Here is a 70,871-nt window from a genome sequence, read left to right on the forward strand (position 1 = left end):
AAAATTTAATGTATCTGCAAGTTATACCTATTGTATACACAAGTTCCACCTGTTGTATCTGCAACTAATAAATGATGTATTTGCAATATTAAGATCACACACATGCCAATGAAAGACAAACATGAAACCATCAGCAATAACCATCCTCACTATTGACGGTTGCTTAAGTAACAGAGTAATATGCATTGAAACACTAATCTCCCAAGCCACAAGCCTCCCTCAAATCCCCCTCACACCTCCTTTTCCTCGGAAAAGTTTAATGTACCTGCAAGTTATACCTATTGTATACTCAAGTTCTATATGATGTATCTGCAACTCATAAATGATGTATTTGCAATATTAAGATCACAAACATGCCAATGAAAGACAAACATGAAATTTCCTTACTATTGACTATTGCTTAACAGAGTTACATGAACTGAAACGCTAATCTATCCAAAAATTAGCATATTCTACGACAAATACAATGTAAACAATTAAAACATAATTTACGGAAATCTACTACGAAATTACCTGATTTCAATCTTGTGTTTTGATGGGTAAGAGTAATGTTGCTACTTCTCCAATTGAATGCTTTCAATTTTTGATTACTGTAAGACAATTGAGAGATGAGATAGAATATATTCTTCAACTTCAATCACCGATTCGAAACAAATTAGGGTTCAAAATTATCTCGTTACAAATTTCGCAATTGAAGAAGCACAATTTTGAAGCTTTTTAGGGTTCGAATTAACGATAATTGAATGAAAAAGCTGAAGGAAATAATGCCCTTGGTCCAAGTATGCATTCAATGATAAGTCTAATAAATGCGGTTCAGTATTAATTAACAAGTTAATAATTCAGTGAGATCAAGTGAGCTGAATGCCTAGCTAGAGGCCGCTTCAGTTCAAGTGGAATTAATGATATTAATCCACAGCTTACTCTTGACTGAACCCGTAGGGTCACACAAATAGTACGTAAACGGATCAAGTATTTAATGGCATTAAATACTCCAACTATGGATATTCGGAATCGACGGATCTTGGTTTCAGTGGGAGCTGAGATCGTCACAGGCAAGAAATGAATACTCCGGAAACGATGATATTGCCGGAAACGGAAATATGGATCATATCGGAAATATAAATATTATCCAAGTCGTAGATGTTACCGGAAACGGAAACATGGTACGTATCGGAAAATATTATCGGAAATGGAAATATTGCCGGAATCGGAAATATTGCCGGAAACGGAAATATCACTACTAGAAAAGGGGATTTTAACGACAAACTTTTTCGTTGTTATAAGTCGAAAAAGTCGTCGTTAAAACTTTTAACGACAAACAAAGTTCGTCGTGATTTTTGTCGTAATAGCTTCCGACGTTATTAGTATTAACGTCAACGTTCGTCGTGAATTTTACACGACGAAATTATTGTTCGTCGTTATTTATTAACGACAAAAAGGTTGTTGATCGTCGTTATTTATTAACGACAAAAAGGTTGTTCGTCGTTATTTATTAACGACAAAAAGGTTGTTCGTCGTTATTACGTATTCAATGACGTCAAACAAAGAGCAAATAACGACCAACATAGTTGACGTAAAAAGAGAATCAAATTGACACAATAATTTTAATTATCGTCCAACAACGACAAAATATTTCGTCGTTAATGTGACTAAAATAAATATAGTTTGTCGTAAATATGAAAAATATATATAACCTGCCATTCATTCAAAACCATAAAAAGTATATAGAATATTACACTAAATTTATATTAATTAACGTAATCAATTACAAAAGATTTATAATAAACAAATTCAATGTGAGTCAAAACAAACTAATAACGTCAAATATATAACTTGGTCCATACTAAGAATTAAATCTCAATGATTCCTTGTTCTTAAAAAAAGTAAGAAAATTTGCACCAAATATCTAAAACTGATGTGTAGCAGCTTCGACCTATTCTTGCATTTCTGATCCTGCTTGTGAAGTTGGAATAGTAACATTAAGTTGCGACACCAATGCATCTTGAAACATTTTCATTCTAGACTCAACCAAGCTAACACGTTCCTTCATTTCATTGTTCTCGGCTTGTACTTCCTCCACGCGATTTGCAAGAACTTCATTATGTTTGTTGGCAGCATTCAATTTAGTTTGAAGCTCTACTCTACTGGGTTGTGGTCCCCTTACATCTTTAAGCTTTATTCCTCCTCCAAAACCTACAACCCGATCTCGAGATTTTGATTTAAAAACTTGTTGTACTACCTAGCAGAACACAAAGAAATTACATTAGTACATGAAGAATACATTTGCACATGAAGATCTATTATTGGTATTTCGAGACAAGAAGTAGATAATAAGGCCTGATCACAATTGAAAAGGTAGTACTAAAGGATGCACCATTCAAGGAAATACCCTGCCCAGATAAGGTAAGCAAAGACCCTGAAATTATTTAGTACAGAAAAACTCAGACTAGTCACTCGCTAAAACTGCCTAAACGTACCATACACAAACACCAAAAGAGAATTAGAGGAGAGTAGTAGGCCTAGTAAGAGTTGGTAATGCCATTCAGAATTGCACCCCAACTAAGCAGTGAGAATCGTTGGTTCAACAAAGCGGGACAGACTGAAAGAAGAAAGCGAGGGTGACGAAGACAAAGAAACAACTCACAATCTAATGAACACAAAAATGCAAGACAAACAAGTCCATGAATGATCACACAAACAAAACTTGGGTGATGAAGAGCTAGGCAACGGTTAAACAATAAACATCACTATTAAAACCTAAAGTCGTCGTTTAATCAGACCAGTTCATTTTCATATGTTCCACATCCACCAGAGTTGAGTTAGACCAAAACCAAAAAATGTATGAATATCCAGGACATGAAAAAGAGACTGGGATATGGTCAAGTTTTTGACACAGACAGATAGTCTTTAGGAGACGAAGCAAAACTAAACGTCCTGTTTGTTATGCTAAAAAAAATCTTGAGGAGTATCATTATATTGAATATCAACCACAACACAAGACACCAAGAAATACGTCAACAATCATTTCTCTATTATGATCCTAGCAAAACCAGCCAAAATCAGAAACATGTAGATCAATCATGGCAATAATTAACTTCTTTGTAATGTAATAGCAAGTCCTTTTTCTCTCTGAAAATCTGTGTTATGTTATTAACCCGCAACTACAGAAACTAAAATATGGAATTCTTAGCTACTAAAAGTTCACGGGCGGCTATGAACATAATGGCCACATAGAGACAGAATAAATTTCAACCTACATTAGTTTTCATCTAGAACCCAGCATGCAACTATTATTAAAATTACAGTTCACAATTTCACATACAACTGAAACAAGAGGTAGTGCTTCCTATGTAGATCAAAAGTTACTACTACATGTAGATAAATCAACGAAAACATCAATATTAACAATGGAGAATTTCAGGATGATAATGATTTCAGGAATCCTTAAATAATTATGTCCAGTCAACAAGTCTCATGTACAAAAAGGTGTATCATTTGCAATACATGGAATAATATTATAATGTTTTCCCCTCTAATTCCCAGCAGAAAGATAAGATGCAAATCACTCATCTGAACTGTCCCACCAATACAAACTCTCAATTACTTTGCCATACAATAAACAAAGAAATTGGAATTCCAATTTAGAGCTGACCTTGAATGAGCTGACCTTGAATGAGCTAAAAGAACACAAACAACCTGAATTACTTTGCCTCGGTATAGAGTTAAAGGGCAAGGGCGAGGGACAAACGATCAACTGTGTAGAATATCCTTATAAACAAAAAACCACTCTGACGGAGCTAGGTGAGAGCAGAACCAAACATGAAAGACTAAACTCTATGAATAGTTACCAGTATTACATAATCAATATTCATGTAGTTATTTGAGGTCTTCAATAAGTTACCAGAATATACACCAACACATAGAACAATATCTTGTAGTGACAATTGAATTAAATATTGATGATTCCTAACAAACAAATACTATACAGTGGCAAATAATCATATCACTTGAAGATAACACTATACTAACTACTTATCATTTCAGTATTTTTTGCAGGATGATCTTATAAAATTCTCAAACTCAAAACTGAATGGATGAGAAATGACAGATGAAGAGTATTTACCTCGACTTGAGAAAGTGATGGATCCTTTGCCATTGTTTCCCGAAGTTCTTCCTATAACATAGCAAAAACAAGATCATTAACATTAACTAAAAAAAACGGGCCAACAAAAATAAAGCATTCAACAGACATACATATTTTTGCGTTGTCTCCGCATTTGGAAGCTGAGTTCCTTTCTTTCGAGTGGAGTAGAATACATCAACCAAACTCGGCTTCTTCCCATTATTTCCTCCCTTACATAACAAAGAAAATAATCAGTTGTCATGTGAATTTAATTCCAAACTTCCTGAACCTATGAAATTAGGTATTAATAATCATTCTTTCTCACCAAATCATCCCAAATGACTTGCCTAAAAGGCTTGCTCCCAGTTCGAGGCATTAACTCTTTAAGATACTGAGCCCGATTATTAGAGTTCCTGGCACTTCTTTCCTGAAATTCGAAAAAATTAAATTTCGGAACACATTATAAAGGAAAAGGGATTATAGTTAAGTGATTTTACCTTAAATTCTCGCTTTGAAAAAATCTCCTTAATAAGCCACTGCCACTCACTCTTATTAAGCCCATCAGGTGGAGAAGCGTTGTATGCAGCTTTTAAGGTGAGTTTCTTATGAATGATTTTATACCTTAACAAGTCTGACCTCCATTTTCTCCACAACTCCTTCATATGGTCCAAAACATGCTCCTTGTAGGCCTCCATATTTTCATTAGTAAAGGAATCCTGGAATCAAGTAAAAGAAAAACAAATCAAAGAGTGAAATGTCAGACTAAAAATGGAAACCCCAATAACATAACCAAATCCATAAAAATCATGTTACCGTGACTGCTGCCCACATGTGTTCTTTTTCTTTGTCTCCAATATCTGCCCATTTGTGCACTTTGACCGGACACATGTTAGTATTTCGTACTATAATACCAAGATGTTTGGCAAACACATTGTGATTATCCCCTACTGCCCGATTGTTAAAGAATTGAATTTGCAGCTTCTCATTAGGTTTCAGTTTAGCAATCTTTTTACACTTGTTTCTTCCCCTCCTTTTTTCATTATCAGCTTTCTTCTTTGTAGTAGATTGACCACCACCTTCAACCAAACAATTTAAAAACATAAAATGATTAACATAAAAAAAAGAATAATTCAAAGGCATAAATCGGATGTTAAATTATTACCATTTGCATCCTCTTGAATAGTGTTGGTCGGAGATATCTCCATTTCATTATCATTGACATTGTCATGAATGTTCTCACGAGGTTCATCACCATGATCATTATCATTGACATCCTCATGAATTCTCGTATCAAACTCATCACCATGTTCATTATCATTGGCAACCTCATTCTCAGCCTCGTTCTCAACCTCGTTCTCAGCCTCGTTCTCATCAGAAGCATATTCTACAAAGTCTCTTTCGAATTGTATATATTCATCTAAATAATGACTTTCTGCATTAGGACCATAACAACGACGACTGGAAACCATTAAGGGATCAACAAAAGATATATCATTTTTGTTTAATATGACAGAATCAGTGCGAGCTTGAGAATGAGCAAGATGGCGTTTCTTTGATGGTAAAAAATTGTTAGCAGGATGACTAGGGAGGTTACTCTCCTTTCCAATGGAGGCATTGGTTTCAGCATTTGTTTTGGAAGAATACAAATCAGCTAACCTCTTACCACGACCCCTTGCCAGCATAAGAGGTGGTACGTACTCGCGTTTAGATCTTACCATAGAAGATTGTTGTGCAGACCCATTGGGAAGAACCATTTTCTCCTGCATTGTTCATTGGTCAAAGTCAAGTCATACTATACAACCAAATAACTAAAACCCACAAAATTGAAAATAAAAAACTAACAAAACCATCAAAGTTAACCAAAGTCAACTTTGGTCAAAATCTAATTTGTACAACCAGAAAAACAACAACAAATCAAAGCAGACACTAAGCAAAACCAGAATGTCAGACATTAAATGTGCTAGCTGACGACTGAACCCTAACACTTTACACTCAGCTGGCACAACACAATAGTCATCACAGAATCGGATCATGCTTAACCTTCTAATCTTCGATGCATACTGCTGATGTGCAACTTACGAGAAAATGAGGCTTCTATACTGTAATTACATGGAACAATAAAGCTTCTGATAAGAACATCCTCTTCTGTCTGGCTTTTTGTTCTTCAAATTTTTTTTTTTCCAATTGAATATGAATCGTGAGTTTAGGGTTAGGTTTTAGGAAGGAGATGATTGAAGAAAATTGAGGAAAGGAAGGGTTTCAAAGATTTTCAGAAAATTGCGCGTTATTGACTCTGAGAATTAAGTGAAAAATTTATTTGCCGCTTCACCTAAATAAATCGCGCTGTGCTGGAGTATATTAACGACGACTTGTTTTTTCCTTTTTTTTTTTAATTATTTACTTGTTCATATTAACGACAGACTCATTAAATTTGTTATTCTTAGTTTTAACCAATTACTTCGAACAATGGGGCTTGTCGTAGTAACATAGTGCAAATAGATTATTAACGACAAAAAATTCATTTCGTCGTTAATAGGTTGTCGTTAAAACTGCGAATTCTTACAATATATTGTCTGAATCGGAAATATTATCGGAATCGGAAAATAATTCCGGAAACGGAAATATTAAATATTTCGAAACGGAAATTAATTTCGGAATCGGAAATGTTAAATATTGTTCGTATCGGAAATGAATTCCGGAATCGGAAAATTAATCGGAAGCGCGTCGTACGAATTAGCATCGGACGAGCTTGCTAGACGAAGGCCCAGCACGAAGCCAGGCCCACGTCCAGCAAGGGAAACGCGCACCACAACACGCCAGCCCAAGGCTGCGCCAGGCCCACCGCAAGGCAGGCCCAGCGCGCGCCCAAGGCTGCGGCAGTCGTGGGCTGCGATGCTCGGGCTGTGCGCGCGCGCGCATGGCGCCCCTCGTGGGCTGCTGTGCGTGCGTGGGTGTTTGTGTTCACATACGAAACCTAAAACGTACAGGATTCGTTTAATGATTAAATTCCTAATTTTATTTGATAAATTAATTAAATAAGAGTTTTATTATGATTCTAATTTAATTAATTCGTATCCTAATAGGATTCCAATTCTCTTTCCATACCCCTATAAATATGTGGCCTGGGTTCACAATTTATAACAAGATTATTCAAGTATTCAAAGTGAGTTTTTGAGAGAAAAATTCAGTCACATACCTTGCCTAAAAGTGCCGAAATTATTAGTACCTTAAGGGCGATTCTAGTTGGTCAATCTTAAGGCGGATCCGGACGTGCTGTGGACTATCTACGGAGGGACGACACTTGGAGTCCTAAAGACTTGTTCTTGTTCGGTTCGGGCGCAGCTAGGGAAGGCACGCAACAAAGAGTATGCATCTAAACTATGCTATATGATTATGTGTAAATAATATGTATTCCTGGCTAAATGGTTTTTCCGCATGATTTATGAATTGTCATATGTATCATAACCTAACAGTGATATCACGAGCCTCTTATTATTTTCATAATCTAAATTGCATGAACATGGTTAAATATTACAAATTTGCATGAATTAAAAGGGGTGATTAATTTTCGTAATTGTTAATTAATTGCAAATTGCGTTTATTTAATTATACGTACGCAGTTTTTCGGTAGTTTCTTCGTTACTCATCCAAATCGAGTGATTTTTGTGTTAATTCCGCATGTAAAAGGCATTCTAAAATTTTGACAAAAAGAGTGTTTTTCTGCCGAACCCAGAATTCTCAAATTCGAAGCCTAACTATGACTTTTCGAAGGTTTTAGTTTTTCGAATGCAAAATTTCGTAAATTTAAGATGTTAAATTAAATATTTGCGATTCTTGTTGATAAATCTTGAATTTTTGATTGACCTACTGTATATGTTTAACAAGTTTGAATGCCTAGCCTTGTTAATTATGCAATCTAATTTGTAATTATGATTAATTTGTTGAAAATTAGAATAATTTAGAATTAATTTGATTTTCATAATTAATTATAATTTAATTAGATACCTATGATTAAAAACCACCATAAAAATTGTAAATTTATGAGAAAATTTTAAATTTTTATGACCTAGACTTGAATCCATGTTAATCGGAAATCAATTGAATAATAAATTTTCGATTTTTCGCCCTAAAATTATGAAATTAATATTATTTATTAATTTGTCATTAATTTTAAATATAAATTTTTTAAATTTTATGCGATTCGTTCATATAACTTGCACGCACAAAGCAATGGACGCTACGTGTTACCCTTAAGGGGTGTTGTATAGTGCGGGCGTGTGACGACGAGCAAGGGAGCTCGTCGCCCATGCGGCACGAATGCAATGAGCAAGGCCATGGTGCAAGAGCACAAGGCAGCAGCCCTGCCTTGTGTCGTGGGCTATGAGCAATGGACGAATGGGCGAGGGCGAATGCAAGGCACAGCAGTCGCGTGTGGGCAGCAAGCGAGCTGCGCCACAACGCGCACTGCCTCGCGCAAGCGCGCGCAGCGAGCGCAAGCTCGCGTGCCACGAGTGCTGCGCCCAGCGTCGATGCCTCGCGCAGCGAGCGCTGGCTCGCACAAAGCAAGCGCTGGCGAGCGCGCGCAGCTAGCGCTGGCTCGCATCAAGCGAGCGCTGGCGAGCGCGCGCAGCGAGCGCTAGCTCGCATCAAGCGAGCGCTGGCGAGCGAACGCAGCGAGCGATGGCTCGCGTGCATCGAGCGCTGGCGCGCGCGCAGCGAGCACCAGCTCGCGCGATGGCTTGCGAAGGATAGCAGCAGCAGCTATGCGACGCAGCGCATGGGCTGCGCGCACATATCCAGCGATGGCTGTGTGCGTGTGGCCCATGGGCGTCTGTTGCGTAGGGTGTTTGCGTTGCGATTAGATCGTTTTGAAATTTTAATTTGAAATTTTCAGTTTACGTAATTTTAATTAATTTTAAAATTAGTAATTTAAATTATTTTCTTGGATTTTAATTTTGAATATTGTAATTATAATAAATTTTATTTATTCTAATTATTTTACTAAAATTAAAATCATGAATTAATTTAAATACGACTGAAATTAAATTAAACTTTTTGGATTCAATTATAAATTTATATGAGCTTTAAATTTTAATTAAATTTGTATGTTTCCGGTTAGACTAGAAATACATTTTTATGTTTAAAATTAGTAAAGCATATGAATTTATTGGTTTAAGTGGGAGCGCTTTTAGTCATAAACTCTTGATTAGGTCTACAAATCCTTAAGGTTAAAACAACTTGATTAGAATTAATAAGGACTGAATAATTGGTAGATTATTGGTGCCCTTGATTAATTGCTGCAAATGTTTACGTGATGCATAATGTGTTTTACTAACCAGCTATGTGGGCCATTCATGATAATGAATGGGTGAATGGTATATATTGTATATGTACTATTTTGCAGGTTATGAAGTGACTAGTATGGCCCAAATAGGATAGAAAATATGGTCTGCGTACCATTAATTTGAATGTAATTGGTCTAAAGTACCAAAGTTGTTTTTCAATTCAAATATGGTCTGCGTACCATCAAATAGTTGTAATTAGTTTTAATTATAGCTTATCCTATTTGAAGAAAATGGTGCCTCCCACGGAGATTTTCAAGACGGACTTTGAAGTTAAAGCTTCAAGATGAAGTCGGGCCATACTAGATCACATTTATCTTATGCATGCTTTAAGTTATTTATTGCTTTAAATATGTCTTAATTATGCATGAGATCGCGGCTTGATTATGTTGCATGATTAAGGATTTTAGTTCACTTAAAATCTAACCAACATAGTAAGAGCCTTAAGTTCCAAACTTAAAAATTGAGTTATAAGGTGCCATGCCAAAATATACACTTGCTTGGATATCCTTTACATCAATCTAGTAATAGTTTTCGCTCAGCGAGGTGTTACTTATTGGTCCTAAAGGGGCAAGGTACACAAATAATTGTGAGTACATGTTAGTTTTGGTGAAACTCAACGATATAAGTAAGGAGTCCTTTTATGTCGTGGAAAAATCGATAGGTTTACCTAATAAGTTCTTAGACGTACCTATCAACCAAGAATAGTTTCTAGACTATTAGCAAAAGGCTTTTGCTTACCTAAAATGTTTTAGAATTGAGTCGACAAACTGTGCTTAATTTTTCAATGGTTTTAGGGTCTTGGAATCATTTTATTCACACCTGCCGGAACAATAAAATCGAATAAAATGCTAATAACTTGTTTGAATTGCATGGTTGCTTTAATTTCAAGTTATTATTCATGATAAATGTTTAGACTTTGCATGCTTCAATGTATGTTTTAATTATTGTTTATAATTAAATATCTTGCACTGTAATAAATCCTTTTAGAAAGGTAACAGTAAATTTCCTCGATTGGTAGTGAATCCAAGAACGATTCACGGAAAAGAGAGAAAGTGAGCAATTTAAAATGTACGTTTCTTATATCGACTTTTATGGTTGTTTTCGAATATCAAAATCGAATGGCAAACCAATTGGTGCTTGTGAATTCAAAATACAATGTAGTTTTGAGATCATAAAGCATTGAGTTTAAACGCTCAGCCTTACCAATGGTTAACAACCTAATATCTTTGTCCATTTATTTCTCGAATGAGTCTAGTCCCTAGACATTCGAATAGATCGATACTTAGAGAACTTTAGAAGCTTCTGGTAAGATCATCTAGTTGAAACAAAATATTCAACATAAATTAAAATGAAAAGAACCTTGTTGGTGACATTGGACATGTCTAACAAAGTATAAAAGTCAACACTATAGAATTCAATTCTTAAGACTATAAGAAAGGGTACAAGAAATAGGAAAACAAGGAACAAATGAAAGGAATTTACGATTCCGTTTCTACCTATAAATTTATGTTTAAAGAGAAGTGACCTAGCAATCAAACTTCCTTGGTATCATATACCGCTTGAGGTGATTACTTCGGTAATAACTCAAACAATGGAAGCTAGGATACACTAATGACCTACAAGTGGGAAATGAAGCATGGCAATGCTACATTAGTTGTAGGGTCATCTAGTTTGTTTTAAGTCCTTTCAAAGGCTGGAACTAAATGGCTATTTTGTTCCATAATCAGCATACCTAAATTTCTGCTTCAAACACAGAAAGACTCACATTCAGAAGAACAAAAACAATGCTTGTTTGTTTGTTTATTTGAATGAAATGGTCATTTACGGAATGAGTCAATATGCTTGATTAAAACAAACAACTCTTTAAAGAACTTTACTAGGTTCAAATCAACCCCTTGATTTGAGTTCCACTAATCTTTGGCATTATTGCTTAGACCATATCAACAAGTTAACATTCAAAAGCTCTATTTTAATGGACTTTTTGAAAGTTGGTTGATTTCTAGATCAACTTAAGACAAGCTAGTCTTACTTGTTGAAAGTAACAAAAGATATGAACTGTTGTTAGAACGCCTAGACGATAGAGTTCAAAGCTAAAGAAAGATTTTATGACTTTATTATTTCACATGGATTTGAGTGAATATAGGTTTATTGACTCAAATGTGATATAAGTTGAATCTGTTTGGCTAGTTCAAAGATTCAGAAGTATAAAATCCACTTGGCAAGAAATCATAAAGATCTAGATTAGATCATGTTGATGATTACTTGAGACCAAATATGATCATCAATGATTGTGTGTTGTAATTTCACAATCTAGGTCCATAAGATATGGCATATCGTAGTTGGAATAATCGAAGTCAATTAGTACTTGATTCGATCAATGATGAATCATAAAGACTTTTCCTATAATTTCTAAAACAAAATGCTCAACTACCACCAAACTAAACCAAATTCGTCAAAGCTATTGAAAAGTAATTTCAGGATATCTTTTCAATTATATATATCTAAAGAGTTGCTAAACTCAGTGGGAGCTTAGTGTTTGTTATTCAACAAACTAAGGCCCAAGTCTAGATATATGTTTCATTGTGATGAGACACAAGGGTATTGTTTCTACCACGAATTTTTGAGAACATAATGTTTGTTTGCTCGAAATAATGTCCTTTTGGAGATTCGTTTCCAAAATGACAAGTGGGAGAAAATAGACCTCGAAAGTCTTCGAGGCGAACAACAAACATAAACGGACATTCCGGAGGCTTTTCGAAGTGCTTCAGAAAAACCGAACTTATTCTTTAAGGACTTTAGAAGTGGCTTTAAAGAATAGACATCTCTTAGAAGACTTTACAAGTGCTTCAAGGAGAACAGAATATTCAAAGGACTTTCAAGTGGCTATTGATATTCTATTGTTTGATGTTCTATACCCAAGTAGGCATAGAATTCAAGTCACTGAAACTATGCAATTCTTCTATTAGATAGTAAAGAAACCTACAACTTGCAGTCAAACTAAAAGAAGTGACTTGTAAGAAAGCTATGACGAAACCTAGATTCCCTAAAATGGTTAGAGGCCATATATAGACTCAAATGTTTTAAATGGTTAGAGGCCATAAAACATAACCAATGTTTTGATGACAAAATTGAAATTTTGTTGATTTGCAAGAATAGTTTCACACCTATTGGTTGCAAGTTTGTTTTAAGGATAAAAACCATCAAACATGAAATTGTGTTCACACAAAAAGCGAGATTAGTTGCTAAAGGTTACAAGCAAATTCATGGTGTGAATTGTGTTAAAACCTCATGCATAATCGTAATGCTCAAGTCTATAAATCAAGCAATGACTGCATATTGGTACATATGGCAATTGGATGACAAAACGTATTCCTCAATCAAATGTTGGAAGAAACTATGTACATAGTATGTCATAGAATTTATGGATCCAATTAAATGCTTTAAAAGGAATGCTAGCTTATGAAATCTAAGTACAGATTTAAGCAAGCAATTGGGAATTAGAATTATATTTTAGTGAAGCTAATAAGTATTTTAGTTTCATAAAATGTACATGATTCTTATAGATATATAAGAAGTTTAGTGGGAGTACATAAAACTTAATTGGTCCTATGTGTATCACACACATATCTCTCTATTGTGAAATAACATTCAAATGCTAATAAGTTAGGTTTGAAATTATTTATCAATGATGGACCAAGGCGAAACTTAGTACATACTGGGTATTAAGATCTGGTTACAAAGATCTCATAATATTGTTTTAGATTAAGTAATGGAATTTACTAAATCAAACACGAAAGACTCCATTGGAGATATTCGACCCATATGAATAAATCTAAGTAAAGGATGTTTGAACTATGTATAAGCATTTACTAAGTTAAACATCAAAGAGTCTAAATGAGATTCTTAACCTATATTATATGTCAAAGAATTTAGCTGAATTTAGTATCTACTGAAACTAGATAAGCTAAAGTTACAGGAATAGAATTCAATTGGGAATTATTCTGCAAAAGAATTTATCATGTATGATATAATATGAGGATCGCCAAAAACGTATCGTATGACTTTAGGCATGACGAACATATACCAATCTCTATTGATCAAAGTAAAGATCAACTAGATTGAGATCAAGAAAAACTTATGGTACTTAAAAAGGTACATAGAAATAGTTCTTGATTCAAGGAAATAAAGATATGCTAAATATTGATGCTACACGCATAAACACTGGCAAAGGATCAAGCAAGATTCCTTTGGAGTTAACCATTGATAAGGACGAGCTATAGAGCATCGTGTTTTGAAAATGGCAACATGGGTTGGAGACCATGAGTTGTTGCGTGGGAAATTAAAATAATAATTTCTATGTTCTAAGATATAGTTGGAGAATCTTCCACATATCTATGAACTGCCTGGATAGGTAAATCCAAACAAAGCATCACTAGCAACCTATACAGTTGAAGTAAAAGTAATTATTGCCTAAGAAGCAATAAAACAGGGTTGTTTAAAGTTCTTCACTGAACTTGGGTAGATCACCTATCTGCTGGCTTGATGGTTCTTCATAGAAAAATGCGTAGAACCACTCTTGAAGCAAGAAAAACGTCTGCTAACTTGATGGTTCTTCATTGCAAAATGAGTAAAACCACCATCGAAGTAAGAAAGACTAGATCACATAATAAACAAACTCGAAAAGATCTTATCATCATATCTCGAAGAACATTCGATGAAAAGGATATTAAGATTGGCAAAGCATGATAACTAAACCTATGCAACAAGTGAGAAGCAACACTCACGTTGTAGCACTGGAAATCAAGCATAGCTTTGAATTCCATGAATTGTTTTAGAAGATGGGTTTGAGGCCCATGGTTATAAAACATTGGGGTTGAACATTTATCATATATGAAATGTATTTTCATATTCCATTTAATCTTGGTTTAGTATTAAATGATGAGTCCCTTCAATTTGACGATATATTCAAGATAGACTGTCAGGACCAGTCCTGTGACTAAGAAATGTCTATCAAGTGAACTTGAATGTCAAAGGTTGAAAGTGGTCCCTAGTCGAAGTTTTCTAGAAAATTGGACGCATAGAAAACGTTAGACGATTAGAATGCAAGATGGCTAGTAGTTCTGTTTCTTGAACTATGTGGACATGGCAATGTCATAATCATTTGCATAGATACTTACTTTGGGAAGACTAGTATCGGACAAGACCTATGAAACTTTACTGTAAGAGATGAAAATCTGTCATAAGTAAATTTCATTAAAATTATTAGACACTAAATCCTCAATACCTGAGTGATTTGAGATTACTTGTTTGAGAACTGGTTACTTTGACGTTGACCAACCGTCGCACCGTAAAAGGAGGCTATAAAGGCAACGCTCAGGTAATCACCTATCAAACGAAGTCTAATCTCAAGATCGCAAGATTGGGATTGTCCTCCCATAAATCGGGATGAGATGCTTAAAAGTTGTAAAAGGCCACTCGGAGAGCTAGAAACTGTGAAATGCATGGTCGTGCTCGGATGAATCATAGGCTATGATTATCTGTTTATTTGATCAGTTGAACTCTGAAACCGAGGAACACCTCTGGACATAATAAGGATGACAACTCTTACCTTATGTTCAAGAGCAAAGCATCGAGCGACAAAGGAATTAGGAAATGCACACTTGTCCCTAAGGACAAGTGGGAGACTGAAGGAAATAATGCCCTTGGTCCAAGTATGCATTCAATGATAAGTCTAATAAATGCGGTTCAGTATTAATTAACAAGTTAATAATTCAGTGAGATCAAGTGAGCTGAATGCCTAGCTAGAGGCCGCTTCAGTTCAAGTGGAATTAATGATATTAATCCACAGCTTACTCTTGACTGAACCCGTAGGGTCACACAAATAGTACGTAAAAGGATCAAGTATTTAATGGCATTAAATACTCCAACTATGGATATTTGGAATCGACGGATCTTGGTTTCAGTGGGAGCTGAGATCGTCACAGGCAAGAAATGAATACTCCGGAAACGATGATATTGCCGGAAACGGAAATATGGATCGTATCGGAAATATAAATATTATCCAAGTCGTAGATGTTATCGGAAACGGAAACATGGTACGTATCGGAAAATATTATCGGAAATGGAAATATTGCCGGAATCGGAAATATTGCCGGAAACGGAAATATTGTCTGAATCGGAAATATTATCGGAATCGGAAAATAATTCCGGAAACGGAAATATTAAATATTTGTTCGAAACGGAAATTAATTCCGGAATCGGAAATGTTAAATATTGTTCGTATCGGAAATGAATTCCTGAATCGGAAAATTAATCGGAAGCGCGTCGTACGAATTAGCATCGGACGAGCTTGCTAGACGAAGGCCCAGCACGAAGCCTACGTCCAGCAAGGGAAACGCGCGCCACAACACGCCAGCCCAAGGCTGCGCCAGGCCCACCGCAAGGCAGGCCCAGCGCGCGCCCAAGGCTGCGGCAGTCGTGGGCTGCGATGCTCGGGCTGTGCGCGCGCGCGCATGGCGCCCCTCGTGGGCTGCTGTGCGTGCGTGGGTGTTTGTGTTCACATACGAAACCTAAAACGTACAGGATTCGTTTAATGATTAAATTCCTAATTCTATTTGATAAATTAATTAAATAAGAGTTTTATTATGATTCTAATTTAATTAATTCGTATCCTAATAGGATTCCAATTCTCTTTCCATACCCCTATAAATATGTGGCCTGGGTTCACAATTTATAACAAGATTATTCAAGTATTCAAAGTGAGTTTTTGAGAGAAAAATTCAGTCACATACCTTGCCTAAAAGTGCCGAAATTATTAGTACCTTAAGGGCGATTCTAGTTGGTCAATCTTAAGGCGGATCCGGACGTGCTGTGGACTATCTACGGAGGGACGACACTTGGAGTCCTAAAGACTTGTTCTTGTTCGGTTCGGGCGCAGCTAGGGAAGGCACGCAACAAAGAGTATGCATCTAAACTATGCTATATGATTATGTGTAAATAATATGTATTCCTGGCTAAATGGTTTTTCCGCATGATTTATGAATTGTCATATGTATCATAACCTAACAAAAGCTAATGGTTGCGTTAATTTCGCAGGATCAAGAACAACAATGGCTGAAATTTAAAAATACAAGAGAGGAAGAACAACATGGCGTTTAAAGGTCGAGGAAGAAGAACATGGCGTTGTCCCGCGCTTTTGTAATCTGTGTTAAATTAGAAGAGACGCGGGATTAATACACACCGTCTGATTTAATCGATCGAACGACCCAGATTACTTCTCACGCTTCTCACACTAGGTACCCTTCTCACCGGATCCCAGCCCTATAGAACTGTCTTTTCTGTATACTTTCCCCGGTTCTCTTGCTACCGCGGGCTTTACGCAATCGATCGGATCATATAGATATCCCTTCAACACAACATAGGTCATCGAAAGGATCTCGGAGACCCACCAAAGCACGAAAGCCAGGATCTTTCCGAAAATGGATTCCTATTCGAAGAGTGCACAACCGCATGGATAAGCTCACACTAACCCGTCAATTTGGGATGATACAATTCGGGATTTTCCTTGGGAGGTATCGGAAAGGAATTGGAATGTAATAATATCGATTCATGCAGAAGAAAAGGTTCTCTATTGATTCAAACGCTGTACCTATGGGATAGGGATAGAGGAAGAGGAAAAACCGAGGATTTTACATAGTACTTTTGATCGAAAAATCAAAATCAATCGGATTTTTTTCGTACCCTTCGCTCAATGAGAAAGTGGGTCAGATTCTATATATATATATATATATATATATATATATATATATATATATATATAAAGGAGGCATATTTGCTGAAATATTAGAGCGCTGTTAGGTTATGATACATATGACAAAACATAAATCATGCGGAAATCCTTAATGCCAGGAAACATATTATTTACACATAATCATTTAGCATAATTTAGGAGCATACACTTTGTAGCGTGCCCTCCCTAGCTGCGCCCGAACCGAACAAGAACAAGTCTTTAGGACTCCAAATGTCGTCCCTCCGTAGATAGTCCACAGTACGTCCGGATCCGCCTCAAGTTAGACCAACTAGAATCGCCCTTAAGGATACTAGGAATTTCGGCTATTGTGTTTGCAAGTGTATGACTGATTTTTCTTTCAAAAACTTACCCTTTGAATACTTCAATTGTGTCTATAAATTATGACCCTAGGCTCTTATTTATAGAGGTATGGAAAGGGAATTGGAATCCTAGTAGGATATGAATTAATTAAACTTAGAATCCTATAAGAACTCTAATTAATTAATTTATCCTTTTAGGAATAGGAATTTAATCATATACCAAATCCTAATAACTTTAGGAATCGTGCATGAACACAAACACACACACGCACGGCAGTCACGAGGGTCGCCCATGCGCGTGCGTGCGAGCAGCAGCCCACGCCACGAGGCCCACACAGCCGTGGCCTTGGCGCGCGCTGGGCCTGCCTTGAGGTGGGCCTGGGCGCTGCCTTGGCTGGGCGTGTGGCGCGCGTTTGGCTTGCTGGGCGATGGCCCGGCTTCGTGCTGGGCCTTCGTCTGGCAGGCCTCGTCCGATGCTTATTCGTACGATACGCTTCCGATTAAATTCCCGGTTCCGGAATTCATTTCCGATACGAACAATATTTAATATTTCCGATTCCGGAATTAATATCCGTTTCGAACAAATATTTAATATTTCCGTTTCCGGAATTATTTTCCAATTCCGATAATATTTCCGATTCTGACAATATTTCCGTTTCCGGCAATATTTCCATTTCCGATAATATTTTCCGATACGTACCATGTTTCCGTTTCCGGCAACATCTACGACTTGGATAATATTTATATTTCCGATACGATCCATATTTCCGTTTCCGGCAATATCATCGTTTCCGGAGTATTCACTTGCTTGTGACGATCTCAGCTCCCACTGAAACCAAGATCCGTCGATTCCGAATATCAATAGATGGAGTATTTAATGCCATTAAATACTTGATCCGTTTACGTACTATTTGTGTGACCCTACGGGTTCAGTCAAGAGTAAGTTGTGGATTAATATCATTAATCCCACTTGAACTGAAGCGGCCTCTAGCTAGGCATTCAGCTCACTTGATCTCACTGAATTATTAACTTGTCAATTAATATTGAACCGCATTTATTAGACTTAACATTGAATGCATACTTGGACCAAGGGCACTATTTCCTTCAGTCCGTGCATTTACCTAATTCCTTTGTCGCTCGATGCTTGCTCTTGAACATAAGGTAAGAGTTGTCATCCTTATTATGTTCAGAGGTGTTTCTTGGTTTCAGAGTTCAACTGATCAAATAAACAGATAATCATAGCCTATGATTCATCCGAGCACGGCCATGCATTTTACAGTTTCTAGCTCTCCGAGTGGCCTTGTACAACTTTTAAGCATCTCATCCCGATTTATGGGAGGACAATCCCAATCTTGTGATCTTGAGATTAGACTTCGTTTGATAGGTGATTACCTAAGCGTTGCCTTTATAGCCTCATTTTACGGTGCGACGGTTGGTCAACGTCAAAGTAACCAGTTCTCAAACAAGTAATCTCAAATCACTCAGGTATTGAGGATTTAGTGTCTAATAATTTTAATGAAATTTACTTATGACAGATTTTCATCTCTTACAGTAAAGTTTCATAGGTCTGTCCGATACTAGTCTTCCCAAAGTAAGTATCTATGCAAATGATTATGACATTGCCATGTCCACATAGTTCAAGAAACAGAACTACTAGTCATCTTGCATTCTAATCGTCTAAAGTTTTCTATGCGTCCAATTTTATAGAAAACTCCGACCAGGGACCATTTTCAACTTTTGACATTCAAGTTCACTTGATAGACATTTCTTAGTCACAGGACTGGTCCTGACAGTCTATCTTGAATATATCGTCAAATTGAAGGGACTCATCATTTAATAAACCACAAATTAAATGGAAAAATGAATTCTATTCATTTATTGTGAATGATTAACCAATAATGTTTTACAAAGAATTAAACTCTAAAACTTTAAAACATTAAATAAGGACAACAAAGCCATTCTCCAACATGCTTGATTCCCATAGCTGCAGTGTGCGAGTTGTGCTTCGCCTGCGGCAGAGGTTTAGTCAATGGATCTGATATGTTGTCATCAGTTCCAATCTTGCTTATCTCGACTTCTTTTCTTTCAACGAACTCTCGTAGAAGGTGAAATCTATGAAGTACATGCTTGACTCTTTGGTGGTGTTTAGGCTCCTTTGCCTGTGCAATAGCTCCGTTATTATCGCAATACAAGGCTATTGGTCCTTTAATGGAGGGGACTACACCAAGTTCACCTATGAAATTCCTTAGCCATATAGCTTCCTTTGCTGCTTCATATGCAGCAATGTACTCCGCTTCAGTTGTAGAATCCGCAATGGTGCTTTGCTTAGCACTTTTCCAGCTTACTGCACCTCCGTTGAGGCAGAAGACAAACCCAGACTGTGATCTGAAATCATCTTTGTCGGTTTGGAAACTTGCGTCCGTATAGCCTTTAACAATTAATTCATCATCTCCACCATAGGCCCTGTTCGGGAAAACTAGCGGTAGCGGGTAGCTTTAGCGGTTAAGTAGCGGGTAGCGGTTGGCGTAGCGAGTAGCGGCCAAGAGTAGCGGGTAGCGGGTAGCTGTCAAGGTAGCGGTTCATAATATGAGTGTTTGGCAAAACTAGCGGTTGAAATTGTAAAATATTATAAAGATTATTAATTTAAATCAAATAATAACCATTTTGACGAAAAAATGATCATATTCAATACGACATTTAATAATAAATAATAAGTATTGAATATTAAAACGGTATGAAAAAAAAAATTATACTTATACACATAAAATACTACATTGCTCCTTGGAGAAAAAAATAAATAGACTACATTGTTCTTCTTATTATAAATAATGTTAAATTAAAATATTTACAATGACTAAATGCGTCGCCTTTCATTCCTCGATTTCCATAAAGCATCAGCTATACGGTCACGAATAGCCTTCATTTCAGTACAGCTCTCCTCTCCATTTTCACCACGTGAAGTAACACGAACATCGGGTAGCTCAAATGAAGGTATGAAATTAGGATACTCTTCTAACACTCGAAAGAGAGGATCATCTGGGGAATTTATTCTAATATAGTTATGGAGTGCAAATGTAGCAACTATAATATGTATTTGTTTCTCGATGCTATATTGTGGCATTTTGGTTAATATCTTCCACCTTTGCTTCAAAACTCCAAAACATCTCTCTATGCAACTTCGAAGAGATGAGTGCCAACGGTTAAAGGTTTCACGGTCATTCTTTGGAGGAACGTATTCAAATTGTGACTTATGATACCGTGTCTTCGGATACGGTATGAGATAACCTTTTCGATCTGGATATCCTTTATCTGCCAAATAATACTTACCTATATATAAAATATAAAATCAAACAATAATGTCAAATATATTATCATAGAATACATATATAAATGTCTAAACTATTATTTTTATATACTTCTCTACAAATTAAAAGTAAACACGTACCTTCTGGCGCTTTAGGAAACTTAAATGCTGGATTTTGAATAGCATTAAGAAACACACGAGTATCATGCGCAGAACCTTCCCAACCCGCTGACACAAAAGTGAAACACATATCGAAGTCACACACAGCTAAAACATTAAAAGTAGGAATTCCTTTCCGTCCCCTATAAGGCATTTGTAGGGCTTCTGGTATGCACGCTTCTATATGTGTACCATCAATACATCCAATTGAATCCTGAAATATATATCGCTCTTAAGTATAAATAATTTACATAACAACATTATTAATTAATTATGATTACATACCTTAAAATAAGGCATATATCTTGTATCTGTAGCTATTTTAGCTGGCACGCGTGTGAAATTTTGATCATACGGTCTTATAATATCATGTGCAAGACCCTTGATTGCTCGACAAGAAATCGAATTGAGAACATCATGAAATGCCCTACTAATTGTATCACCAGAACGTTGAAAACGCTCACCAAGAAGTCTATTTGAGACACCTTGTGCAAGTGCATATAAAAATATGCCAACTTTCTCGCGAATAGACATGTTACAACTAGCTTTCAATCCATACTTCGTTGATAGATCATTGCATAATCTTAAAAATAATTGTGGCTCCATTCTAAATGCATTAACACATCGAATAGGATTACCAGTCAACACTTCTTTCACCCACATTTCTCCTGTTAGAATTGAAGTCATGCATGGTTCCTTGTAAATATACTTGTAAAAATATGCAGATATCAAATACATCGTATATGCGATTGCAATCCAAATTTTGCGCTTTCTCTCCTCATCAATATCCATATCTATAACCAAACCTGCCAATTATAAAATAATCTTATACATAAATATGGGTATCATAAGTTAAGTACTAACGAAAAGCATCTCTAGCTAGAAAAATTAAATAAATAACAGAAATAATCCCATAATTTCAAAACCACAAAACAAAAACAATTATCACTACAACAAACAAAACATCAATATCTAAACTAGTTGACTCATTCTATTTATGTTCCTTATTATATAGATATTCTAACCATTTAGCTCTGCTAACATCGTCCTCCATGCTAAAAAGAACCTCCCTCTTAGGTGAATCTTCGATGACAGTAGTAGCATAGAACCACAACTCACTATGTTTCTCCAAACACTCTTTATCCACCATACGACTAATAATTTGCATTGCCTTAGAAACTGTGGATATGGATGAAGACATACTATCATTAGATGTACTACTTTGACTCATGATCTTAACACACTCTGTCAGTTCGACGATTCCCTTAGATAACATTGCAGATCCTCCTGATTGTCTTCTTGTACGTTTTACTTGGCCACTATTAGACTTTGTTGGATGATGCTTTTGGATTTTATTAGAAGCACGATTTTCATTGTTTGCAGCTTCATGAGTCCCTTGTGACCTACTAGCCGAACTTCCTATATTCGCATCATTACGCGCTTGTTCCACAAAATTATGAAAAAAGTTTTCATCGTTAAGTAATTCATCATTAAGTTGGTTACTTGGGAAATATGTATCACCTCCATAGTTTTCTATATTCCCGTCCTCCATACTTTCATTTTGTATAGTAAGGTCTTCAATGGAATCCATTGAGGGCACATAGACATTTTCCCCTGTTGCATAAGAATCTCCAAATAATTTTTCCCAACATTGTTCTAGCTCCAAGCTTACACCCCTCAGTCGAAACTTTTGATATTCTGGATTCTCCTACAATATTAAAAAAAATTAAGTTATTGTTTAAACTAATATTATTTTATAATTGTTTATTTAAGACTAAAAAATTATGAATTTATAGAAAATATACACACCTTGATTTTTCTTTGCCACCATTCATTTGGAGCCTCAATTTTCCCCGAGTATGGATCCCACCCTAAACCCGTTTCTGATAACTTTAAAGATTTCCAAGTACGCCAATCTTTTCTCATTGTATCATATTTGTTCTTGCAAGTATTTGGATTACTAAGTTCACGTCCAACTTTTTTTTCGACATCTGCTTGAATTTCTTTCCACTTAAAAAATTGTGCTTTCCCATTGTCCTTAATAAATGCAAGACAAATTTCACATAATGCGACTGAATCCCCGTCACTCCACTTAAAGGTGGTTCCCTTTTTAGCCATCTAACACAGTTACGAGCATAAATTTTAGGTTAGGTCGGTACTACATTAACCAATAATATTGTACATACTATATATTTTTTAAATAGAACAAAAATAATGATATTATAACAAATGGGGTTAACAAAAGCAAACATGACACTCACGTGGAATCTACTTATAAATTAACACAAGTATTAAACTAAAATCAACACAAATATTTTAATTAGAATAGCATGCTTTACTTTGATATCATGTTTTATGAGATGAAAGGAGATGCAATAGCAGAGCTAGACTAATGCAACAAATATCTGAATTCATATATATATGGAAAAAAGAAAAGATCAGGTTGTTGCTTCCTATAAACCATGCAGCTGGACAAGCAGAGCAAACCAACCACACGAGATAAACATAATTAAGAGTACCTTTGAGTAAACACAAGATGTGATGCAACTCTCAGCTTCCTGTAAAACAGAAAAGATATTGTTTCTTAGCATTCTTACAAACATCACGAATGAATAATCTTTCTTTAAGATTGTAGCCGGAAATCAACAATTAAGTTATTGCTTGCTGAGTATTCAGTCGTATATATAAACAGGTAGTACAACTAGTAAAACTATTAGTATTCACAAAATCAAAACATTGATGACTACTAACATGTTGTAGATCTGAACATCATAAAACGCAATAATATTAGGGTAAAAGGTGCTAAATGATTTCTCACCCTAAAAACAATATTGAAGTAAGGATCTTTACATCATTTACTAGTCCATTAATTCTTTGAAATCATATCAATCTTTAAAAACTCCAGAAATTTCATACGGAGTTAAGATCATACGAAATTGCTGATTGCTGATTTCATACGCAATTGCTGATTTATCGTGGGTTAAGATCATAAACATAAAAAAATAAAAAATAAATTAAGAGGATATATATACCTGAATGATGATGTTAGCCTGCTTGGAGAATCAGATGATTAGAGACTGGAGATGATGATGGAGTGAAGGAGATGAAGGACGACAAAAGGAGAAGCATGGACGGCGACGTGGGAGAATAATATATTTTTTTTGACTGATTAAACGTGGAAGAATGGGTAATACCTACACCGCTACTTTTAAGGATAGAACGCTACTTTTTTTAACGTTTGTGAAAATCTATCCAACCACTACCTCCCCCGCTACCCGCTACTTAAACCGCTAATTTGCCAAACACCACTTTTTTTACCCACTAGCGTTTTAAAAAACGCTACCCGCTACCCGCTACCTAAATCGCTACCGCCGAACAGGGCCATAGACCAGGAAGTCATCTTTGTGCCTTTTCAGGTACTTTAGAATATTCTTGGCAGCAGTCCAATGTGCCTCTCCTGGGTCTGACTGGTATCTGCTCGTAGCACTTAGTGCGTACGCAACATCCGGGCGTGTACATATCATAGCATACATAATTGAACCAATCAATGATGCATACGGAATCCCATTCATTCGTCTACACTCATCAAGTGTTTTTGGGCACTGAGTCTTGCTTAGAGTTATTCCATGAGACATGGGTAGGTAGCCTCGCTTGGAGTCTGCCATCTTGAACCTATCAAGCACCTTATTGATATAAGTTCTTTGACTAAGTCCAATCATCTTTTTAGATCTATCTCTGTAAATCTTGATGCCCAATATGTACAGTGCTTCTCCTATATCCTTCATCGAAAAACATTTCCCAAGCCAAATCTTGACAGAGTTCAACATGGGAATGTCATTTCCGATAAGTAATATGTCATCGACATTTAATACTAGGAAAGCAATTTTGCTCCCACTGACCTTCTTGTATACACAAGATTCGTCTGCGTTCTTGATGAAACCAAAGTCACTGACTGCTTCATCAAAACGTATATTCCAGCTCCTTGGTGCCTGCTTCAATCCGTAGATTGATTTCTTTAGCTTGCATACCTTTTTAGCATTCTTTGGATCCTCAAAACCTTCAGGCTGTGTCATGAACACAGTTTCTGATAAAACGCCGTTTAAGAAAGCGGTTTTGACATCCATCTGCCATATTTCGTAATCGTAATATGCAGCGATTGCTAACATTATCCGAATAGACTTTAGCATTGCAACTGGTGAAAAGGTTTCATCATAATCCACACCGTGGACTTGCCTGTAACATTTTGCAACCAATCTAGCTTTGAAAACTTCAAGTTTCCCATCCTTGTCCTTTTTCAGTTTGAAAACCCATTTGCTTCCAATGGCTTGGTAGCCATCTGGCAAATCGACCAAATCCCATACTTGGTTTTCTGACATGGAGTCTAATTCAGATTGCATGGCTTCTTGCCATTGCTTGGAGCTAGGGCTCGTCATAGCTTGTTTGTAAGTCGCAGATTCATCACTTTCAAGTAATAGAACGTCATAGCTCTCGTTCGTCAAAATACCTAAGTACCTTTCCGGTTGAGATCTATATCTCTGCGATCTACGCGGGGTTACATCTCTAGATTGACCATGATCCTCACCAAATTCTTCTAAAGATCTCTGAGTTTCATCTTGAATGTCATCTTGAGCATTCATTAGAGTTTGTTGTTCGACTCGAATTTCTTCGAGGTCTACTTTTCTCCCACTTGTCATTTTGGAAATGTGATCTTTCTCCAAAAAGACACCATCTCGAGCAACAAACACCTTGTTCTCAGATGTATTGTAGAAGTAATACCCCTTTGTTTCCTTTGGATAGCCCACAAGGATACATTTGTCAGATTTTGGATGAAGTTTGTCTGAAATTAATCGTTTGACGTATACTTCACATCCCCAAATCTTAAGAAAAGACACTTTTGGAGGTTTTCCAAACCATAACTCATATGGAGTCTTTTCGACAGCTTTAGACGGAGCTCTATTTATAGTGAGTGCAGCTGTATTTAGTGCATGTCCCCAAAATTCTATTGGAAGTTCGGCCTGACCCATCATTGACCTAACCATGTCTAGCAAGGTTCTGTTCCTCCGTTCCGACACACCGTTCCATTGTGGTGTTCCAGGAGGGGTCAATTCTGATAGAATTCCACATTCTTTCAAATGGTCATCAAATTCATAGCTCAGATATTCACCGCCTCTATCAGACCGCAGTGCCTTAATCTTCTTGCCTAATTGATTCTCTACTTCACTCTGAAATTCCTTGAATTTATCAAAGGATTCAGACTTATGCTTCATTAGGTAGACATAACCATATCTACTGAAGTCATCAATGAAAGTGATAAAGTAGCTGAAACCACCTCTAGCATTTGTACTCATTGGTCCACATACATCTGTATGGATTAAACCCAATAGTTCAGTTGCTCTTTCTCCAACTTTAGAGAAAGGTTGCTATGTCATTTTGCCAAGTAAACATGATTCGCACTTACCATAATCCTCTAAGTCAAATGGTTCTAGAATTCCTTCCTTTTGAAGTCTTTCCATGCGTTTCAAGTTAATATGGCCTAATCGACAATGCCACAGATAGGTGAGATCTGAATCATCCTTTTTGGCCTTTTTGGTATTTATGTTATAAACTTGTTTGTCGTGATCTAATAAATAAAGTCCATTGACTAATCTAGAAGATCCATAAAACATCTCTTTAAAATAAAACGAACAACTATTGTCTTTTATTAAAAAGGAAAATCCCTTAGCATCTAAGCCAGAAACTGAAATGATGTTTTTAGTAAGGCTTGGAACATGGAAACACTCTTCCAGTTCCAAAACTAGCCCAGAGGGCAACGACAAATAATAAGTTCGTACAGCTAATGCAGCAATCCGTGCTCCATTTTCCACTCGTAGGTCGACTTCACCCTTGCTTAACTTTCTACTTCTTCTTAGTCCCTGAGAATTGGAACATAAGTGTGAGCCACAACCTGTATCTAATACCCAAGAAGTTGAATTAACAAGTGTACAGTCTATAACGAAAATACCTGAAGATGGAACGACTGTTCCGTTCTTCTGATCTTCCTTTAGCTTCAAGCAATCTCTCTTCCAATGCCCCTTCTTCTTGCAGTAGAAGCATTCGGATTCAGAAGTGGGTTGACTGACCTTCCTCTTTTCAGACTTGGCGCCAGTTTGCTTAGTTGGGCTGGCCTTGTTGCCACCTTTCTTAGCATTCCTCTTCTTTCCAGATTTCTTGAACTTGCCCCCACGCACCATAAGCACATCTTGCTTATCACTTTTGAGCGTCTTTTCATCGGTCTTCAGCATACCGTGAAGCTCAGTGAGCGTTTTGTCCAGACTATTCATACTGTAGTTCAGTTTGAACTGATCATACCCGTTATGAAGAGAATGGAGGATGGTGTCTACAGCCATTTCCTGAGAGAATTGCTGGTCCAGCCGACTCATATTCTCAATGAGTCCAATCATTTTGAGAACATGTGGACTTACGGGCTCGCCTTTCTTAAGCTTGGTCTCAAGAATTTGCCTATGAGTCTCGAATCTTTCGACTCGATCCAGATCTTGGAACATGTTCTTCAACTCACTGATGATTGTGAAAGCATCTGAGTTGATGAACGTTTTCTGCAGATCTGCACTCATGGTGGCGAGCATTAGACATTTCACATCCTTGTTGGCATCAATCCAACGATTGAGGGCTGCCTGAGTGACCCCTTCGCCTGCGGCTTCGGGCATCGCCTCTTCCAGGACATACTCCTTTTCTTCCTGCACAAGAACTATTTGCAAGTTCCTTTGCCAGTCAAGGAAGTTTTTCCCGCTCAACTTCTCCTTTTCGAGAATTGATCGAATCTTGAATGACTTGTTGTTTGCCATAATTAAAACTACAATTGAAAAGAATAAACAAATAAATAATCATTCACAGTTTCTCTTAATAAACTTAAATTCTAGCATATATGCATAATTCAATGTTCATTAAGCATTTTATTCAAGTTATGTGTTCCGGCAGGTGTGAATAAAATGATTCCAAGATCCTAAAATCCATTGAAGAATTAAGCACATTATGTATTTAGACTTAATTCTAAAATCTTTTAGGTAAGCAAAAGCCTTTTGCTAATAGTCTAGAAACTATTCTTGGTTGATAGGCACGTCTAAGAACTTATTAGGTAAACCTATCGATTTTGCCACGAGGACTCCTTACTTATATCGTTAAGTTTCACTAAAACTAACATGTACTCACAATTATTTGTGTACCTTACCCCTTTAATATCTATAAGTAACACCTCGCTATGGCGGAAAACTATTACTAAGATCGATGAAGAAAGGATATCCAAGTAAGTGTTATTTTGGCATGGCACCTTTTAACTCAATTTTTAAGTTTGGAACTTAAGGCTCTTACTATGTTGGTTAGATTTTAAGTGAACTAAAATCCTTAATCATGCAACATAATCAAGCTTTGATCTCATGCATATTTAAGACATATTTAAAAGCAATAAATAACTTAAAACATGCATAAGATAAATGTGATCTAGTATGGCCCGACTTCATCTTGAAGCTTCAACTTCAAAGTCCGTCTTGAAAATCTCCGTGGGAGGCGCCATTTTCTTCAAATAGGATAATCTATAATTAAACTAATTACAACTATTTGATGGTACGCAGACCATATTTGAATTGAAAAACAATTTTGGTACTTTAGACCAATTACATTCAAATTAATGGTACGCAGACCATATTTTCTATCCTATTTGGGCCATACTAGTCACTTCATAACCTGCAAAACAGTACATATACAATATATACCATTCACCCATTCATTATCATGAATGGCCCACATAGCTGGTTAGTAAAACATGTTATGCATCACATAAATATTTGCAGCAATTAATCAAGGGCACCAATAATCTACCAATTATTCAGTCCTTATTAATTCTAGTCAAGTTGTTTAACCTTAAAGGATTTGTAGACCTAATCAAGAGTTTATGACTAAAAATGCTTCCACTAAAACCAATAAATTCATATGCTTTACTAATTTTAAACATAAAAATGTATTTCTAGTCTAACCGGAAACATACAAATTTAATTAAAATTTAAAGCTCATATAAATTTATAATTGAATCCGCTTATTTAATTTATTTTCAGTTGAATTTAAATTAATTCAAGATTTTTAATTTTAGTAAAATAATTAGAATAAATAAAATTTATCATAATTATAATATTCAAAATTAAAATCCAAGAAAACAATTTAAATTATTAATTTTAAAATTAATTAAAATTACATGAACTGAAAAATTTCAAATTAAAATTTTAAAACGATTTAATCGTAACATAAGGTACGCACATCACCACGCAACGCACAGCCATAGGCCACACGCACGCAGTCATCGCTGGCCACGTGCGCGCAGCCTCTGTGCTGCATCGCATCTGCTGCTGCTCACCATCGCAAGGCATCATCGAAGCACGCTAGCCACTGCTCAATGCGCGCGCCAGCGCTCGTGCAGGCGCAGCGCTCGTCGCACGCGAGCCAGCGCTCGCTGCGCGCGAGGCTTCGATGCAGGCGTAGCGCTCGTCGCACGCGAGCCAGCGCTCGCTGCGCGCGAGGCAGTGCGCGTTGCACGCGACTGCTCGCTGCCTTGCTCCTCGCCCATCGCACATAGCACACGACACAAGGCAGGGCTACTGCCTTGTGCTCGCGCACCATTGCCTTGCTCGCTGCATTCGTACCGCATGGGCGACGAGCTCCCTTGCTCGTCGTCGCATGCCCGCACTATACAACACCCCTTAAGGGTAACACGTAGCGTCCATTGCTTTGTGCGTGCAAGTTTTATGAGCGAATTGCATAAAAATTAAAACTTTTATTTTCAAAATTAATGACAAATTAATAAATCATATTAATTTCATAATTTTAGGGCGACAAATCGAAAATTTATTAATTAATTAATTTCCGATTAACATGGATTCAAGTCTAGGTCATAAAAATTTAAAATTTAACATAAATTAACAATTTTTATGGTGGTTTTTAATCATAGGTATCTAATTAAATTATTAATTAATTATGAAAATCAAATCAATTCTAAATTATTCGAATTTTCAACAAATTAATCATAATTACAAATTAGATTGCATAATTAACAAGGCTAGGCATTCAAACTTGTTAAACATATACAGTAGGTCAATCAAAAATTCAAGATTTATCAACAAGAATCGCAAATATTTAATTTAACATCTTAAATTTACAAACTTTTGCGTTCGAAAAACCAAAACCTCCGAAAAGTCATAGTTAGGCTTCGAATTTCGGAATTCTGGGTTTCGGCGAAAAATACCAATTTTGTCAAAATTTTAGAATGCTTTTTACATGCGGAATTGACACAAAAATCACTCGATTTGGTTGAGTAACGAACATTCTGCCGAAAAACTGCGTACATATAATTAAATAAACGCAATTTGCAATTAATTAACAATTACGAAAATTAATCACCCCTTTTAATTCTTTGCAAATTTGTATAATTTAACCATGTTCATGCAATTTAGATTATGAAAATAATAAGAGGCTCGTGATACCACTGTTAGGTTATGATACATATGACAAAACATAAATCATGCGGAAAAACCTTAATGCCAGGAAACATATTATTTACACATAATCATTTAGCATAATTTAGGAGCATACACTTTGTAGCGTGCCCTCCCTAGCTGCGCGCGAACCGAACAAGAACAAGTCTTTGGGACTCCAAATGTCGTCCCTCCGTAGGTAGTCCACAGTACGTCCGGATCCGCCTCAAGTTAGACCAACTAGCATCGCCCTTAAGGTTACTAGGAATTTCGGCTATTGTGTTTGCAAGTGTATGGCTGATTTTTCTTTCAAAAACTTACCCTTTGAATACTTCAATTGTGTCTATAAATTATGACCCTAGGCTCTTATTTATAGAGGTATGGAAAGGGAATTGGAATCCTATTAGGATATGAATTTATTAAACTTAGAATCCTATAAGAACTCTAATTAATTAATTTATCCTTTTAGGAATAGGAATTTAATCATATACCAAATCCTAATAACTTTAGGAATCGTGCATGAACACAAACACACACACGCACGGCAGCAACGAGGGCCGCCCATGCGCGTGCGTGCGAGCAGCAGCCCACGCCACGAGGCCCACACAGCCGTGGCCTTGGCGCGCGCTGGGCTTGCCTTGCGGTGGGCCTGGGCGCTGCCTTGGCTGGGCGTGTGGCGCGCGTTTGGCTTGCTGGGCGATGGCCCGACTTCGTGCTGGGCCTTCGTCTGGCAGGCCTCGTCCGATGCTTATTCGTACGATACGCTTCCGATTAAATTCCCGGTTCCGGAATTCATTTCCGATACGAACAATATTAATATTTCCGATTCCGGAATTAATTTCCGTTTCGAACAAATATTTAATATTTCCGTTTCCGGAATTATTTTCCGATTCCGATAATATTTCCGATTCTGACAATATTTCCGTTTCCGGCAATATTTCCGATTCCGGCAATATTTCCATTTCCGATAATATTTTCCGATACGTACCATGTTTCCGTTTCCGGCAACATCTACGACTTGGATAATATTTATATTTCCGATATGATCCATATTTCCTTTTCCGGCAATATCATCGTTTCCGGAGTATTCACTTGCTTGTGACGATCTCAGCTCCCACTGAAACCAAGATCCGTCGATTCCGAATATCCATAGATGGAGTATTTAATGTTATTAAATACTTGATCCGTTTACGTACTATTTGTGTGACCCTATGGGTTCAATCAAGAGTAAGCTGTGGATTAATATCATTAATTCCACTTGAACTGAAGCGGCCTCTAGCTAGGCATTCAGCTCACTTGATCTCACTGAATTATTAACTTGTCAATTAATACTGAACCGCATTTATTAGACTTAACATTGAATGCATACTTGGACCAAGGGCACTATTTCCTTCAAGCGCCACCTAGGATTACTAATGGTTTCTGCCAATAAGAAATAAGATTTCTAATTTATTTTTGAATTAAAAAAATCGCTTGCCACGTAGATAATAATTAGGTACCACGTAGATATTTTAATTAATTAATTACTAATATATACAACTCCATCTAAAATCAAACACTCTAATATTATTAAAAAATAAATCTAAAATAAAATTCATCCAAAATCAAATACTAATCTAAAAAAAAAAATTCAATTTAAAATCAAACATTTGTCCAATAGTAGAGCGCCACGTGGGAAATCTAATGGTTTCGGCCAATGAAAAATAAGATTTCAAAATTAATTTTGAATTAAAAAAGTCGAGTTCCACGTAGATAAATAATTAAGTGCCACGTAAAAAAATTTATTAATTATTTATTTATATTACGCATATACAATTTCATCCAAAAACAAACACTCTCATAATTAAAAAAAAATCTAAAATAAAATTCAATGAAAAATCAAAAACTAATCTAATCTAATATTATATATATAAAGGAGGCATATTTGCTGAATTATTAGATTGTCACGTAGGAATACTAATATTTTCGGCCAATGAAAAATAAGATTTCTAATTTATTTTTGAATTAAAAAAAATCAATTGCCACGTAGATAATTAATTAGGTGCCACATAGATATTTTAATTACTTAATTACTAATATACAACTCCATCTAAAATCAAACACTCTAATAATTAAAAAATAAATCTAAAATAAAATTCTTCCAAAATCAAACACTAATCTAAAATAAAATAAATAAGATTAAATTTAAAATCAAACATTAATCCAATATTAGAGCGCCACGTAGGAAATCTAATGGTTTCTGCCAATAAAAAGTAAGATTTCAAAATTAATTTTGAATTGAAAAAAAGTAGAGTGCCACGTAGATAAATAATTAATGTCACGTTGATATTTTTATTAATTAATTTTTAATATTACACATATACAATTTCATCCAAAAACAAACACTCTAATAATTATAAAAAAATCTAAAATGAAATTCAATGCAAAATCAAAAACTAATCTAATATGATATATAAAATGGTATATACATAGGATTTTTATTTAAACATAACAATTTAATAGAATCCGTGCATCGCACGGGATAAAATCTAGTAAATAAATAAAATAAAAAGATAAATGCTTCCTGATTTTGCGCCTAACTAATCATATCCAAACAATTTCATTCTCGCTATTTTCACCTAATATGCATCTATGATAATCAAATTTACCTCTCATTCTCCCAATCAATTAATTATCTCCTAAATATTCTAATTGAAATTTCCCAGTTCATCCTAATGCAATCTCAATTATCAACACATTAATTTATTTATTTTTCAAGCCTATTGGACTATGACCACACATTGATCCTTTTTTATTATTAAGTCCCTCCGGAAAAATATGAGCGTGAAATACAAGTACGGAGTTAAAACGTTATTTTTCTTTTGTTCACAAGGATATACGTAGTATGAATACGGAGTAGTAAATTAAAGTCACCAGGCCATCCAATTAGAAAACAAACTAGATCGAAATTAAACTCAACAATCTAAAGAAACAAATAATTGATTAACAAATCAAAATCAAATTGATTTATCACTGAGATCTTGACCTAATGATTAAGAATTATGATTGAGGGTCTGCATATAATAAGTTTCAGGTTTGAATCCCCACACCCCATTTATAATTTATATTGTCCTTGTGTCTCATTTGTACACATAAAAAAGCAAATTAAATTTACTCAAACCATGTTACTAATGAACAAAACAGAAAAGATCAAAACTGATTGTTCTTCCTTAAAACATTTATGCTTCATATATTATTTTACTTTTTACTACTGCGTAGTACAAAGTATATGCTACAAGATGCAACAAAATAAAGAAAATCATACTAGTACAGACGACTACACTTGTTCCACTAGCTAGAATTATTATACATTCGATCTTTTTGTTTTATTGTTATGTACTTAATTTTGCTTAGGATACATCTGGAATAGTACTAGTACGTAACACCACTAGCAATGCTGGATTTCTGGACATATATTATTCTGGCTTTGGGACGCACTAGCGTTAAACATTTTCCGATTCTTATGCATTTTCCTCTACCTCGCCAACATTTTTAGATGGAGGATGAGGTCTATTATATCCACCACGACCATTCAGGCTAACATCTCCACCATACCCAACACCTTCATAGAAGTTTGTGGTGCTTTCTTCGACGGGAGGATGAGGTTTGTTATATCCTCCACGCCCATCAAGGCTAACATGGCTTTCTTTCATGGGTGGACGGGGCTTGTTATATCCTCCTCGTCCATCAAGACCCACTGCGCTATCCTGAACAGGTGGACGAGGCTTGTTGTATCCTCCCCGTCCATCAAGACCCACCGCGCTTTCTTGTACAGGTGGACGAGGCTTGTTGTATCCTCCATGTCCATCAAGACCCACCGCGCTTTCTTGAACAGGTGGACGAGGCTTGTTGTATCCTCCCCGTCCATCAAGACCCACCGCGCTTTCTTGTACAGGTGGACGATGCTTGTTGTATCCTCCATGTCCATCAAGATCCACCGCGCTTTCTTGAACAGGTGGACGAGGCTTGTTGTATCCTCCCCGACCATCAAGACCCACCGCGCTTTCTTGTACATGTGGACGAGGCTTGTTGTATCCTCCCCGTCCATCAAGACCCACCGCGCTTTCTTGTACAGGTGGACGAGGCTTGTTGTATCCTCCCCGTCCATCAAGAACCACCGCGCTTTCTTGTACAGGTGGACGAGGCTTGTTGTATCCTCCCCGTCCATCAAGACCCACCGTGCTTTCTTGAACAGGAGGACGAGGCTTGTTGTATCCTCCCCATCCATCAAGACCCACCGCGCTTTCTTGTATAGGTGGACGAGGCTTGTTGTATCCTCCCCTTCCATCAAGACCCACCGCGCTTTCTTGAACAGGTGGACGAGGCTTGTTGTATCCTCCCCGTCCATCAAGACCCACCGCGCTTTCTTGTACAGGTGGACGAGGCTTGTTGTATCCTCCCCGACCATCAAGACCCACCACGTTTTCTTGTACAGGTGGACGAGGCTTGTTGTATCCTCCTCGACCATCTAAATTCAAGGCGCTTTCTTGAACAGGTGGACGGGGCTTGTTGTATCCTCCCCGTCCATCAAGTACCACCGCGCTTTCTTGAACAGGTGGATGGGGCTTGTTATATCCACCACGACCATTCAGGCTAACATCTCCACCATACCAAACACTTTCATAGAAGTTTGTGGTTCTTTCTTCTACGGGAGGATGAGGTTTATTATATCCTCCACGCCCATCAAGGCTAACATGGCTTTCTTCCACGGGTGGACGGGGCTTGTTGTATCCTCCTCGTCCATCTAAACCAACCGAGCTTTCTTGAACAGGTGGACGAGGCTTGTTGTATCCTCCCCGTCCATCAAGATTCACCGAGCTTTCTTGAATAGGTGGACGGGGCTTGTTGTATCCTCCCCGTCCATCAAGACCCACCGCGTTTTCTTGAACAGGTGGACGAGGCTTGTTGTATCCTCCCCGTCCATCAAGACCCACCGCACTTTCTTGAACAGGTGGACGAGGCGTGTTGTATCCTCCCCGTCCATCAAGACCCACCGCACTTTCTTGAACAGGTGGACGAGGCGTGTTGTATCCTCCCCGTCCATCAAGACCCACCGCACTTTCTTGAACAGGTGGACGAGGCTTATTGTATCCACCACGTCCATTGAGGCCAACAACATTTTCTGCTACCTCTACAAAAGAAACCCAAGAAAATATTAACACAATTGTATAATTAAGGTAATTGATGCATAGAAATACAACGTAAAATAAGTGTACATATATAAGGCTATGTTCAGTTCGACTTATTTTGACTTATTTCAGACAAAATAAGTTCAGATAATATAAGTTTAGCAAAAATAAGTTAGACATTTTCAAATACAAATAAGTTTATTTTAGACAAAATAAGTTTTATTCAGATGAAATGAGTTCAAATAAGTTTAGTCACTACAAGAAATTGTACTATTAACGACGGAAAATCCCGTCGCGAAAGGCCAATAATCGTTGTTTAACGATGGGATTTCCCGTCGCGAATCCGTCATAAAAGGGGGCCGTCGTTAATAGAAATCCCGTCGTAAATTCGTCGTAAACCCGTCGTAAAAGACATTTGCGACGGTTTTTCCCGTCATTGTTTGGTTGTTAGTCCCGTCGCAAAAGGCTTTTGCGACGGGATTTTTCACCCGTCGTAATTAGGTTGTCGTTAAAGATACAAATTGTTGTAGTGAGTTAAGTTCAGATAAGTTCAGTTAAATTCAGATAAGTATATATATATATATATATATATATATGTATATATATATATATATATATATATATATATATATATATAAAATATAAATTCAGTCAAAATAAGCTCAATAAAACGGAACATAAGTGCACATATAATTTATCGTAGATTTTTTGTTTTTTGTAATCTTGTTATATATTTTGCAATTTTGAGTTTGAATTTTATCTAAAACACTATTTCTTTTCAAATTTACTTCTTACTACGTGTATGTTTATTCATTTAGTATACAAATTAAAAATTTTAAATTAAAGTTAGTTCTACCTAGTACCTCTAAACAATTGCCCAGGTTTTCCTTTTTTAACAAACCGAACAATAAAAGAATTCCACATACGGAGTACTACGTAATTTTTTTGGTTTGTCTACTTGTTAGTTTGTCTCTCACAAACGTTACCTTTGTGATTTTAATAACACGTTATTAACCCTCCTTTGACATGAAAGTTAAAAAAATTGGGAAGAATAAAATAAGAGACGGTAATATAATTATTTAATTATGATATGTTACATATACATGTACGTAGGATTAGTGCGACGGTAGTATAATTGCATAATTATGACACGCTGCTAATTACTTCATTCGCCTCTTAATATTCGCAGCGTTTTGACTGGACACGCTTGTCATGCACAATTTTGGCCACCAATATCTTTAATTACATATTATAAAAACTTATAAAAATATTAATATTTTGAAAATATATATTAAGATGAAGCTAACAATATATTATATACTAACATCTGTTTTCATATACTAGAAATAAAATAGGGTCAAAGTAATTATGTAAATAGTGCAAAAAGTCAAAATGGTGCGAGTATTAAGGGAAAGAGGGAGTATTCAATGATGATATGCTACATATACACGTACTACGTAGTAGAGCAAAGGTAATATAAATATATACTCCATTGTATAATTATGATACGTGACATATACATGTACGTAGAAGTAGAGCATAATAAGATAAGAAAATTACGTGTTTCTTGAGCTGATACGTCGCGAGCCGAGACAAGAGAAGTAACAAGAACAAAAGTTGCAAAGAGTTGGGAAAACAAGGGGAAAGGCTTAGTGTATGCCATTTGATGATTATGTGAGTAGCTTTAATTGAATCGTGCAAATTCCATAGAGTCAAAGATCATTTATTTATAGGCCAAATGTTAGAAAGAAAATAAAAGGAAAAAATTATTCACTGCTAGTAGTATAAGATAAGGTTTTTGTTCTCCCTAAATTAAAATAAAGATAGTAAAATTTGACGGCTAAGTTGTCCAAATTTAAAGATCTGCCTCGAGCAACCCTTGTTTTGTTCTTGCACCGATTGTTGATAATCTGATTATTTGTGTTTGTGTCATCCTCTGCGCGCAGGTCAATATCACGGCTAATTAGTCAAAATTTCACAACTTTTCTCTCCAACATAAATTGTTTGACACACACTCCCTTTGTACACTTTCAAGTCTATGTACAGTCATGTATAGGGATGAGCAAAAAGTCAGGATACCCTGAATCGGAACTGGGATTTGTTAAGAACCTGCGGTTCCGGAACCGGAACCTGTTGTGTAGGTTCCGGTTCCGGATAACAAATTTGGGAACCTGTTGCAACATGTTCCGGTTCCGGATAACAAATTTTTAGAGCAGGGTATCCTGTACACACTAATTTTAACGTGGAGTACCCAAAATAAGGAACTGGGCCATATGGCCATATGAAAATGATTCATATGCCCAAAATATAAACAATCCAAGCTAATTTTTGGAAAATATAAATATAGAATTGCAACTTAAGCCCAAACTATAAAAAAAATCAAAGCCCAAACCATAAAGTAGATAGTTTTTCAATAAAATATAAATATTTTACTTAAATTTTCAAAATTACAGGGTACCTTAAATCGGAACCTGTTGCAACAGGTTCCGGTTCTCATTTTCAAAAACCTATTGCAACAGGTTCCGGTCCTCATTTTAAGGAACCTGTTGCAACACGTTCTGGTTCCGATTCCTAAAATTTCAACAGGGTACTCTGTTGTGCTCATCTCTAGTCATGTATTACGATTTTCCATAATGATATAGAACATCATATGTAGTATCTATACCGATCTGCGCATATTGGGTAGACTGACCTACACTAAAATTTTGGGATTCAAATGCCGCTCGTCTGTCACCCTCCAACGTTCAAACTACAAAGTAGTACAAGTGGGAGTAGTAGTAGTAGTAGACTAGTAGTAGTACAAACCTATAGCTATTAGCTACCAAGACCTGCTACAACAAAGCTTTGGTTATTGGACGGGTTGAATCAGGGTCGACGTGGGTCAAGTCAATTGATCATAAAGGGGTCGCTTTGAAGTGGGTTGTTATTGGGCAGATCGAGCTGGTCGCGAAGTAACTATAGACCGATAAACGAGAAAGGAGAGAGAAAAATGTGAACAAAGGTGAATACAAACCTATACATATTCGACGTATATATTTTTTAACATACTCCGTAACTATTTTAAATCCAAATTATTAGGTTATTACTTCGATCTTATATTGACCTTGTCCAATAACTTGTCTAATATTATTATTTTTTTTAACTTGAACCTAACCCTATTATACAACTCGCTGTGGGTATTGCACTTAAGTACTCAAGGTTGGGGAGGTAAACATGATTAATGCACTAGACTATAATAATTTTATCCCCATATATCAACTTAGAGCAACCTTAATATCATTGGTAGGCAGACACGTGGGGTGGGTATGTTGAGTCACCCCCAAAAACATGTTGTTAGTCAACAATTGAATTCGTGCCTAAGGCTCTATTTGGTTTAACTGTATATGACTGAGATTAATTTATTTAAACTTATAAAAAATTATCGAAACTTAATTGAAATTATTTTTGTTGAAAAAAACTTATTAGTGTGTGTAAATGTCTAAAATACTTACTTTTTTAAGTGATTTAACTAAACTTATTTTTCTAAAATAAGTTGAAATAAATAGACTTTAAAGCTGTCAAATCAGTTTTGTAATTGGTTAAGAATTGAGATTTTATCGGTTTTGTGATAGTCATGGGGTATGATATCTTGGTGGTTGAGTGGTGTCAATGCAAGAGGAAAAAGATGGAGGGTGCGGAAGATGGGTGGTTTGGTGACTAAGATACATGGTGGGTCAAGCGGTGGTGGGATAGTGTAAGATGGTCAAGGCGTTGGTCAACGCTGGTGAAAGTGGTTTTGGAGTAGAGGAGATAAGGAAAACTACATGAAGCCTTAAAGTAATCTATATTTATACTATATTTAATAACAGACACATTTGCAAGAAATGTGGAGTGTCATGTGTCCCTCCTAAAAAAAAAAAATTCATGGTTTTTCCTTCTCCACTTTCATGCCCCTTCACCATCAAAAATATTCATGTCCCTTCACCACCAACAAATTTCGTTCCCCGTTCACCTCCAAAAAATTTCATGCCAATTTATCTTTCATATTCTATTAATTTCAAGTAATATACCGATTTAAATTTGTATCTTAATTGTTTTCTTAGTGAATCACGAAATGAAATACATTTACACTATTTTATGAATTGAAAAATTAAAGGAAAATTTGTAATTATTAATCCAATCTTTGTCCGATTTTCTTTAATTAAGCCTACCTATGCGATATTTCTAAATAATCCAACCTTTATGACCCAACTACTATTATTAAGCCTAACAAGTTACTAACCTGCTATAGGCGGTATTCACCCTTACGTGGCATATAACAATTATAATTTTTTAAATATATTTTTCCCCTTATTTTCTTTAATTGCTATTTTAATTTTTGTTCCTCTCTCCTCTGCGATTTTCTGCTTAGTCTCTGCACTCCTCTCCATTATTTCTCTTCTACCTCTTCTCCATCATTGTCGATCCCTCATACGGTCATACCTCTCCATTCGAAGTTCATCAAAAATAATCAGCAATTGCTATGGCTGGGATAAAGCAATTGCCTGTCAGATATGGATCTTCTTCAAATTCAAGGTTTTTTTTTCTTTCTAAATTTTCAACAAGACCACAATAACCAACATCCCACAACATAAAAAAAACTATATTATTGCAACAGATCGGGTTTTTACGAACTGACCATCAAGGAAGCTCAAAATTCAAAATTTACCAAAAAAGGAACAAAAACGCTAAGGTTCGTAAGTTCACCTTCAATTGTACGATTTTGGAGACGAAATTTGAATGCGCGTGGATGAAGTCACCTATTTCCACAAGAAAATCGCTGATGATGTCATGAACCAGTACAATTGTAGTTGAAGCAGCAGTAATAGAGGAGAGAGGAATTGAAACACGGTACAGAGAAGAGAAGGGTTAAGGGTTTTTTGAAAAAAAATGAAATTCTTGTTTAGGTGGCAAGTGATGATGACGTGTCCAATATTTTAGGAGGAAAACCAACTTTAGGTTGTCAACGTTTTTAACGTTGACTTTGTAGCAGGTAACCGGTCATCTAGGCTTAATAATAGTAGTTGGGTCATAAACGTTGGATTATTTAGAAATATCGCAGAGGTAGGCTTAATTAAAGAAAATCAGGCAAAGTTGGATTAATAATTACAAATTTTCCTTGACTTTGTAGCAGGTAACCGGTCATCCAGGCTTAATAATAGTAGTTGGGTCATAAAGGTTGGATTATTTAGAAATATCGCATAGGTAGGCTTAATTAAAGAAAACCGGGCAAAGATTGGATTAATAATTACAAATTTTCCAAAACGGATATTTCATGAGATACCCCCGAGGTTTAAGTTTATTCACCAGGTACCCTCGTTGTTTCAGTAATCCACCAGGTACCCCTCAGGTTTCATTTTCTCGCATGACTTAACCTTGCCGTTAAGTGGCTGTTAGAAACTTTTTTTCACCAGGTACCCTTGTAATTTATTTCACCAGGTACCCCTGAGGTTTCATAGATTTTCACCAGGTACCCTTATGTTTTTATGGTAATTGCACCAGATACCCCAGCTCACCAACGGCTAAAAAAACTAGCCGTTGGTGAGCCTTCTCTATTTAAAGGGGGAGCATCAGCAACTCTTCACTACAACTTTCTGTTCTTCCCATTAACCAACTCATATTTTCCCTATTTCCCAACTCACTTTCAAATGAGCTCATATTCTCAATCTCAATCTTCCTCTACAACGTATGAATCCTCATACGTTGTAGTTCCAAACAAAACATGCAACATATGTGGGAAAAAATTTGCAATAAGAAGTTCTGAAACAATGAAAAATCCTCAAAAACTATATTACAAGTGTGACTTATGTGACAACTTCAAGTGGTGCAAGGGAAGCATTGAGCAACCACTGCCAATGAGAAACAACAAAGGTAGCACAAAGGAAGGAGAAATTGAAGAAAATAGAAGCTTGAATGAAGAAATTCACCAAATGAAGAAGAAACTCGAGCAACAAAAGAAATTAATGCATGGAGCTATAAAAAATGGCATTCTAATGTTTTTTATTCTAGTATCATGTTTACCTCTTTTTCTCAGTTTAGGGGGTCTACCTGATGCTCTCTTCATGGGTGGTGGGAGGATAATAGAAAGGTCAAAAGAAGGCCATTGGGTTGGGTCAGGCATGGGGTGCATGTGCTCTGAGTAAGTTAACTTGTATGCTTGCCCTTTGAAGTAGTGAGACACAAAATCAGTAGCCTCAAGTCTTTGGTGGTAAATAACCCTAAGGCCATGTCTGCAAGGTATGCCAGATATTTGCCATACTCCACAACCACAAGTCCTTGCATCTAACTTAATAGGGTATTTGACAGCCCCCTCTTTCACTTCATATTCCCCTCCCACAGCAGCTGTTACAGAACAAAACCTAGACTGTTGACTCCTCTCTTCTAATACCCCAGCAGCATATTCAGTCAATTGGTTTGGTCCCATTTCTATAGCCTTGCCAAATCTAGACCCAATCTTCTTCATACACCAACTCCCAGCCTCTATTAGATCCAAGCATCCAAGCACAAACAAAATAAAGCAGCAAAACAGAAAATGTATTAATAAAAAGGACAGGGGTGGTGTAAAACATATGCAACCACAGTGTAAAAAGCAGTAAAGATAGAACATTTACCTTCCATCAGAGTGTACACTGGCATGTCTCTAAAAGGCTTGGTACAAGCGTTGAAAGATTCAACAAAATTGGTGGTGTTGTGATCATAAACCACTTGTGGTTCAAACTTGTGCCTTGACCACTGCTTTGGCACTTGGGACAGATAATCAACAACCTTTGGATCAATTTTGGCAATCTTCTCCATTGCCTTGTTGTACACATATGGGTTGTATGCATTTGCAGCAACCCAGAAAGACTTATGGACCTATGGAATGCAGTTCCATACCAGCCAGTTTTTTTTAAAAAAAGTAGCCGTTGGTGAGCAGGGGTATCTGGTGAAATTACCATAAAACATAAGGATACCTGGTGAAAAACTAAGAAACCTCAGGGGTACCTGGTGAAATAAATTACGAGGGTACCTGGTGAAAAAAAGTTTCTAACGGCCACTTAACGGCAGGGTTAAGTCATGCGAGAAAATGAAACCTGAGGGGTACCTGGTGGATTACTGAAACAACGAGGGTACCTGGTGAATAAACTTAAACCTCGGGGGTATCTCATGAAAAACCCGTTTCCAAAATTAAAACTCACTTTTAAAACATAACCAAAGCCGTGCATGGCATGAGATCAATACTAGTTGAATGTTATAGACAGTAGCCCAATACGGCAAATATGTTATGTACTTCAACAGTACTTGTTTGAGGTGAAATACCGGGCCTCAATCCAATTAAAACTATGTCCATCTATGTTTAAGCCAACCCAAATAAATGTCTACTGAATATCAGCCCATAAAACCTAATACCAAAATAATTTTGTAAATTGTCAGTTTGTCACCAATCAATACGACGAAGCTTCGAACAAGCGGACATTGATCGTAGATCACCGGGTAAGCACTCTCTCTCCCCTCAATTTCTCAACTCTTCCTGCAAAATCCTATCTTCAATCAAATTTTCTGCATCTCATGATTTATTCTAAGTTCTAAATCGCTAATTTTTTTTGCAGAAAATCAAACTCGAATTGGGATTTTTTTGAGAATTTTTCCGGGGATTTAGTTTGATTGAATCCTCTCTCTGCGACCGAAGTCAGAGCAAAAGAGAGAAGTTTTGAGTGCAGAGATTAAAGATGGGGTTTTTCGTTACATCCCTGATTTTCCTGGTGATTGGGATTATTGCTTGTCTTTGTACCAGAATTTGCTTCAATCGGGGCCCTTCCACCAATCTGTAATTTTTCTATCTCTCCTCTTTTGGATCTTTGATTCTGAATTTGATGGCTTTTAGCTGTACATTGTTGATTGATGATTGTTTATTGTTGATATGTCTCTTTTTTGATAATGACTTGTTTAAGTTTTGACTAGGAGCTTAAATGAGTTATTCAACTAGAAGTAGTTTTTCATATGTAGTAGAGTGTAGAAGTGATTGGACTATATTGGAGAGGTATATGTGGAATTCTTTTTGTTAAAAGGACTTCAATTTATATGCAAAGAAGCAAACGATTCACGAGGACCATAATTAGTTTCCCTCCGTATATCTCAAAGAAACTGAGAAACAATTGAAACCCTTGATTTATGTATGTATGCTGTATTAATCTCAACATGTCTTGGGATGCTCTCAGGGGTAGTGGTTGCATAGTGCAAGTCTTCCCACTTCCTACAAGAGAACTAGACTAACATCACAATTGAAAAAAAATTAAGAACGGTGGTGAATAATATATAGGCCCTGTTTGGCAATTAGCGGTTAGCGGTTAGCTGTAGCGGATTGTATTAACTGGTTTGACTAGCTGTTTTGTATAGCTGATTTGACTAGATGATTGTATTAGCTGATTATAGGAAAGTGTTTGGTAAATAGCTTATTTATAATAGTTGTTTGATGTGTAAAATGACCAATTGGGACATTGGTTAATTTATTATTGAGTTACTTTTCATTAATAGGGAAAATTTGTTATTTAGATCTACAAAATTTAATTTTTGTATGAACATTGATTTTTTTAAAAGTGAATATTAACTAAACAAAAATTCAATATCAGGAGATATCTTTTAGATTTCTTTTATTTGACATAAGTTTTAGAAGCTTTTTTTTTTTTTTAATTCAATGCATTTAAAGTTTAATACAAAAAAAGGGAAAAACTAGTGACCCCCCATTCTACTCACCTCCCTCGTCATCTTCCTTCCAGAAAAACCCAAACCTTCTCACGCCACCCACTGCCATCACCATCTCCAGTAAACAAAAAATCAATTTCACAATTCATATCAAAGCTAATAGTCTTACTCCATACCAAGAAGTGGTGATGCTCAATTAGATCTTTCACAAATTTAAAAATTATCTTCAATTCATGAGCATATATTTGATCTAAAATTATTTTGTTGAATGTTAGATTTCTCAAATGGAGACATGAATGTATATTTGTGATCTGGAAGTATGAATGAAGATGGGGAACTTCCCTCTTTTTTAGTCAAGTAAAGAAAATTATTTTTCACACGGAGAAGGTTTGAGAAATTGGATAGAGCCATGGAGGCTCAAAGCTGGAATTCCTCTATCCTTGGGGCAAAGTTGTCTTTCCTTGTCTCAGATCTCAACAGCTAATTGAAAACGCTGCTAAATGGTGCTTTTTCAAAATTAGAGTTTCAAGTCCAATCCGCTAATTGAAACCGCTTCCAACCAAACACATGAATTAGCGGTTTTGCATAGTCAAACCTCTAACAGTTCTAAATCCGCTAAAAGCTCATCAAACCGCTATCTACCAAACAGGCCCATAAGCTATGCTTGCAAATTTGCAATTGCAGGGATGGAATTGCGTAATTCTATTTTGTAGTTTATAATTGTCAAGGGATGCTTTACTTTCCTAGATAATATATGATAATAAATAATTTGCCTAATTTGTTCATATCTAAAATTATTGACAAAACTGAGAGCAGACATCAACAAGGTCATGATATACAATGGGTAAAACGTAACTGGAATGCTATTAACTGATATTCGTAATTCTTTTGGCCTTGGATTTACTGAAAAAATTGAGGGTTACAGAAGACAAGTCAAAGATGCACTGTGTAATCTGTGGCATTCATGATGAGAATGAGGAAGTTGATAACCAGTTAAGGTAAATCATTTGCCAGTCAGTCTCACAAAATCATTCCAAGAGGCTCTTGTATTTCAACACAAATTGACCAAGATCAACTAAATAACTCTTGAATACACAGAATTAAATATGCTTCATTGCCAATTCGGAAGGCTAAAGCCGCATAACTTTTTGATAAGCTTTGTCAATACATGAATTTATCACCACGAGATGATTACAAACCTTGTTGAAGTAGCTAAAACCCCTGCCAACAATACGCTCCGGGGAAGAGACCAGAGGGAATCATAAAATATTGAGCCAGTCATGTTATAGTCAGCGTATAATTTGAATTTAAGTGGCCAGGGCTCATATCTGCTAAAGTTGTCTGATTTAAGACATAAATTGAAAATTACAGCTACGATACACTGATATTATATGTACATCAAGGTAAAATATAAATCATGGATCAAACTTGCCCAGAAAAACATATCTGCCACCTAAAATAAGACTTCAAAGTTCCAAGTTACCTCCTTTAACATGATGTAAGCCATAAAAGTTCCCAGGGCACACAAAAATTATGTTTTTTAATATTAGTTAAAAAGAAATATCAAAATCAAATGATGCAGAGGACCCAAGTTAGCTGCTGGCCTGCTGCTTAGGTAGCTAAAACTGAAAGCATTAAAGAAACAATTTATGACTTCGCCTATGATCTCTTCACCTACAATAAGGTATTCTGATCTGATTTTTTAAGGTTTGGTCTGAACTAGTCTCCTAATTTGACTAAAATTGTACCGTATATTTACGTTAATATATACAATGAAAGAAAAATTTCGAGTGGGATCTAGGTTTCTCCCAATGTATGATCTGGTCTAGTCTGATTTTTAACAAGAATAAGTAATAAGTTTCAGAAATAAGGTGAAGAGAAGAATTAGAGATGGTTATTCGAGAAATCGTGACTTGCAGATGGATTTGAAGAAGACAGTTGGGTGTGCAACAGTGCAAGTATGTTTGATCATAGATCTATATGGGGATCTCTGTGGAGAAATCGCTCGTCTCGAGTTCATCGTTGATGGTTAAATCAAGCTTTTACGACGAGATATCAAGTTCAACAAATTAGGCTCGGACGACGTGGGGGGTGGGGGTGGGGTGGGGGGGAGTTGTTAGGGGTACAACAATGAAATAAGAAGCCTCTTGGTATGGGTTGAGGGTTTGGAACTTGGAAGTGATGAGCTATGTTATTCTGGAATCTCGATATACCTCATTTGACTTGTATTAACCAGAAAGAGCACAGTTTTTCGCATAAGTGACGAATAAGTTGGGTTTTGATATCAACTACTAGGCGAGGTTAAAGATATTTCTGTGTTTGACTTGAAGATTCTACCTTGAAGTTCTGTTGCAGAAGATATTTTGCCATTTATTTGGTCTATTTATATGGCAGGTCACTTAGTTAATTCTAGCAGAGTAAACTGATATCTTCTAATTAATATGTAAGTTCCGCCTTTTATGAGAGCAAGTCCAAACTGTTTCAATTAGGCAGATTCTTCATCCAATGTTCCAAACTGTAAAAATTTGTTCAAAATAGTCTGTCCTGAACCGAGAAATACTGAGCTTCAGATCTATCCAAGAAATTGGTCACTTCTCTGCTTTGATGGCCAGTTTCCCTCCTTAATCCGTTAGAGGTTGTCATTATTGCTTGTGTTCCGTCTGAGTTGTGACCCAGCTTGTTTTCCTGAGGAACTTCAAAAGATCTTCTCCTTTTGAACTGTTGTTTCTTCCATCGCCTATCTGGAATCTTAGAGCCACTTAACATTCGAAGCAGTGCTGCATGCTATTTGTGTTCTTGTCACAATCTAGCTGGGGCTTTTGTTAAATTTGAATGTTTCTTTGAGGACCACATTTTGTATTTGAATCTAAGGTATAGAATTTCTAACACCAAATATCCACATTGTTGTTCTTGGAAAAAAATTGTATGCAATTCAATGCAACGAGTGCCATATCTTAGATTCCACTCTAGCAAGTTTGAGTAGTTGGCTGCTTGTTGATACTTCATAGTCGGCTTGTATTATTTTTGTAAAGAAGTAAAGGATCTAAAGTGAATAAAATTAACAAAAAGGGATCAATAGTGAAGGAGTAAGTGGAGATGAATCAGATGATGACGTATCAAAGGATTACGATAATTATTGTATCTCATTGACTGGGAAATGGGTGTTGTTCACGCTATCGGCACTGTTTTGGAGTCATTCATTAGCCTTGTGAACTGCTTTCCCCAAGCGAAAATCATATGGCTGCAAAACTAATTTCAAGAGAAAGTATTGTGTTGTCTGACCTTGGAAAGTTATTGTCTTATCGATCCACGGACCTATGAGGATGTTGTGGCTTGTAAGGGTGAAAGTTGTAGCAATAATTTCTTCATGCTATTTAGACCCCGAAATGAATCTCGTGATTATAATAAAATTTAAGTTTAACATTTATTGGCACCTGAATATGCATTTTATAATTTTTTGAATTTGCATAATGCAAATCCAGTTACTTAAAGAACTGCTTGGAAGGGCTGGCTCTCCTCCAGCCCAATAAAAGTTCCATCACTAAAATTTTCAATCAGGTACTCAGCTCAAACTTTGAGAGCTTCATTTAGTATTATGATGGAGGACATTGCTTATTTCCACTGACTTTGGTCAAGCCATTGCAAGATATATACTGTGGTCACATACTCTAATGAATCATGACTACCATGTGATTTTTTTTTTTTAAAGCTTTTGACTGTTAATTGCCTTGTCCTTCACCCTTGCAAATTGAAGGATAATATTGAATGGGTGAATGCACTAGGTAATACTCGCCTTGTTTCTGATAAAAGTGGTTAGTATGATTCCTTCCCAAGAAACTTAAAGAAAGTGTGTTGAGTTGATCTATATCTTAAGAGCAAGGGATACTTTGGAAAATAATTTATGGGTCTCTTATGGCACTTTACTCATTCTATGTGCTTATGTGGTGTCTACCTAAATGTTGATGATATCTCTGAGTAATTTTATCACAGTGAACATAATGTCTAGTGGCCTTGTTGTGCAACTGTTTTTTATACTGTAATTTTGTCAATTTGAGTTGTATTGGTGACTAAAGTATCTTTATTTGGCAGGTTCCACTTAACTTTGGTTATTACAGCAACAGTTTGCTGTTGGATGATGTAAGTCTAATTTCTTCCTTATTTCTTTCCTGTTTAACTGAAATAAAAGTAGCTTACTGGCTGAGTAACTTAAGTAAAAGCAGAAAATGCTGTACCAAACATGGAATATTGCGTTATATTTTTTTCCCCCCTTTCTATGTCATACTATTACGAATAGCACCATTGGCTATAAATCACTTCTAGACCTGCATTTCTTGCATGTAGAGTTGTTGGCTGTTCTATAGAGTTGCTGTAGACTGTAGATGGACGTACCAGGAACTATCATCTACATCACTATTGGCAATTGCTGCTTTGTTTCTTTTTCATTGAAGTTTTGGGGTAGACAAAACCAGGAGTATGCTGGAATAGGCTTTAGTTTAATGAGGGGAAATCTGTAAAAGAGGGGTTTGTATGGCTGGTTTTGCTATCTGGGGAAGGAGAGAAGGGGGAGGTACTGGGAGGTCAAATAGTGAGGCATGATGGTGGTAGTAATTCGCAGATATTTTGACAAATAGGTTCCTGCTAAGTGCGATGGGGTGATGCCAGGTTTAGGGCATAGCTTTCTTGAAAGAGGGTCTTATATATTAGTGACATCTGGCAAAAGAACCGACTTCAGTTGGAAGGAAAAAAACAAACAAAAAATTTGATGGATTGCAGGGTGCAAAAAGCATGTTCCAACTATGTGACTTCCTTAAGAAAGATGATTAGTTTAGTACTCTAGTTTATCTTGTTCAGGAATCTCATGGGGAGATTGTTTCTGATTCTCAACATTTGTCTTGTGACCTCACCCTATAATTTGGATTCTCACTAAATGGTTTTGCTAGTTGTTGAAATTGTTGTCTAATTTATTAGGCAGTGAGTGCACCGTAGGAAAGGTCAGCTTGACTGACTACTAGAAGGAATTGGTGGTTAGAAATAGAGAGAATATATAGATTGGATGTGTGAAGGTATTTGTCGATACAAATGTACAAGTGCTAGTACGGTAGTACCCCACTTGCGCTAGTCCTTCCTCACATGGCACTGCATTTTTTAGTCCAGTGACGCTGGGAGACTTCATAATTTTCAGGTGATATAAGTTTTTATACAGCCATTGTCTGATTTTCTTTCCTTGGGTTTAACTCTGCGCTGTTAGAATCGTTGGATCTAGCAATGCTTTATCAACAAGGTATATAAACAAAATCCTTCAGGCTTCAGCTTAAATGGTCTGGTTTTTGTAGCTCTCTTATAGTCGCAAAAACTCATTTAGTCTTTCTTCTCAGAGTTTATTGACACTTGATTAATTATCAGAATATTCCTCAAAGAACCATTCAAATAACAAAACAAAGATGCTTCTACTGAAATATTATAGACAATTCTAGTCCTGGTTCACACAACTCCCCTCGGACAATCCAAAAGTAACTGCCCTAACACATTTGATAAAGCATAGTTACTTTTGGTTGATGGCCATCTTTGGGCTGATTACTTGCTAGAATGCAGTTTGAGCAATTTATTATCAGAAGAATTACGTGGTGGAAATGGTCAATTTCATTATATCAGTCTAGTATGCCCATCCTCTATCATCCTGTTCGGTATTTCCTTGCACTCGGTTATAAAACATTTGCTGCTCTGTTCTGTATTCCATTCAAAATATCTGTTATTTATTTAAAATCTGTTTTTGTGTAGGTGGGCAATTGTATATCTTGCGCAGATGAAGCCTCTCATTAACCCTATACTGAATGAAGCGGAGTGAAAATTAGAAAGAATGCTTCTCTAGATATCAAATCTTACCATTTTGCAGATTTTTCTGAGGAACTCATTCAGAGCCATATTCATGGCAGCGATTTCTCTCATGTGGATTTGTATGTAATTCTATTATGGCAGAGAATAACATATTCCTTATTTTTTTTTGTTTTAAATCTTCCCTTGTATTTTATGCACCAATCTACTTGTTCGAATGGATGATCTTCTTTGTGGATGAAATAATAATGAATTGGTGGAACACAACAATACAATTCCATTTTCGGTTATGAATCGATGAACCTACAATTCCATTTTCGGTTTTATGGATGTTAGAATTCTACATCAGTTATGGTTTCAAGTTAGTTGGCTATTATGCAAGGGGTTTGACTTAGAAATCCTTCGAATTAACCATATTAATTATCGAAGATGACAATGTATGCGTTATTAGTGCAAGTCAGCAACAATTAAGAAAATCCTTGGGCAAAAATTAAAAAAATGCTATGTATTCGCATTAAGAAATAAATAAATAATAAAGAAAATCAAGTAGTATTCAATCGTGTTTTTTACACATGAGCTTGATTACGAGTATCAATGTACTCCAATTTAGAGTGTCGCCCAGAAAAAAAAAGTTGTTACATTTTACTTCTTCTGTCCCTTAATACTCGACCCAGTTTGACTTTTTGTACTATTTACATAATTTACTTTGACCCTATTTTATTTCTAGTATATGAAAACAAATGTTAGTATATAATATATTGTTGCTTCGTCTTAACATACATTTTCAAAATATTACTCCCTCCGTCCCTTAATATTCGCACCGTTTTGAATGGACACGCTTGCTAATGCACAACTTTGACTACTAATATCTCTAACTACATATTATAAAACCTTATAAATATATTAATATTTTGAAAATATATATTAAGATGAAGCCAACAATATATTATATACTAACATTTGTTTTCATATTATACAAATAAAATAGAGTCAAAGTGAATTATGTGAATAGTGCAAAAAGTCAAAACGGTGCGAGTATTAAGGGACAGAGGGAGTAATATTTTTATAAGTTTTAATACGTAGTTAAAGAAATTGGTGGTCAAAGTTGTACATTGACAAGTGTGTCCGGTCAAAACAGGTCGAGTATTAAGGAACAGATGGAGTACATTTTCTTACGGAGTAATAAAGAAACTTACGCTTCTAGAATATCATATAGGACTATACATTGTCACTCCAACGTGTACTTGAAGAAATTACTCCAATTAGTTATCCACTAATCCAAGACTTCTAATTGCTCCTCATAACGCATATAATTGGTAATTTGGTAAATGACTAGATTTCTACTTCCACTCAATAATTAATTGCTAATGACCAAGCATGCATTTGCTACGACTTTTCACTTCCTTGAATTAATTACATTGTGCTTAAATATATAGTTATATCTTTTATCGAAATTCATGTTTATTTTCTATTTCAAGAAAATATGAACTTTATTAATACTAATACTAATAAATTATAATTCCTCCTCTTTTTCTTGTATCATATTCATGGTGATGGTGGCTACTGGCTAGGATAATGTGACGATTGTGGTGTCTTATTGTGGTGGTGGTTAATGGCGTGACAATTGTAATTCCCACAAGTTAACACATCATTTGGTGTTGGATGGCCAATGGTAGTCGATTCGTAAATATTACATTTTCAAAAATACTCTGTCCATTTTCTGAAAATGTGAGTAATTTAGAAGTGATGCAGTTATTACTAAACAAAACAACTATTTTTATTTATATTTGTATAAATAATTCAAAGTTTAAAGTAGAAATAATTCGTACAATGACTAGTCAGCTGCATACACAAAATTTAAAGTGAAAATATTAATAATAAACCGAACATCGACAATTAACACGTAATTTTCATAAATTTTCAAATGTAATGTCTCTGGAAAAAAAAAATCGGACGCTTATAATTAGATCGATCAATAATTGAATGAAGCAAAGTATCTCTTGACGTCCAAAATCCAACAAATCAAGCTAGAAAAAGGAAGAAAAATATAAAAAATCAACAGAAAAAGGGGGAAAATCAACAGAAAAGAAAAAGAAATCTAAAACCCTAAAACATTTGTCTCTTTCTCACTCTTCCCCAATTTCCCCCTTCACTCACTTCCTTCCATACCAGGATAATAATTCCTATAAAAACCCCACATTTTTGTTTTTCTCACTCCAAAATTTTCTTCAAAAGAAAATGGCAACTCTTAGATTTACAAATGCCAATGAATTAATTTACACCCCTCCAATTTCAACCCAATTTCACAGCAAAAAAAGTTTCAATTATAATTCTAAAACATTCTTCTTTCCCAGAACTTCTAAAAAAAGAAATGGGCAAAAGTATGCAGGGTTTTCTACTTCTTGTTCTTTTACTCCGATGGAAACTGCTAAGATTAAGGTTGTGGGTGTTGGTGGGGGTGGCAACAATGCAATTAATCGCATGATTGGTAGCGGTTTGCAGGTATAATTTCTCTCTTTTTATTGGGTTTTTGTCGCTTTTTTTCTTCCAGGTTTTTTTTAATATTTATTTGACCAAATTTTCTGTGTTTGATTTTGGATATATTTGAATGAATATTTGGGTACAATATCAATTCCATTGTCAAATTGGACATTTGGGTATTTAGAAATAAAAATTTGGTTTAATTTGGATCAATTCTGTTGTCGGATTAATGGATTCTTATGCTAGCCTCAGTCAGTTGAATTTTGTCATTTACATCTGATGTGAATTGTGAATGATCCTTTTAATTCTACCATTGAATTGAGCATTTGGGTATTTGTTAGAAGCTTATATCTTGTTCTGTTTGGTAAAGCGACCGTTTCAGAGCTTCAATTTGTCACATTTTCCGCCTAGAATGTGACGCCCTTTGCTTATTGCAATTTTTTGGGTGGGATTACATTGTTGCATTTTGCTCTTCGATGTCTAATTTGTAAAATGGTTATTAGTTTCTAAAATGAATGTCTTTCTTGTGGTAACAATTTAATTTTGAAGTATATCATTGAAGGTCAGTTTTCTGCAATTAAACCATTGTTTTGGAGATTCAGGCTGCTGAGAGATGGATGAAATGAAAGAATTTATAATCCCAATCTATACAGTAGCTGAGTAGCATCAGTTTGCATTTATTAGAGTTGAATTGGTATTTCCTTTGTTATGATTTGTCAAAGAGATATCCACAAAATTTGTTCTTTGGACAATTTCGTAGTGAAAATGTATGGTGGCATTAACTTAATACTCTTACTGGTTCTTTGTATCTTCTCAAGTTAGTTGATGTATGATTTTTGATCTTTGCTTTACCCTTGGCCACTCTTGATTTTATAAATTGTCATACAAGTTCTTCCTCACTGTGTGCTTTGCTGTTGCTTGATTATATATCTTTTAGGATTTGAGTGGTTTTGTATAGAATTTCATTAAAAATAACACTTGGACATACCCGTTTTTTAGTGTTACATTTATGACTCTTTTGAATTTGTTCAGGAAGGAAGCTCATTCTTATGTGCGTAATTATAGAATGATGTGACATCTTGCACCCAAATTTGATAAATGTATCATGTATGCCTTTGTTGTCAGGGTGTTGATTTTTATGCCGTAAACACAGATGCTCAGGCGTTATTGCAATCAGCTGCTGAGCACCCAATTCAAATAGGAGAGCTTCTGACACGTGGATTAGGTCTGGCGCATGTTGTGTCCTAAATGAGTGTCTATGGATACTCATATTATGACCTCCTTTTTGCCCATTTATATCATTTATCTCTATGCAGGTACTGGTGGGAATCCGTCACTTGGAGAGCAGGCTGCTCAAGAATCAAAAGAAGCTATTGCAACAGCACTTGCAGGATCAGACCTCGTGTTTGTAACAGCAGGAATGGGTGGGGGCACTGGATCAGGTGCTGCTCCTGTCATCGCTCAAATATCCAAGGATGCGGGTTACCTCACTGTGGGCGTGGTCACTTACCCTTTCAGTTTCGAGGGCCGCAAAAGGTCATTGCAGGCAGGTGTCCCTTATCTTCCTTAGCATATCTTGATCACAATGGTTTTTGTATCCAATTGAGGAAGCTTGTTCATATAGTCATTCTTGTTTTCCAGTCATAAGTATAATTTGTCTTTGTCCTATGTGAATGTGCCTATTTAAGAGAAATATTTACGATCTCCTATTGAGTTTTTTTAAGTGTGAAATTCAGGTTTTTGGCATTACTTCATCTTTTTGTTTCTGATCTTATCAGGCACTGGAAGCTATAGAGAAGCTGCAGAATAATGTGGATACCCTCATTGTGATACCAAATGACCGTCTCTTGGACATTGCTGATGATCAAACTCCTCTTCAGGATGCTTTTCAGCTGGCTGATGATGTTCTTCGCCAGGGCGTTCAAGGAATTTCAGACATAATTACGGTATGTCAATATAAAATTTGTTTTTTCACTTTGTTGCACTGATATATGGGTCTCTGTTGAGACTAAATGTGAAACTTAGAGTTTGAACGTTGAAGATGCCATAATGTTGCAACTATCAACAAGTTTAATCAATTCTAAGCATGTTATCACGCATAAAAGGCATTTCATCTTTACAAAAACATTAAACTGTAATTATTGTGGCGATATTGGTGGCGTTGTAGAACTTGGAAATTCGAGAAGCATTGTGCAAACTAGCATAGTGAGGATGGTTTTAGGGAAATTCCTGTTGCATCATACCATAAATCAACTATAAGATCTTATCTTATCTTGTAGAATTGAAGTTGTTGTTTCCTGTTTCCTGTTTCGTAGATTCCGGGACTTGTAAACGTGGACTTTGCTGATGTGAAGGCAATCATGAAGGATTCAGGAACGGCAATGCTTGGAGTTGGTGTTTCCTCTAGTAAAAACCGTGCAGAAGAAGCAGCTGAACAAGCAACTTTGGCACCTCTAATTGGCTCATCCATACAATCAGCTACTGGTGTTGTATACAATATAACAGGAGGAAAGGATATAACATTACAGGAAGTTAACAGAGTATCGCAGGTACATTATGGAATGTATTATCAGGATTCAGGAATATAATATCCCTACTTTTATTTGTACATTTTTCTAACAATATAAATTCACGTGAAATTGTGCAGGTGGTTACAAGTTTAGCAGATCCATCTGCTAACATAATATTCGGGGCTGTTGTCGATGATCGCTACAATGGAGAGATTCATGTGACTATAATTGCAACAGGCTTCTCACAGTCATTTCAAAAGACACTACTAACAGATCCCAAAGCTTCAAGGCTTTTCGATAAAGTAACCCAGGAAAGCAAAGGAGGATCAACTGGTCTTTCCAATTCATCTCCGAATTCTCAGAACTCCGTGCCACCACGACCTCCAAGAAAGCTGTTCTTTTAGAGTCTCTAACAAACAACCCCTTCTTTCTTCCCATTGCCATTGTTTGCTCTCTTGGACATGGATTTGTAGTCATATAAAAAAATCAATGTTACATCTTCGTTGTTCCTACCTCGTATGTCTCTTCGTGTTGAGTTTTTTTTCATCTGGTAGGATTGCTTAATTTTTTGATCTTGCAAATTTGCATGCTGCAAACTGTAATATGAAAATACAAATGCAATTCAGGTTCAAGTCCATGTTTTTTTAATAACAATATTCAAGTCCATGTGAACTTGAAAGTAGGATGTTAATTGTTAAATGATAAGTAGACGAAATTTTTTTAGCAGCACTCAAATTTGAGTCAACTAAATTGAACATGTGGGTTTTCTTATTGAAAATTCTATTTCCAGTGCAACTTTTTTTTTTTTTTTTTTTCAATTAGCCCATATTTTGAGAAATAAGTATTCAATTAATAAACAAAGTCGAAATCTTTATTCAGGAATTATTTACAAATTTTGGGTTTCTTTTACACATATATGGGCCATACTGGTATACTATTTTTACACTCTCGCTTCGATTTCTTGGAATGTATTGCTACGGTAACCGGTACAAGGAAGATTATAAATAACGTAAATAAATAACACAAAGATTTAACGTGGTTCACTAACGATGTGTTAGCTACGTCCACATGCATATGAGGGGAAAGTTTTATCGGCAACTTTTGTGTAAGACCGTCTTACCGGAAAGACCACTTTTGTTGCTTAACTAATTGGTTCAATTTCTTAACTAATTGGTTACATTACTTAATTAATTGATTCAATTGCTTAACTAATTAATTTCATTGCTTAACTAATTGGTTTCATTGCTTAACTAATTAGTTCAAGTGCTTAACTAATTAGTTCCATTGCTTAACTTATATGATACCAAGGTGGTCTTTTGTGTAAGACCGTCTTATAGAAAAGTTTGTAAAGTTTTATTGATATTGAGGAGCACACAACTAGGTTATGACCTAAAGAGTTTATATAATACTCTATGCGGAAAAACCCAGAAATATGCCCAAACAGATAACCCTAGTCCAGAATAATAGATACCGTAAAGTTTTGGGGCGTTGCCCTGGACCCCGATTTGCTGAAAGGTCAACGAGATCCCTGATTCAAGGCATATTTAAACAAAAAAATTTGGGGGGGGGGCAGAACTAAAAATATATTACGGAACTTTTGCTTGAGGGCCGGGGCCCGCCATCAAGAAGATCTGCCATCATCATCTCATCTCTCCGATACATGCTTATTACTTGGTTTGCCTCATTTAACTTCACTCGATAAAAAAAATCTGGATCTTCTTCTCCTTTGCGAATTAACATATTCACAACAACTTGTGAATCTTTCCGTTCTATTGTTTTCATTTTCAATCTACTCGTTGTGGTCATTTAATGTGTGACCAAGAACCTTTGGGTGGCCATATTTATTACACATATATCTATAGGAATCTGTAGTCTGCTTCCTGATAGATTGAGTCCTTCAATTACTTGCGCCATGTCTTCATCAATTTTTCTTTGTGATCTGAAAACAAATAATTAAGCATGGAAAGAAATTAGTTAAGCAGTGGAATAAATAGTTAGGCATGAAATTAAATTACTTAAGCAGTGGAACAAATAGTTAGGCATTAAATTCAATTAGTTAAGCACTTAGTTAAGCATGGAAAGCAATTAGTTAGGGATGGAAAGCAATTAGTGAAGCATGAAATTGATTTTGTACCTTTCAAGGTGTTGCAGTGACAATCTAGTTAAATCATGATTGTGTTCTATAACATGATGGCTGATTTCAAACTTTCCTTTTTTGTTTGAATTTGTGCATTGCAAACCCTTCTAGTCAGTTTTTGATGTTTTAGGTTCCTCGACTTGACTTTTGTTTTGCTTTTAGTTGGTACACTTATTTCTTCTTTCTTGTTGTTTGATCTGTTTTCCTTTCTTTACCCTTGCTTTGAACAACAGAAATATTTTTCCTTCATTTCTCCAGTTTTTGGATTCCTTCTTGTTGTAGTTTTTCTTATGGAAAATCCAACAAGTATTGAATGTTTGTCATAAAGATCTTCTATTGAATGTCCAGTCAAAGGTCCTCTAATTTCATCCTCTATTAAATTGTCTCAAATACTTGAAGCTGTAAAATGAAGAAAGTATTAGTTAACTTGAATTTAAATAAAGCCGATTAGTTATGTGACGAAACTAATTAGTTAATCAATGAGTACCAAATAGTTAACCAATTGAATTAATATGTTTATTGATAAAAAAAAAGTATTAGTTAAGTCTAATATTCAATTAGTTAAGAAACACAACCAATTAGTTCAAAAACACAACCAATTAGTTCAAAAACGCAACCAATTAGTTCAGAAAGGTCAATAACTGTTTAAAATTTAAAATTTAAGAATAACATTAGAAATCAAATTTTAACTATTTTCTCTATTGATTAAGAAACTAAACGATTTAGTTAAAAATGTTAAAAATGGAGTCTGTATAGATCACTTAGTTTAACAATACACGCTATTAGTTAATACATGAAATTAGTTTTTAGTCCTGAAAAAATAGTAGATGTTGTTTCAGCCGTTGTTGTAGAGCTTGTCTCTGATGTTGTTTCTGTTGTTGAATTTTTTGCAGAAGTTTCTTGCTGGAACTCCACTAATGGTTCCGGGTCAAGAGTAACAAATCGAAGAGAAGTATCACCACAATGAGGATTGTCAAATCGAGATGAATTACTAAATCGATTATGATTATCAAAGGTATTAGGAGTATCAAATAGACTTGCACTACCAGATCGATTAGTTACATCAAATTGATTAGGGTTATCAAATCCTTCAATCGTACTAGATCCTTCAATTGTAGTAAATCGAGGGAATTGGAGGAGGAGGATGACGATGAAATTGTTGAACATTATTGAATCGCGGAGAAGTTCGATTAAATTGAGGAGGACGATATCGTGTGTATGAAAAACCTTGTTGTCTCCGCCGTATAAGGATGATCTTTGAGAGTCCATGCTGCCGGAGTTGGTGGAGGAAAGCAGCGGAGGTGATGAAAGATAGTGGAGGAGGAGAGAGGAATCGCGATTAGGGGTCGCGAAAGTGAGAGAATTCCTTGTTTTCTGGGTTTCACGTAAAGAGAGAGGATGAAAAAGGAGAGAGAATTTTTTTTTTTAATTTATACTCGCGCGTGAGTTCACGCGCGCGTAGGGAAGTCATCGTTTGATAGGCACGTGGCTGTCAGACTGTCTGACAGTAAAGCTTTTGAAATAAAAATGAAGAGGTCATAAACCATATAATAGTATTGTAAATTCCCCAACAACGAAGAACAAGGGACAAAGAAAAAGGCGCGTGAGATTTTACGTGTGAATATACAACATGCGAAAAAAAATGGTCGGAAAACAAAATATGTGTTCGGAAAATTGACTTTCTCCTCTCAATTTTTTTTTTTTTGACTTTCTCACAAAAAATAGGAATTAAGGTGCCGTTTTTAATACTTTTGTGAAATCAAGGTAAAAAAAATCCAATAAAGTATTAGACACAAAAAAACAAGTTACTTGTTGACAACTTTGTAAATAGTTTTTGTACATCGTGAATCATTCACTGTATAGAATCGCAGATAACGTCTCTTGCCTCCTGCTACAGATGAACTAGTATGACAAGAACCATGAACATGTTTGTCAGCTTTGAATTGAATTTATGGATTTTGGCATTGGGTGATAATATACACTGAATGCCATATCAGTTAATTTACAGAATTAGAATAAAATCCTACAAAAATAAGGATAGTTCAGGAGCTGGAGTGAAAGAAAACATGCTAAGGTCAAAGTGTTCAAAGAGGGAGGATAACAGACGGCCACCGTCTGTCTCTTCTTTCCAGGCCAGAGCAAGTGTTTGAGATTGAACATCTGTTTTATCCCTTCTACCACTGCTTCCTGGGATGTTTTCAGAGCAAAGGCCACCATCAGATCCACCAACGGCAACCCCTTGCATGGAGTTCACCGCCACCACTCCCATTGCACCCGCCACCACTCCCATTGCACCATTCGTCGATAATTTCTTCAGTGGTGGTTGTTGTAGCATGTTGTCCATGCTAGCCTTTCTCTTGCCTGGAAAGACAAATCATGAGGCATATGCAAATAAATCAGAGTTGACAGCTTCACCACTATGAGGCATATGCCTAAGTAGCCTAACCACTAAACCAACCAGAAAGAAACATAAGGAAAGGAAAGACTAAAACGCTTACCCGGTTGCATGGTCACAATATTTTTACAGGGCTTCAAGAAAGGTCTTGCCAACGGAAGCGGTAAACTTGGAAATTTTTTCAGCTGATCATGCATGCATTTACCAGCAGCAAACTAGAACATTTGTCATTACGTCAGTTTAAAACAAAGTAAAGGAACACAATAAAACTAGAAATTTGGTAATAAATAAAAGCTCACCAATAAGGCCCCATAAACCCGCCAAGCTTCCTGCCTTTTAAACTCGTTCTTTTGCCCTTCTAGTTGCATTTCTGGCCCCAAAAGTTGCATATATGGTTCTAGATTTGGGAGAATGAGCATACGAACCTGAAGTCAAGAAACATCAGTCAAGCTTCTACATAATATCATAAGACAGCTATCAAATAAATAACAAGAAAGAACAACCACAAGTGCTGATATAGTAAGATGAACCCAAAACAATCTGAGAAATGTCACCGAAACTTTGCTGAAGAAAACAATTTCATAGAATTTCCACTAAATTTACTTTTGGTATAATAAATTCACTAACAGCACAAAAATACTAAAGTGCTACTTCATTTTTTTTTTCCTTCGAACTCTGGCTATTAAACATACCACACTAGGTCCAAGGGCAGCAAGTCCTTGAATAGCACCATAATGTTGAGGCAGGGCTTTTTTTGGATCCAAAAAAGCATGGAGCAGTGTCCTGGTAATTCGCGGCTGGAGATTGTGATAAACATGCCCAAATCTGTAAATGGTTTTTTACTAATTAGATAGACAGTCAAGAGCACAACAACATAACAGCATATGATTTGAAAACAAACTGTAGAATTGCATTATTCGGTGATCCCAGTTAATAATATGTACGGTAGCTGCATAAAATAAGTCCAACTTCAATAGTAGACCAGGACCAAAAACAGCATAGTACTTTAGCAAAAAAAAAAATATCGAGTCAGCTATCCACAATGCAGATCATACCTTTGACATATTCTGGCAACTAGATTTGCACTAAGGTCTCTCAGCTCCCAATGGTTGTCAGAATATCTGTTTCCTAACCTCTTCGCTACCAGACAAGTAATGACAGAAGGCATGAGCTGGTGCACCTGAAAATACACCATTGAGCACCTTTTAGATGCAAAAAACAGAGAGCATTCACATGATAAGAAAAAAAATCAGCAAGTCTTAGGCCCAAACAAGATAGGATAATAAACAAGTCAAACAAATGCCACGTTGACATTGTCTCAGGTCAACACATGTGCCGAACTGTCGAAGAAATAACATTCATTCACAAGATATAAGTAAAGTCAACCAAATGCCAGTTGTAAAACCTAAATTTGGGAATTGGGACATAAGAAACTTAAACAGCTTACTGATGAGAGTAGATTCAGTGAGTAAAACATTCTAGCAAATGGAGAGAAAGTAAACTGATAACCGATAAACCCACCACATAGGAGAATAAAATGAAGTTGGACTGAACTTACATAAGGCTCTATATGTATATGTGGGTTTTGGAGAAGACTCCAAACAAGACGCGTCAATCCAGATAGGAGACTTAACTTATTCAAATTCCGAGAAACCTGTAGACAATGAAGAACGTCGATATATAGAAAAGTACATATAAAATATATGCATTCCCAGTATAAATTAGATCAAAGATAGAAGACACATAAGACTATCATAAATTTACCTCACCAGCAATGAAGCATGTGAAGTAAGGTAACAGAGGATGAAGTCCTGAATTAGTTGCCAAGTTCCGCAAAGCTTCTTTAAAGAGGACAGTGTCAGACTTGCGTGTAGTGACCTCAATAATTTTGTCAAAATAAAGCTACATGCAGAATGGATGTAAGGCGTAAGGTCAATGTAAGGAAAATCATGGTTCATTGAAGGATAAGGGGAAAAGACAGTAAAGATAAACCTGAAGCTCTCGAGATAAGACATGTTTGACTGGTAGCTTAATGTCAATAGGGATTCCTTCTTCTTTATACTCTAATTTATTGCTATCAGATGAAGCCATAAGAGCTGTAAAAGAAATAGAAATTTAGCATCAATAACCCTAATACCTTGAACATTGATGCATATATTGCAAAACCAATCACTAAGCAGTAAACACCATGCAAAGTCAAGGTTCGATTTTGATACTTTCAATTGGAGGATTCTCGGGAATGGCAGGCTGTACCCCTTCTATGGCTAGCCAATGCACCGAAACGGAGGTATCCAAGGGCGCTCTTGGCACTGGTGCTTCAGTAACCTACATCAATTAGGTTGGGTTATGGGATAGAAATAATATGACGATTGATTAGAACAGCTGCAAATCTTCTCCACTATAGACGACTAAGACCTTACATTTTTCAAATCTAGATCAAGGTCATTAACATAGAACAAATCCTTCTGTCCAGCAGCTCTCTTGAAACGCAAAGGATCATTTGAGGCAAAACCATAGATTGGCTGATGCACAGAAACAAGAATCATTATATATGATATTGAGATTATGAGAAACAAAAGAGTAATATAAGGCCACTGAACCAGCATTAACACATAAAACAGAATAAGCCATAACACCAATATTTTCCCCACTCCCCTATATAGTTCCCCACTTTGAGTAATGCGAGTTGGGACTGTGGGTCATATATGCACAGCCTCACTTGAGGGGAAAAAAACACAAGGGTTGTTTCCAAATGCCCCTTGATTCAAAATACAGCCATTTGCTACTGCATAAAAATAAACGGTGCTGACTGTTTAAACCACGTCTATTGTAATAAAGAATAAATAAAAAAGAATCAAAGGGGAGTGGATCTTTGGCTCCATTGGAATAACATGCAAATATTGATGGGGTAGCCAAATCACTTGTGTTTGAAAGAAACCAGCTTGAGTTCTTTACTGTGAGTCTGTGGCATTAAGAAACCTTTTATCGTAGTAGCATATAGAAATACTACCTCCGTTCCTTAATGTTCTTTACGCTTACTATTTGCACTGACTCCAATGAAATATTTAACGACTTGTATTTCCATTTCCGTATGTGAAAAAATTATAAAAATTTGATATTTTGAAAATACATAACGAGACCAATCTAACACGATCTTACATGATAACATTTTGATGTATATAACAGTGAGAATCCACGGTCAAAGTTTTCATACTTTGGACACATTTTCAAAGCGTAAAGAACATTAAGGAACAGAGGTAGTATAGTTTAACGCTTACCTCTACATTTCTCAACTTGAGGGCAGCATCGACATCATCTGCTGTTAAAATTGTGCGCTTTGAGTGTCGCATGCATTTGATCGCCTCCTATAAAATTAGAAATCTTAACTTAAGTTTCTTTTCAGCTTACATCCCACAGCATTGTATATGTGAAAGATATTCGTATATATCAAAGAATGAAAGACAAGCATCTATCCAAAGAAGCAAATTAAGCAAGATCACAGGGGGCTTCTAAATCAAGCTACTTTAAGTCTACTAGGAATTAAAACCTATTCAGCACCAAAAATTACCATAAAAAAAAAAACTAGTACTTTTAAAACTTATCCACAAAGAAAAGCATGTCAAATTAGACTTTCATAAAATTTCCAAACAAAAACTTGATCAAAATTCAGACTTCAAATTTTTGATGTTGTGATCACATAAAAATATAAACTTTACAGCTCAATAGCTATCAGATCATCAGCAGCACCAAACCTATTAATTGAGTAAAACTAATCTAATCCTTTAAGCTTCCTAATCCTCAGTTAAACAAACTCCACCATCCCTCACTCAAATTAACCTCAATCACATTGTTGTAGACACGGACACCCATCCCAGCCATCTGATTCGACATCCTCGGATCACTTGAGCCACTGAGACCTTACACTTGAACCACTGAGACCTTAAACTTGAACCACTGAGACCTTACACTTGAACCACTGACATAAGTTTAACCAACTAACAACAAAATCACCACATAAATGTTCCTCAAATTCCACTCATTCACACAGTATAACCCACAATACACCCTCACAAACATAAACACTCCAGAATGAATGCCAACAAGGTTTGTTTATTAAAGTCTTAGTGGGTAGTGTACTAGTGTAATACCAAGACCTCGGATCGAATTCTCGCCTATGCCCATAAAAAAGTAACATTTGCTGACAAACTATCCATAAAAATTTCTAAATTTCATTCAAAATCAACAGTAAACCAAAATTTTCAAAAGGGTACAATTTGCATATAATCTTATACTTTAAACAAAAAAAAATTAAGGGTATAATTAATGTTTACCTGCATAATCTCTCGAACGCGGTATTCGACATCTGGAGCAAGAGCGAGAGCAACATCTGGGGATAAATTATTGATGCCAATGCTCTGAGCAATCACCTCAATCGTCTCCTTTTGTACTATGCTCATCCCTATTTTTTCAATCAAAATAAACAATTTGTGGGTAATTTTTGAAGTAAAAAATGGGAGAAAATTGTAGGGTATGGTCAATGTCGGACTAATTAACTTGCATCACGAAATCCCACTTCAAATTTGCCCCCAAAACTCTCAAATTGCTCTCTTTTGTCGCTGATTTCTTCAGCAATTGAAGAAAGCGAGATGGGGGTTAATAGTTTGTTGGATATTCAAAGTCGAGTTCGAGAGCATAAGTAAAGATTGAAGCTTGAGTTGATAGCGGGAATTAACAAGGTTTTCGGGTACAAGAAGGGAAGAAATTCAATTTATACAAAGGGATTATTGATGTCATTGAAATGTTAAGAACTTGAGATTATGCAGAGCAAGGTTTATTTTCAGGGGAGTACTAAATACAGGTAGTACGGAGTATTTTATGCCACAGACTCACAGTAAAGAACTCAAGCTGGTTTCTGCGTATTTTTAATGCTCCATCTTTGTTTTTTTTTAATTGTCATTTTAGCTAACTTTTCTTGTTTCTTTTACGTACTTCCACGATTCTACCCTGATAACTTTACCAAAAGTATTGGTCATTATTATAAGATGAAGTGGGAAATATTAAAACCGCTTACTAACCATTAATACTCAATCACCCTGTTAAAGTACCCAGTTATCCTCTCTAAATTTACCCCTTACTCTTTTTACCTTTCACTTTATTTTTCAAGCAAATACACTTCTTACCTTCAACCTTCCCACCCACATTCAATCCTCCCACCACTTTGGTGGACATAACTCTAACAATATATGGCGGACACCCTGCACTTCGGCTAGGGGCGTTTTTCAGCGACGCCGGCCTCCGAATAATTTTTCTTTTGTCCGGCAAAACTTAAAGAGACTTCCACAATTTGAACTTCCATCATGGTGGAGAATTCTGCAGTTTGAGCTTCTACCATGGTGGAGCTTCTCTAGTTCGAGCTCATACCATAGTAGGAGCTCAAACAGAAAAGGTCTACAACATAATGAAAGCTCAAATTGTGGAAGTCTTCATGTTAAAAAAGAACATTAATTTGATTTAATAATGTAGACACCTATTGCTGGTAGAGCTCTTCTGGTTAATACTGTCCTTATGAGTGTGACTGTGTATTAGGCTCAGATGTTTCTATTCCCAAAAGCTATCCTGAAAAGAATTAATACCATATGCAGATCCTTCCTGTGGTTTGGGAATTATGATGACAGCAGACCTGGTCCTGTGGCTTGGGACAAGCTTTGTCTCCCAAAAGCACAAGGGGGTTGGGTTTTAGAAACCTTCTGTTATGGAATCAAGCAGCTGTGGGAAAGTTGGCCTGGGCTGTCTCTAAAAAACAAGATAATCTGTGGGTGAGGTGGATCCATGCTGTTTATGTGAAAGATAAAAATTGGGATGACTTCACTCCCCCTGCAGCTGCAAGTTGGGTTGTGAAGTTTGTGTGCAAGGTGAAGAACTACTGCAACACCCAGTTCCAGTCTCACCAATGGTTAAAGGCAACTAAGTACTCTATCAAAGGAACCTACATTTCCCTGTGTCAACAAGTTGATAAAGTTCAGTGGCATTATTATGTGTGGAACAGACTCTCAGTGCCTAGACACAGATTTATTCTTTGGCTCACTATGCTTGAAAGGTTGAAAACAAAAGACAGATTGTATAAGTTAAAGGTGGGGTCTGATGACCTTTGCCCCCTTTGTGGTTCAATGTCTGAAACTATCAACCATCTATTCTTTGAGTGTCACTTTGGTGCACACTGTAAAGCTCAGATCATGAACTGGTTGGGATTCCAAAACAACAGAAACTCAGCAGCAGCTCTTCTCAAATGGATCCATAGATATGCTAAGAGCAAATTTCAGAAGGCAACTATGTACACTGCAGTAGCTTGCTTGGTTTATCACATTTGGAGGGCAAGGAACTCCTCAGTTTGGAATGCTCATGTTCCAGCTATCAAGCACACTGTCAACACTATTCAGTTTGAAGTAAAGAGTAGAATTTCAAACTTACTTAGCAAGAAAATTTGTAACAGAGATATGGATTGGTTTGCTAGCCTTTAGAGGGTAGGGTCTGTTTTGGCTAGGGTTGTCTAGCCTTTTGTTGCTTTGGCTCCTGTTTGGCCTAGTTGGGCTTTCTGGTGCCTTGTTGTTAATGGTTGATTGGTGTGCAATAAAATTATCACTTACTTGCCAAAAAAAAAAATATGTAGACACCTATAAAGTATCTCCCCTAAAGTATCTTATGACTGAACTTGACCAGTTTGTTTAATGGTCTGAAACCGAAACATGTGAGCCCGCGCGCACTAACTAATTGGACATACAAATCATTTTTCTTATTTCAAAAAACATTCTCTTGGGCCTAATCCAACTACTAAGCTATAAATTTGGCTCAATTAAGTTTCAGATAAGCCCGATATAACCAAAATCGAGTTCGTTCTATCCATAAGCCCTTGGTTTTCCAATTAATCTGTCATGGTAACGTTGGATAACTTTTCAAATAAGCTTTCTATTCATATCATAAGCCCAATTCTGATTTGCAATGTAAGAGTTATGAGTCATTTTCTAAAATCAAATCGTTTTCTAAAACCAAATCGTTTTCTAAAACCATACATGCTTCACCGTTTGGGTCATATCTTGAGTTCTTCACATGATAATCCAATGATTTCAATCAGGTGAGAAAAATGGAATCCTTAGCTTTCCAACAAGCTATCATAGGCCCAAAAATGAGTTCGGGCGCGCGATATATAGCCTAAGAAATCTGCCGCTTTTGCAGATTCTGCAACTCTTTTTATGCGGCCCTCACATGAGCAACGCGCACAACGGGCGCCTGCTCCATGCATGAGCCGCCTGCGCCATATTGCCCCCACTTGATCAAGGGGGTTGCACATGGGTGACATTTCAACCCCAATTCTACATTTTTCTTGTAAATACAGTGCATTACAACCTAATTCATCACACCGTTTACTCATCCTCACAAGGCAGAAAACTTATCATTTCTCTCTTCATATTAATTTTTCATTTCATGCTAAAAGTTGCATTAATTCTTCATTAATCATTTGTTCATCAATTCATCAAAATTCGTCCCTTAAGTGAGTGCGCCCAATTGAAGGTTCGTGCATCCCTAAAATCCAAACAAACTCAGTACAAATTTGAGGACCCTAAACAAATTAATTTAATCATTTCATTTTATTATTTCGTTCATTTAATTTGTGACTTATTGTGCTTGAAATCATTTAGTTTGTGTGTTTGTGATGTAGGTACCAAAAGATGTAATTTTATTATTACTAACCCCATTTTTTAGGTTTTGAAGCATAATTCTTTGTTAATATCTATTTATTATTGTAATTAACTTTTTTTCATTTTGTAGTTAATTAGCACATGAATTGCGCGATTAATTGCGTATATAATTGTTATTTATTATGACTAACCCTAACTCACAAAACGAATATTTTCTAAGGCAAATGTTCGCGCAAGAAGCACGTGTTTCCCGCATGTACCATATGGGCGTCGCCTGCTCCCTGCGCAATGCCACTACAACAAACAGGACCAAAGAGGGCGAAAAAAGTCCCCCTTTTTGATCAAAATATCGTCTTTCAACCTTTAAGGGCGATATAAAAATCGCCCTTAACTCGCCCTGTTAGGTTCGTCCTATTAGCTTTCTAAGGCAACATTATTTTTTCGCCCTTTTTGATCAAAATCAAAGAGGGAAAATGTTTTTCGCCTTCTTTGGTCGAAAACAAGGAAAGAAAACGTTATCTCGCCCTCCTTGAATATATTTCGCCCTCTAAAATAGCTTTAGTAGGGCAACTAGGTTAGGTCCCGTGCAACGCACGGTTATTACTAAAATATTTTTATTATTTCAATAGTATTTAAATAAAAGACTTGTGATATTAGGAAAACGTTTAAGTAAACAGAATATATGCAAAAGTATGAATTCATAGTGCATAAAATAAATATCCAAATAAGCTAAATATGCATATTAGTAAAATACGGAGTACAAAGTTGAGGAATATATAGTTGTATACTTACCACTTATTATTATTTAATTACATCCGTACTCACCGTGTATTATTATTTGACTAACATTAGAAATCAATTCTTCAATATTATATAAATTAATTAAAAAGTTATAACAATACATAAATAAAATCAAATTGTAAAGGAGAAAATTATATTGATTCATCTTTCCTCCAATAATATATCATGTACTACGTAGTTACATTTATGGTTGTGAGAAATAATTCCCCTGACTTTCATTGATTGTGTATTGTCAGCATATATACAAACTATTTGTTGTACAATAGCGCGATATGAAGCTACTAATTAGAAATCTAATTAATGTATTAATATTTACAAAATACATGCATATTCTATCAATGGTAATTCAATTATATTTTTATTTCAAATTTTATCTTAGTTTCCTAAAAGAAATGCAAAGTAACTTTTTTTTTAAAAGTTTAAAAAATATATTTTTTGGCGGGAAAAAAATCGCACCAGGAAATGACACGTGTCATTCCTGGTGTCTCTTTTAGTATATAGTAATAGATTTGTTTTGCCCTGTTTGTTCAAAACCAAACAGGACAACTTGCTAATGTCGCCCTCTTTGTTCAATTTTTTATTTTAAAAAAAATAAATCTGGTTGAGACAAAAACTCAGCTAAGTAACTATATATATATATATATATATATATATATGGCAACAAGCTTATCACCAACCATACAAAAAAGACCACAGTGGATAATAGCACCAAAGGTAACATCAATTAGCAGTTAGGCCAATTACTTTATAATATTTGGCCTTTGGTGAGTTTTACATGACCTAAATCAACAAGCTACACAATTCCTTAATTTTGTACTATATCATCACCAGAATAGAAATAAATGAAGTTGAAGACATTTCCATCCAAAATAATTGTTCTGTTGCTGGTGATTTAAACATCCTACATTTAGTCATTCCTACCTGCAAAAGATATTAATCAAACAAAATTAATTGGTGATTTTAAACTTGTTATTATTTCATGTCATTGTTATTTGAATTATATCAACATATTTGCATAAAAGAAAATACTTTGGAATTTGAAGAAAGTCACTGTACCAGAAAGAGCTTCTTCTTAATCTTAATCTGAATCTGTACCAGAAATAGAATGTTGCCCACTTCCCCTTATAATATAAGCCTACAGTACATACACATTTGAGATTTTGATCAGATCAGAAATATCAATAATTGGAATGAGCAGAAAGATAGTTCGGCTCGATAATAAGTTTAAGTATTGACCTTTATAATTGAGTGGCTAATAACTTGGAAAACAACAGCATCACCATCAACAAGTTGGTTCAAAGGAAATTCCATGGCAACAAGGTTTATGAATTTTCCATAAAAAATCATTGGCGATTCTCTTATTTGACTCATTCGTACAAGTCAACTCCTAAATCCCCTTAGCCAAATTCGCCCTCAAAAGGCGTCCTTCCAAAATAAGGTTTGGTGGGGTAGGGGCGCGAAAATAAACCCCTACAAATAATAATAAAATCGAATAATGTTCTTTTTTAACATGGTGTCTTCCATAGTTTGAGCTTGCACCATGTTGGAGACTTCTTCTGTTTGAACTCCTACCAAAATTTGTCGGAGGCCGGCGTCGCAAGATATAACTACCCCTCGCCAAAGTGGTGGACGCCGGAATTATCTCCGCCGAAGTGGTGGCCGAAATGGTAGCCTCTGGAGTGGGTAGGAAGGTTGGAGATGGGTTGAGAGGAAGGTAAGAATTGTATTTGGGTGAAAAGTAAAAAGAGGAATGGGATAAATTTAGAGAGAGTAATTGAGTAATTTAATATGGCAGATGAGTATTTATGGGGCGGGGTTTAGCGCTACACATACTGCTGAAAAACATAAGAGAGTCAGAGTATCTCCAAGAGGAATATTGTTTTCAATAGAATTTGAACAATTATAAAGTACTAGAACTGATACCTTTAATAAATATGGTTAGTTAAGACATTAAAACATATAGCTTTCTCCCCCTAAGTTATAGTGCATGTAAAGCAACTAATGATGTCTTGACCTAGTGGTTAAGACTAAAATCCTGTGTACAATAGGTCTCAGGTTTGAATCCCCCGCCCTCATTTGTAATTTATTTGCCCTTATAGCTCATTCGCACAAAAAAAAAAGAGTACATGTAAAGCACTAATTACTTAGGAACGGAGTAAAAAACAACAAAATTTGGGTAACTTTTGCAAGTTGAGTTTTTACTCATGATAGGGAAATTGATATTGTTCCGGGTGTGGAATAAGAACAGCTGATTGTGGGATACTGAACTCCTGTTGATAGTGTCGGCTTGTACCTACACAACAGAATAGATTAACTAGCCTCGGGGGTGGTTCGAGGATCCCCCCTCCGATGCCTAAGTAAGATTACAGAAGGATTAAGAAGTGATTAAGAGATAATCAAGGAGTAAGAATAAAGTGTGTTTAAGTGTTTGTGTACCTCATAGCAATAAATGAGGTGCTCCTTATATAGACCAATCCAAGTACACGGTCAAGTGGGTCCCTTATGGTGGGATAGCGACCTGTTTGACAGTGACCTGTGGTGGATGGATGGTTGGCCGTCTTCATAATACGGCCGGTAAGGGTATTGTAGACATGCCGG

The 70,871-nt window shown here is 36.1% G+C and overlaps 8 protein-coding genes across 8 annotated transcripts; 2 read left to right on the forward strand and 6 right to left on the reverse strand.

The window, feature by feature from the left end:
• Window positions 1–1,723: 1,723 nt before the first annotated feature.
• On the reverse strand, window positions 1,724–5,889 carry LOC110779135 (uncharacterized). The gene is made up of 7 exons (XM_056842523.1): window positions 5,286–5,889; window positions 4,937–5,199; window positions 4,621–4,839; window positions 4,449–4,550; window positions 4,255–4,353; window positions 4,124–4,174; window positions 1,724–2,239 (listed from the first exon to the last, which is right to left on the reverse strand). Exons 1-7 carry the CDS (start codon window positions 5,887–5,889, stop codon window positions 1,934–1,936), a joined length of 1,644 nt encoding a protein of 547 aa, XP_056698501.1. The 3' UTR covers window positions 1,724–1,933.
• Window positions 5,890–20,431: 14,542 nt separating this feature from the next.
• On the reverse strand, window positions 20,432–21,832 carry LOC110791293 (uncharacterized). The gene is made up of 3 exons (XM_021996048.1): window positions 21,326–21,832; window positions 21,023–21,254; window positions 20,432–20,904 (listed from the first exon to the last, which is right to left on the reverse strand). The coding sequence occupies exons 1-3, from the start codon at window positions 21,830–21,832 to the stop codon at window positions 20,432–20,434; spliced, it is 1,212 nt and encodes a 403-aa protein (XP_021851740.1).
• A 96-nt stretch (window positions 21,833–21,928) lies between these two features.
• LOC110791275 (uncharacterized protein At2g29880-like) lies at window positions 21,929–23,616 on the reverse strand. The gene is made up of 2 exons (XM_021996030.2): window positions 22,850–23,616; window positions 21,929–22,748 (listed from the first exon to the last, which is right to left on the reverse strand). Exons 1-2 carry the CDS (start codon window positions 23,156–23,158, stop codon window positions 22,032–22,034), a joined length of 1,026 nt encoding a protein of 341 aa, XP_021851722.2. The 5' UTR covers window positions 23,159–23,616; the 3' UTR covers window positions 21,929–22,031.
• A 10,144-nt stretch (window positions 23,617–33,760) lies between these two features.
• LOC130459390 (extensin-3-like) lies at window positions 33,761–37,422 on the reverse strand. The gene is made up of 2 exons (XM_056826736.1): window positions 37,284–37,422; window positions 33,761–35,725 (listed from the first exon to the last, which is right to left on the reverse strand). The coding sequence occupies exons 1-2, from the start codon at window positions 37,384–37,386 to the stop codon at window positions 34,056–34,058; spliced, it is 1,773 nt and encodes a 590-aa protein (XP_056682714.1). The 5' UTR covers window positions 37,387–37,422; the 3' UTR covers window positions 33,761–34,055.
• A 3,728-nt stretch (window positions 37,423–41,150) lies between these two features.
• Window positions 41,151–42,893, reverse strand: LOC110791277 (uncharacterized). The gene is made up of 2 exons (XM_021996032.2): window positions 42,353–42,893; window positions 41,151–42,221 (listed from the first exon to the last, which is right to left on the reverse strand). Exons 1-2 carry the CDS (start codon window positions 42,534–42,536, stop codon window positions 41,665–41,667), a joined length of 741 nt encoding a protein of 246 aa, XP_021851724.1. The 5' UTR covers window positions 42,537–42,893; the 3' UTR covers window positions 41,151–41,664.
• A 171-nt stretch (window positions 42,894–43,064) lies between these two features.
• Window positions 43,065–50,569, forward strand: LOC110791282 (V-type proton ATPase subunit e2). Its single transcript, XM_021996034.2, has 4 exons — window positions 43,065–43,214; window positions 43,331–43,548; window positions 48,513–48,560; window positions 50,202–50,569. The coding sequence occupies exons 2-4, from the start codon at window positions 43,451–43,453 to the stop codon at window positions 50,266–50,268; spliced, it is 213 nt and encodes a 70-aa protein (XP_021851726.1). The 5' UTR covers window positions 43,065–43,214; window positions 43,331–43,450; the 3' UTR covers window positions 50,269–50,569.
• A 1,164-nt stretch (window positions 50,570–51,733) lies between these two features.
• LOC110791283 (cell division protein FtsZ homolog 1, chloroplastic) lies at window positions 51,734–55,900 on the forward strand. The gene is made up of 6 exons (XM_021996035.2): window positions 51,734–52,757; window positions 53,862–53,961; window positions 54,053–54,282; window positions 54,515–54,682; window positions 55,052–55,285; window positions 55,384–55,900. Exons 1-6 carry the CDS (start codon window positions 52,494–52,496, stop codon window positions 55,648–55,650), a joined length of 1,263 nt encoding a protein of 420 aa, XP_021851727.1. The 5' UTR covers window positions 51,734–52,493; the 3' UTR covers window positions 55,651–55,900.
• Window positions 55,901–59,169: 3,269 nt separating this feature from the next.
• LOC110791284 (transcription initiation factor TFIID subunit 6) lies at window positions 59,170–64,704 on the reverse strand. Its single transcript, XM_021996037.2, has 12 exons — window positions 64,110–64,704; window positions 63,057–63,143; window positions 62,199–62,300; window positions 61,995–62,103; window positions 61,771–61,874; window positions 61,543–61,680; window positions 61,337–61,432; window positions 60,834–60,958; window positions 60,471–60,603; window positions 60,078–60,203; window positions 59,882–59,993; window positions 59,170–59,744 (listed from the first exon to the last, which is right to left on the reverse strand). The coding sequence occupies exons 1-12, from the start codon at window positions 64,233–64,235 to the stop codon at window positions 59,407–59,409; spliced, it is 1,596 nt and encodes a 531-aa protein (XP_021851729.1). The 5' UTR covers window positions 64,236–64,704; the 3' UTR covers window positions 59,170–59,406.
• Window positions 64,705–70,871: the final 6,167 nt, after the last annotated feature.

The sequence above is a fragment of the Spinacia oleracea genome, chromosome 4 (genome assembly GCF_020520425.1).
Source record: "Spinacia oleracea cultivar Varoflay chromosome 4, BTI_SOV_V1, whole genome shotgun sequence".
Lineage (NCBI taxonomy): Eukaryota > Viridiplantae > Streptophyta > Magnoliopsida > Caryophyllales > Amaranthaceae > Spinacia > Spinacia oleracea.

Bases quoted from the DNA above. Each gene is read 5' to 3' on its own strand.
- LOC110779135 (XM_056842523.1), bottom strand. From the start codon at position 5,889: ATGCAGGAGAAAATGGTTCTTCCCAATGGGTCTGCACAACAATCTTCT. The intron at 5,200-5,285 runs GTAATAATTTAA...GTTTGGTTGAAG, and splicing joins TATTCAAGAGGATGCAAATG to GTGGTGGTCAATCTACTACA. The intron at 4,840-4,936 runs GTAACATGATTT...ACTTGATTCCAG, and splicing joins ACATGTGGGCAGCAGTCACG to GATTCCTTTACTAATGAAAA.
- LOC110791293 (XM_021996048.1), bottom strand. From the start codon at position 21,832: ATGGATATTGATGAGGAGAGAAAGCGCAAAATTTGGATTGCAATCGCA. The intron at 21,255-21,325 runs GTATGTAATCAT...TATATATTTCAG, and splicing joins GATATATGCCTTATTTTAAG to GATTCAATTGGATGTATTGA. The intron at 20,905-21,022 runs GTACGTGTTTAC...TTTTATATATAG, and splicing joins GTTTCCTAAAGCGCCAGAAG to GTAAGTATTATTTGGCAGAT.
- LOC110791275 (XM_021996030.2), bottom strand. From the start codon at position 23,158: ATGGCTAAAAAGGGAACCACCTTTAAGTGGAGTGACGGGGATTCAGTC. The intron at 22,749-22,849 runs GTGTGTATATTT...TTAATATTGTAG, and splicing joins GGTGGCAAAGAAAAATCAAG to GAGAATCCAGAATATCAAAA.
- LOC130459390 (XM_056826736.1), bottom strand. From the start codon at position 37,386: ATGGCATACACTAAGCCTTTCCCCTTGTTTTCCCAACTCTTTGCAACT. The intron at 35,726-37,283 runs GTAATTTTCTTA...TTTCTTTTGTAG, and splicing joins CGTATCAGCTCAAGAAACAC to AGGTAGCAGAAAATGTTGTT.
- LOC110791277 (XM_021996032.2), bottom strand. From the start codon at position 42,536: ATGGAGAAGATTGCCAAAATTGATCCAAAGGTTGTTGATTATCTGTCC. The intron at 42,222-42,352 runs GTAAATGTTCTA...TGGATCTAATAG, and splicing joins AGTGTACACTCTGATGGAAG to AGGCTGGGAGTTGGTGTATG.
- LOC110791282 (XM_021996034.2), top strand. From the start codon at position 43,451: ATGGGGTTTTTCGTTACATCCCTGATTTTCCTGGTGATTGGGATTATT. The intron at 43,549-48,512 runs GTAATTTTTCTA...TTTATTTGGCAG, and splicing joins CGGGGCCCTTCCACCAATCT to GTTCCACTTAACTTTGGTTA. The intron at 48,561-50,201 runs GTAAGTCTAATT...GTTTTTGTGTAG, and splicing joins ACAGTTTGCTGTTGGATGAT to GTGGGCAATTGTATATCTTG.
- LOC110791283 (XM_021996035.2), top strand. From the start codon at position 52,494: ATGGCAACTCTTAGATTTACAAATGCCAATGAATTAATTTACACCCCT. The intron at 52,758-53,861 runs GTATAATTTCTC...CTTTGTTGTCAG, and splicing joins TGATTGGTAGCGGTTTGCAG to GGTGTTGATTTTTATGCCGT. The intron at 53,962-54,052 runs GTCTGGCGCATG...ATCTCTATGCAG, and splicing joins GCTTCTGACACGTGGATTAG to GTACTGGTGGGAATCCGTCA.
- LOC110791284 (XM_021996037.2), bottom strand. From the start codon at position 64,235: ATGAGCATAGTACAAAAGGAGACGATTGAGGTGATTGCTCAGAGCATT. The intron at 60,959-61,336 runs GTAAGTTCAGTC...GTGTATTTTCAG, and splicing joins ATATACATATAGAGCCTTAT to GTGCACCAGCTCATGCCTTC. The intron at 59,994-60,077 runs GTGAGCTTTTAT...CAAATGTTCTAG, and splicing joins GGGTTTATGGGGCCTTATTG to TTTGCTGCTGGTAAATGCAT.